Source organism: Rattus rattus, chromosome 15, assembly GCF_011064425.1.
Source record: "Rattus rattus isolate New Zealand chromosome 15, Rrattus_CSIRO_v1, whole genome shotgun sequence".
Taxonomy (NCBI): Eukaryota; Metazoa; Chordata; class Mammalia; order Rodentia; family Muridae; genus Rattus; species Rattus rattus.
The window spans coordinates 15,371,833-15,443,921 of NC_046168.1; the positions used below are offsets into that span (position 1 = coordinate 15,371,833).

Below are 72,089 nucleotides of genomic sequence, written 5' to 3' on the forward strand. Positions count from 1 at the left end.
TGTTCGTGATATGCTACAATTCTGGGGAATTTTTATTTTTATGAAGTATTTCCCTTTTTCTTCCTAATTTTGACATTTAATTTATGTATTAATATTTATTTTCATGTATTCCCCTACTAGATCATTTTATCTTCCTGAGAAGTCATAATGAGGCCTAGACAGACAGGCAGACGGTTAAGATCACTTCTGTGGTTAACTAGTCGGAACTAGCCTTCCTAAACTTTCTACAAGCTGGTATCCTGTTATCATCCTCTATTACTGAACATACCCCGTATCATGTTAGCAAGAACACTCAAAGAATTATTTATTTATTTTATATATGTGACTACCCTGTCACTATCTTCAGACACACCAGAAAAGGGCATCAGATCCCATTGCAGATGGCTGTGAGCCACCTTGTGTCACTGGGAATTGAAGTCAGGAACTCTGGAAGAGCAATCAGTGCTCTTAACCGCTGAGCCATCTCTCCAGCCCCACTAAGAACATTCAAGATAGTCTTCTCATCAACCTTCTAGAGAAGAAGTTTATCAAAATAAGGTAGGGGAGACAAAGGTGCCAGAAAAAGACTGATCTGTGACCATCACACTTTGCTGTTCAGTTAGATTTCTACTTCCACGAATATGACTATGATTATATCCTCATTTCCTCCCTTTAAACAAGAAACAATACTTTGAGCTTGACTGTCTAGACAAAGGAACTCTGGTTCATGGAAGTTGTAATAATTTCACCTGAATATATTTTTAATCCATTCAGAATGTAATGAAGATCACTTTCCCCTTTGTTCCCAATTCCCCCTTCTCTTTAACCTCACATTCTCATCTCTTGATGACTCATTGAAATATCTTATAAGACAGAGGAGCTGCTTCAAAACACATTTTCTATAATTAAATATTGGGTGAACATCTACCCCAATACCCCTTCCTTTCAATAATGGACAAAAAGGTCTTTTTATATATGTAAAGAATTACAGCACTTCATCAAAGATGGCTTTCTGAGTTCTATCTAATCAAAGCATCTACAAGAAATGAAAATGATGCTAGGCCTCATTCCCTCCCACTGTGGTTTTTATTCTGGGTCACCATATTTCTCTTACATAGTATTTCATACTTTAAACGTTTCTATCAAATTGGCTACCAAAATTAGAACAGACGTTGTCCTAGAACTACCTCAGGAGACACAATTTTTCACAAGTTGCTGTTTTTAATTTCAATTTCTAATTAATGAAATCCATCATGTTGATTCATGCTCCATTCTGTTTGGGCCTATCATATCCTCTGTCCTTGTTTCCCGTGGTCTCTGACATTCATTATGGGAAACAAAACCAAAGTAGTCCACGGGGTAGTGGGGCAGTGAATGGGATAAAAATCGCATCTCCACATAGAAGCTTCAAACAAATCAGTCAACTTCTGATGAATATGGCTACATGATTGACAGGCACAATAGGGTCAATTTTCCCCATAATTTTATTGAAGTAGAACAGATGTGCTTTCTGCTCATATTATATGTTTACTAATAGGTCTCCAAACACATAGTTCACCTCACAATTCAATGGCTGCTTCAGCCTATGTTCTCTCATCATCCATCTAGATTTAATTTTGTAAAATTATATAAACAGTACATGTCTCTAACAGCAGATAATGCCCCAAAGATGCAGGCTACAAGTTTAGACAGGTCTTTTCACAGGTAGAGGTTGTTCCTGCATAATTCAGCTATAGTCATTCATGATATTCTATGTAGAAGTAGTTCAAACAAACATGTTCATTTTTCATGGCTTCGGTCTTCCTGTTTCCTTTAAGACTTCATATCAAAATTTTCGGACACTCATAATCAGAGAAATCAAAGTAGGCTTTCAATAAGTGAGATGTCAGAAGTCAGTGATGACTCCACTAGGAACAAAAGAAACCTTGACCTACTCAGCTCGACAATATATTCTCTTGCTTTCCCTGTCTAGGTCTGGAATCGGAAATAAGGTACTGATCTCAAAATTTTCTATACAGTTCTATCTTGTTTGCCATAACCCCAGCATGATCTGTGATCTGGGGAAAAGTAAGATTTGGATTTTGTCAAAGCCTTTCTCCAGGACATCAAATGCATCTATATGTGATATGAAAAGATGGGATGCTTTTGAAAGTGAGAGCTTCATTTGAAAACATTCACACTTCTCGTTCACATAAAGGACAATGAGTTTCATCACTACGTAATAAACAAATTAATATGCGATGCTATCAGCATTTGTCTTCTCCTTGCCTTTCTATACTTCTATACTGTGAGATATATATATATATATATATATATATATATCCTCTGCTTTTACTACTATACACATAGCTCTATCTATTTCCTAGTTTTAAGTGACAGTAAGCACCCACTAAACACAAGTATTAACCAATACCAATGTTATAATGGATAAGATTAAGAGCTTGAGAGCACATTGAAATCATAGCAGCTAGATGTTGCCTGGGGTCCTATTTTCCATCCTGGAACAGAAGGGAAACAATAGCAGGACTATAGAAATACAAATAAAGGCTATGATTGTGAATAATAATATGTTTTTGCTCATGTTCATATTTTTACTACGCTATGGGCTGTGCCCATGGTACTTGAGGCTGACTTGTACATTTTTGCAAATCTGTCAGGCCGAAACTTCTAAGTGAAAAGTAAAACTGGAGAAAAGAGGTGGTTTGTCCCTGGCTGACATTCAGTATGAATGAACTCAAACCCCAGAGCTATCTCTGATTATTCAGTCTCAGGAACCTAGACCAATGTCCATTGATCCTGGTTTTATCTTCCGAGAAAGATACTGGTCCACTGAAAAGGTGGAAGATTGAAGAATATTCTTAGCTAGATAAATGAGAGTTTTAATTCCTCACGGATCAGCTGACATATTAAACGGGCATTGGGAAACGATGTAAAACTGACAAAGAAAGATGAAAATTTTGGCTATATTCTGATTGGGCAAGATACAACCAAACTGGCATGACACAAAAGTTCATACTACAGTTAATGCCAGACTGGCTCAGGAGGCTCTAAGAAAGGAGAACCATATCTGTGTGTTCTCATCTCATTTTAGGTGATTGTGTTTTACACTACTCTCTTTGGCTCTGGGAAGCTCCATTCTTTGTAGATAACGAAGAGTAAGATTTCTCCATTTGAAATCTATCACAGAGAGAGTAAGTCTCACACAGGTATGCATGTAAGGTATGCCAGTGCTGATATGCTTGGCTTTGATTGATCAGAATTTTAATTGATCAAGATTTGGACTGAACCTTGATGAGATTAGAGGTGTGTCAGTGCACAGTTTCTGGGGTATTAGAGATCTAACATAGGCCTTGATTCATGCTAGGCAGGTAACCTATCAAAGGAGCTACAACCTGTGATTTTGGTTAACTCAAGTTGACACAATGTTCAATCACCTGTGAAGAAAGTCCAGTGAAGGATTATCTAGACACGCAGGCCACTCTGCATATCTATGCGAGATGGTCTTGTTTGCCTTGATGTAGTTATGAAAACCCATTATATCATTTTCTTCTTTTCCTCCTTTTCTTCAAAGTGCTTTCATATAACCCATTCTCTCTTTCTCCTAGTCATAGTCTCTCAAAAGCTGCACTCCTGAGAACAGGAGAAATAATCTTTGCCAGGGAAGAGACATTAACCGGTTATCCTATACCGAGCTTTCAGCCCTAAAATCATATTCATACAAGTAATACTACAGGGACTGTGTGTGTGTGTGTGTGTGTGTTTGTGTGTGTGTGTGTGTGTGTGTCTTTCATCACACTAAGAACTGATAAAACTTTCTTTTTAGTTGCAAAATATTTTCAAAATGAAGTTAAATTATTTTGAAATTTTTATACCAAAACACTAATAATTAGATGTTCACCAAGTATAATGAACAATGATTTATTGTTCAAATAACTCTAGAAACAGTTCCAAAATAAATATTTTACATTTTTTTTGTAATTCTAATGTCATTTGACTGTTGTTCTGTAAATTGAAGCCTGTGCCTCTTGGGTTTTAAACATGCGCTTTATTACTCTACTTATATTCTCAGCTTATAACTGCACTTCAAAGAACCCTGAGTCTCTGCAGCCTTGGGAAGAGAAATCAGCAACAATCATTAGCGTGTCATTGCTATAGTGGGTTTAAACCATTTATACACGTTATGGTCTAATATCTCAGAACAATTCCATCAGCATTCAAATAGTGTGGCCTTTAGTGGGACAAGCTTCTAACCCCTTAAGTTCAAGTGTGAGGTCTGTGTATCAGTGTAGAGAATGATGAACAATAAGCAGTACCATATACCATTGTTATATTTAAGTTTTATGATGCATATTCATCTTAATCAAGCCCAGAAATGGTATCATCTATTTTAAACTGGAGAAATAATTTGCACAGAGTCCTTCAAAAACATATTTTTAAAATAGTTATGACTAGGAATGTAGGGTATAATTGGAGGGTAACTATATATGTATATATATATATATATATATATATATATATATATATATATATATATATATATATACACTCCTGTGTCCCTTCACACACAACTGTGTCTTCCCTTTGAATATAGGGGCAGCCAGTGCTTTCCCAAGGCCTTACTTGTGAAAGCCTTACTTGTGGAAGCCTGAGAGCTTTGCAGGCTATGATGAGCTATGTCCTGCCATAGGTGTGTAGAAAGAGCCAAAGAAGCACCTTTCTTTTCTATTTTCTTCAATTGAATCAGCATAAAGATCAAGATGGTTGTTTGGAGCACCATGTCCTAAACCACACCAACGTGCTATCCCAGCCCTGAGATCTGGTCTTTCACATTTTCTTGCTGGACTTTAACCTTGTCGTTCTTAGCCCTTGGCTCTAGCCAATCTTATCTAAAATGGGAGATAATTGTGTTTCCTGACATTCCTTATTTTCTTTGTCTAGACTTGAAAGCATACTTGAAGAAGTGTTTGCAAAGCTTAAAAATAAAGTCTAGTTTCATACCCTGCTATCCATCAAGAGAGATGATAGAAATATTAAAGGGCATGACCTTCCTAATAACGTGCTCTAAACAGGAGCAGGATCACAAAAGGGGCCAGAGAATTGAAACCGAACTGCATTGTTTTTTCTCGTTAGAAATAAAATCAACTATGGTGGTTCTGTGGTAGGATTTTTGGGATTGCTTATGTATACTAACATATCATCCACAAATAGTGATACTTTGACGTCTTCCTTTCCAGTTTATATCTCCTTGATCTCTTTCAGTCGTCTTATTGCTCTAGCTAGAACTTCACGTACTATCTTGAATAGATAGGGGGAAAATGCACAGCCTTTTCTTATCCCTGATTTTAGTGCAGATGCTTTAACTTTTCCCCATTTAGTTTGAAGTTGGTTGTTGGCTTGGTAAATATTGCTTTAGATATGTTTAGATTTTTGTCTTGTATCCCTGATCTCTATCAAAGGTTTATCAATGTCTAATGAGATAATCATATGCTTTTTTTCTTTCTGTTTGTTTATGTGGTAGATTGTGTTGAAGGATTTTCATATATTGAACCATCCCTGCATTTTTATGATGAGGCATACCTGATCTAGGTACTATGCTATACTCAACAGACCCAAAGAAACTAAATGAAAGGGAAGTCCCAAGCAGAGAAATTTGAATCTCATTTAGAAGGGGAAATAAAAGACTCATAAGAGGCAGATGGTGGGAGGGAACTGGGAGGAGAGCAGATGGGGAGGGCAATAGAAAGATTCAGATTCAGGTGTGAGGAAGGACAGAAGAGATGGGTAGGAGAACATGAAAATGAATGGAAATATACAACTGACAGCGGTGAGAAGACATCGGTAGGACAAGACAGAGACCTGGGATAATGAACACACATAAGAATTAATAATGGTGACCTAAGCTGTGAATCACTATATTACTGATATAAAACTTGGAGAGGCTACCTCCTGTAGTCAGGCAGGACACTAGTGGAGTGAGGGACACCAACCCGGTCACAAAATTTTCAACCCAAAATTCATCCAGTCTACAAGACTGGGAGATGGAGCAGTGACCGAGGGAAAGGCCGAACAATAATCAGTTCAACTTGAGACCCATACCATGAGTAAGCACCAGTCGCTAACACTAGTAATGATACTCTGATATGTTTTCAGACAGGAGAATGTTGTTCTCTTAGAGGCTCTACCCAGTAGCTGACTCAGACAGATACATACAAACAGTAGATGGAGGTTGGGGATTCTTATAGAACAATATGAGGAAAGAGTACAGGCCCTGAAGGAGATAGGAACACCACAGCAAGAGCAACAGAGTCAACTAACATGGGCCTCTGGGACTCTCAGATACTGACCAACCAACCAAAGAACATACGCAGGCTGGACCAAAGCCTCCCCACACATATGGAACAGATGTGCACTTGGTCTTCACGTGGGTCCCAAACAAGTGTAATGGAGGCTGTTCCAAAAGCTGTTGAAGCTGTTGCCTGCACACGGAATATGATCTTCTATCTGGGCCGACTTATCTGGCTTCAGTGTGAGAGAGCAGAGCTGGCCTTGCAGAGACTTGCAGTACCAGAAGAAGAATACCCAGGGGGCACACCCTCTCAGAGGTTAAGGGGCTGAGGGAATTGTGAGATGGTGACTGGGAGAAGGGCAGTGGGTATGGATGTGTATGAACATTCACTCCTACACTCGAACCTTTGTATGTGCACTGGGAGCTGCTCTCAATTATATCAACTTTGGGATCCTCCTGTATTCACACAAATGCTGGGAAAGTTTGAGGAGACTACTATGTATAGCTTAAAATATTTCTGTATAGTCTGTGTTCTTTGTTTTTACTTACTAACTTTAACACCACATTTTAAAAATTTTTATAAGAAAAACTTTGTTCAAATTGTGATGAATATAATTAATTAATTAGAAGAGAATAACCATTTTCATAATATTGTGTCTTCCACTCTATAGAAGTTATTTATATTCTGCTTAATTCCTCTTGGTGAGGCTTGTAGTTTACACTGTATGAGTGTTTTTCTGTTGCTAAAATTACTTCCATGTGTCTTTATTAGGCTCAAACTTCAATGGATTGCTTTACATTTATTTAAAGCAGTGAATGTGGTGTTTTTTTTTCCAAAACTCATTTTATTATGATTTGTATATGCTTGACGCAGGGAGTTGCGCAATTAGAAGGTGTGGATCTCTTGGAAAAGGTGTGTCACTGTAGGTATGGGCTTTAAGACCCTCATTCTAGTTGCTTCAAAGCCAGTATAATGCTAGCAGCCTTCAGACGAAGATGGAGAATTCTCAGCTCCTCCTGCACCATGCCTGCCTGGATGCTACCATGTTCCAACTTGATGATAATAGAGTGAACCTGGGAACCTATAAGACAGCCCCAATATATGTTGTTCTTATAAGTGTTGCCTTGGTCATGGTGTCTGTTCACAGCAGTAAAAGACTAAGACAGAAGTTGGCATCAGGGGTGGGGTATTGCTGTGATAGGCCTGACCATGTTTTTGTTTGGAAGAATGAAGATTTTGGGAATTTGAAAAGCAGTAGAATGCTTTAAGTTGGGCTTAATGGGCTATCCCAATAGGAATATGAAAGACTTTGTTGCTGAGTACGATTTGAACTGTGCAGGCCTGGCCTCAGAGGTTTCAGTGGAGAAGAATTTCAGAGTGTGCCCTGGAGAATGTTTTTGTGAATAATATGACAGCTTATTGCCCTTGTCTGAAGAGTCTAAAGAGATATGTATTAATTTCATTGACAAAGGAAATCTCAAAAAGTTCAACACTTTGTTCTCTGGTTAAGTCTCATGAAGAGCATTTGAACAAGCATAGCAAGCCAGTAAATAGCATCCCTCCATGGCCTCTGCATCCACTTCTGCTTCCTGACCTGCTTGAGTTTCAGTCCTGACTCCTTTGGTGATGAACAGAAATGTGGAAGTATAAGGTGTATAAAACCTTTCCTCCCCAACCTGCTTTTTGATCATGATGTTTTGTGCAGGAATAGAAGCCCTGACTAAGACACGTTTTGTTTTGTTTTGTTTTGGGTTTTTTTTTTTGTTTTGTTTTGTTTTGTTTTCTGGGGTTTTTTTTGGGGGGGGGTGCATTTTTCGTTAAAATCCCGATATTTAGGATTTTTTCCAGATCTTTTCTCTCTAAATATTTTAATTTAATGCTTTGTTGTTGTATGATTGTGATTCTCTTACCTTGTCTGCGTATGACTGGAGCAAGATCTAGTCTCAAATGTCAAGAGTGTTCCATGAGTGTCTGAGAACCAGTCATGCTCAGGCATGGAGTGGGCAATAGAACACAAGTATAGTATATTTGTTGCATGGAATATTTAAAAAAAAAAGCAATCCAGTCTACCACCAGCTAGGCACCAGTGGACAGGCCAGCCTGTTCCCAGCCCCACAGACAGGCTGCCCCTGTTCTCAGCCCAGCAGTCTCTGTGAACTGGAGCTTGGAATTCTCTCTACCTGACTCACTAAGTTCCCATGGTGGGTCGCTGCAATGCCAACCCCACACTTCCAAATTCCCATGGCTAGTTGGGGTGCATTTCTTGAAAACCTCACTCTGCCACCATACCTTTCTCTTTGGAACCCAGTTTAATTATTACACGAAGGAAAATATCACACAAACTTAGTTTAGAATTAACAGGTAACAAAATTGTTGGGCACAGCAACTACTATCCTAATTTGTAAGCTATTTTAAGTTATAAATCCTCTGGTATTGGATCCCAGTGGGTCCGCCACCTGAACCGGGATCCTCACTCCCTGCATTTTGGCCTCCATGTTCTCTTCCTTCCCAAAAGCAAATATCCTTTTCCTGCCTCCCCTCTTCCTCTCTCCAACCCAAAAGTATCATCTACTTGCCCAGTGATTGGGTTCCTTGAAATCTTTACTCATTAGAGGAAGTTTCTGCCATATATATTGACTAGGACTAAGTATCTTTAAGAGAAAAATGTCAGTTTTATTTTTTTTCAATTTAAAATGCTTCTCTTATAAATAGCACATTTAGGCACACAATACAAGAGAATATAATTATATCAAAATGGAGTGAATATGAACATATATTAAAAAGGAATGTATTAGAGTGCTTATGTCCTGTGATCAGGCTAGTACAACAATGACTTTTTTTTTCAGCAAAAAATCCAAGCATCTGATAATTTTTCAATCTGAGAACATGTGATAGAGGCTCCTTCATCTCAATGTTTGATTCTGTAATAAGGAAGAGAACCCAGGAGTATCTCACACTAGTAATTAAATGGTCCATCAGAAGTGACCTCTGTTTAGAGTATTTGCAGCAAAGATCTCAAGTATACCAAATAACATTAAAAGAGGGTTAGGAGAACAAATTCACAAAGTTTCACCTTACATTGTTTTCTCCCTTGATGTTAGCTATTCTTAGTATATTAGAATCTTGGCAAGCCACTCCTGAGTCATGAAATTATACATTGGCATCAAATACGCAGCTTCCAAATGTTTTCTTCTAAAACCTAACCAGAATCTCTGCCTTCTACCTATAAGGCCCTTCGCTTGCTCCTCATTGTGGAAAGGGATGTGCATCACTGCACTGAATTTAATAACATCCTCAAGGAAAGCTAAGAGCGAATTTGAGAATAGAGTTCGTTGACTACAGACAGACTGGTTAATGTGTCTATTTATATTAGAAATTACAATCTTCATCACTCAGAAGCTTTAAAACTGTCTAAATGCTTCTGAGTTTCAAATGACAGCAGACTGTTAATGGCCTTCTAAAGTCTTTGATATCAGTGATGGTGATGTGTGGTAAAAAAGAAACCAAAATTAAAGTAGAAGTTATGAAGAATTCACCCAGTAATATGTTTCATACCATAACATGTATACACATACATACAAGCACACACATGTTCATGACTGTACATACATTTATATAGTGACACACCTACAAACAAATTCACACACACATATACAGAAGAGGCACACCTACATGAACATATGTACATATAGAAACAAATACCTACACACACATATGCTCACAGATGTACACGTGAACATAAAACACTCCTACTGAATAATTTTACCTTAGTATTACAATTTATACATCCTTTTTAGTGCCATAAATCTTGGAATAATTTTCTGCAAATAAAGACTATTTTAAAAGCATGTGTCATCTCCATTTCAATATCCTTGCTGTTAAAATGGAAGGGAATTACTATAAACCTATCACAAAGGGAAATCTCATTTTTATTTCTCTTTTCTCATAGATTTGAGGAACATTTTGACCTCATCTGTGTACTTGTCCCCCACAAACACCCACCTAGAATAGTCTAACAGGCACTCCCCTACTCGTATTACCTGGATGTCTTTGAATCAATTGAATTTGAACTTTCCTTTCTGAGATGTAGAGAATTTAGTACAATAAGCTACATCCCATCTCAGTACCACACAGCACCAGTGGGCTTCTAGTGATCGCTCAGCCAGTTCTAAGAGAAATCAGTGTTACTCCTCTTTGGTTTCAGTTAATTTTCTAGGCAACTCATTAAGTTGGGTAATTGCATTACAGTTTTAAAATATCACCAAGAAAGATTTGCAGAGTGTGCTCGAGGTAGTTTGACCCAACTCTTCACAATGGTCATTGTTAGAAGTACCCATTTGAGAAGATATTACAAGCCCCAACATCCCCTATGCAGGTATCACAACTCCCTACAAAATAAATATAGGCTCGGTGATTGATACATAAAGTGATTCTGATGACTGGAACTCCTCCTTCCCACCATTTGAATCTTACAAATACCTACACTCATGCCTTTTTACTGCACAATAGACCATTTACTGTGCCTTTTATAAATCCTGGTAGTCTGGAATGAGTACCATGATCTAAAGATGCAGGACTATGCATAGCCCATATCGAACAGTGAATGAATAAAGAGGGTGGAATAGCTTGGAAAATTGCAGTACAAATTAGTGGTTTTATAAACACAGAATATTTTGATATGTTTTTCCGTATTCAACTTTATATGACTTCAATGTGTTGAAATTTTAAACTAAATTTTCATAGTTTTGCTTTATGTAATGAGCCTCAGGAAAAACACATTTCAAGTATACAAACTATTTGTGTTCTTCTTATACATAGTTTTATACTTTGAAGTGCATATTTGACTTAGTCATATTTATAATATATTTATTTATATAGCTGAAAGTTGAGAATCCTTTTGGAAACTATTATTGTACATGTGTAAAACAGCTACTCAAAGGGTGCCATGACTCAACAGGGACTTCTCAGCTATGTCTACAAGATCCCCACTGTATGTGATTTGCCTTCCTACAAAACTTTACATATATCAGAAAGCTGTAGACATGTCACAATTCCATAGTTAAATACTTTGCTTTCTATTTTCACATTTTGTTTCTATCTCTATAAGAAAAACTGCCGTTGTTTATATAAGCAATGCAAAGTGTGGTATTTCTGCTTCATGAATCCACTCTGGGTAATGTTTGGTGCATGTCAGTGTGCCCACAAGGAAGTCCTACCCTCTGCCCCTGTTTTTATCTTTGGGCCTGCATTGTTTATTCATTATCCTTTGAACCTTCTTGAGTTTTAATCACCTTCTAGAATATTAACTCATTCACTTTCTTTTTGTTTAAAAATATGGTTTAAATAAAGGTTAATAACTCAATATAATCCGAAAGAAATTATCCATGTGTCGGAGAAGATACATGGAATTTTCTTCATCTCTGTTACTTTCAAACTCAGAATTAAAAAAAGAGATAATTTATACAATTCAAGCTCATTATATTTGTTAGCTGGATTGGGCTGACTAGTATAACTCTTTTTTTATTTCTTTCTCATCTAAAGTTGAAATTTCTATTGAATTTTTTGATGTTTTCATATGAAAGTTTTAGGCTTTTAATTTGGACATTTTTAAAGAAAATCTTTAAATAATTCATTAAAAATATTTCGTATTTCCCATCCCCATACTAAATACATATGTGTTGTATAAGACAGAAAGTATTTCAGGACAGTAGTTCTGATGAGAAACAGTAATGGCGAGTGGACTCGTCTACTTGTTTCTAGTGTGATGCTAATGTTTTGAAAGGCAGAATCACAAGTAAGCGTCTGATGTGTAACTCAAGTTTCTAGTCATGAATGACTATCAGTGTTCCACATCAACCCCTTTCTGTTCCAGCCACTGTGAATGCCTGGGACATGTCCTGCTGTCTAATAGTGGTGGTCACATGAATGACAAAGCTAGTTTTACTTTCTCACTCAACTTAATATGATTGTAACCCTATTGGGGAGTTACGTGGTGGCTGTTTTAAAACTTACCTGATGGTGCTCATTTATCAAACACCATTTGACTATAAATAACAGCAGATCATTTGATATAAAGAAAAATGACACATATTTAGATAGAGTGGCCATAATTAACCAACTTATAACTCCTCTGTAATTAAGAGTTATCAGTTTTGAATCCAAAATTGACTCGGGTTTTTATTGTCCTCCAGCTTCCCTGCTTCTAAGCAACCATTCTTTACCCTGGTCATGTCATTATGACTGGCAGGTGACAATAACATCAGGTTAAAGGGCAAACACAATTGATTTCCTGTCACTGAGCCTCTGAAAGTGACCATACTCTGACACACAATTTCTTAATACTTTCTAAAGTTTCATAATTGCCTAGAAAGGAGGGAAGTAATAGATGGTGAATTCTCCTGGAAGAAAGTGTGAGTAGATAAAAATGCCTCCAAGAGAAATGAAAAGAATGTGTTGCTGGAAATGGAATCTAAGATTCCCTCGTGTGTGTGTATGTGTGTGTGTGTGTGTGTGTGTGTGTGTGTGTGTGTGTGTGTGTGTGTGTGTGTGTGTGTGTGTGTGTTATCTGTATATTCCCTGGATATTTTTGATATCTTTTTGAGAGCAGAAACCATGTGTGGCTAATCATTTGACCAGAAAGAATAGCACAGTCACAATGGGAATCTTAATTACTTTTGCTACAAAAATGTTACTACACTCTTGAGAAATGACTGAAAAAAATTTTTTATGTTATCACACCACTCAAGTAGAATGATAATGCTGTCATAGTCAAGACCATGGCACTATGGTACTAGGACAAAGACCAGAAGAGGATACAGGTTCCCACACCTACCATGATATTAAATTCAGTGGAGTAATGTAGTACAATGGGGAAGGTTTATGATATGCCCTAACTAAATTTCTGAATGCTTGGTGCCAAGCTCAGGAGTGCCAGAAATATTACTCCAAGTTCATATAGCCATTTCCAAAGAAAGGAATTATCTGGGTCTTCTACATCTTTCATCTTCTCTTGCCTGAACTCTTCTAAACTAATTCACAGATATATTTTTTCCAACAGAAATCATTGCCTTGCATTGAAGAGCAATCAACATACGAATTTCTAGAAGAGTCTATAAGCCCCACATGAATGAACTAAATCTACTTTTAAAAATCATCTCCTCAATGATACTGTTTCTGATTTCAATGGCCTAAAAATAAAGCCTTTTTTGAATATGACTCATTTGGAGCCAATGTTCTAAAGACACGTCGTGAATTGCGTGCCGTTGAGTGATCTAATGGGGATGTGCAGAGCAAGCGGAGCAGTTCCCATCCTCACTGCAGAAGGGACACACAATGCTCCCTCTGCCCAAGTAAACTGTCCTAATCAAACACGTACAGAATGCACCAGACCATTAGCCACGGGCTGCTTTTTATATATTGCAAACAAACCCAATTACACGGGGAGGAATATTCAAGCGCTGCATGAAAAGTTATCAGAGGGCCTGCCGAGAGTCCCCTGAAGCTGCCAAGCACAGACACAGTTGCCAGTGATTTTCACTTTCTTAGATAATGTGCAAGGACCATGGTGCTGATTAGCCCTTAAATCACACTCGCCCAGGGACAGCAAAGCCTTTAATTCCCTTAATGGGCAGAGACGTGTCCTGGCTTTCTTCCTTTTTCACCTTCAACACTTCGCTGGCAGTGGGAAGATACAGTGTTTGTATGTGTATATGATGATTTGTATGCTCATGCAATCAACGACACAGGTCTGAAGTTTCTGCTGTCATATCTGCACTAAGATTCCTTACTTAATAGCATTTTTTATTTGCTCAGTGCCAGGCTACTGTCAATATTTGAGTTGGGTAGACACAGTTCCACTGACCTGCTTTGTGTTTTGCTTGCTTGTTTGTGTCTTCACCCAAAACTGATCCCCCAAGCCTTTTGAGTTCTTTGTCTCCACAGTGGCCAAGGACACATAGAAATGATATTAACTGTGGCATATCTACCTCCATTAAAATAACTCTTTTGAAAGTCCACTGACTAAGGGACCCTTTTGTTAACCAAAAGCACTTAGTGGCCAGGGCAGGCAAGACATTTACAACCACTAAATCTTTATTGTTCCCTGTTTGGAACAAGCAGAAATGCACCAATTATAAAAGTAAAGGAGGAAACAGAAATGAAAACACATGACAATTGAACTGCTTTATATTAACAAGTTATGTATGTAAGAGTCGAGGATCAAAATCAAAAATAACAGAGATCTAGAGCAATAAGGACATCAAGGAAGATATGATTTGATCCTCCTAACATATGAAGTCACATGACTTATTAATACAACTGTGACCTAAGCAAATATAACATGAGAACTTTTTCTCAAAAACATGAACCCATCATCCTTAACACCAATAGAGTGTCTTTTTAATTTGTCTACTTACACTGGCCATCTACTAATGTAGCTCACAGGTGACAGAACAAAACTAACATAGGAATGAGCATGAGAAAAAACATGATAGTTATTTGTTATCAGCAAATAGACACAAATATCATTGCTATTCAGCAGAATCACTGTTAACAACCACATATTAATACAATTACTCTTCTTTTTTCCTCTTAGTACAATCTGTTGGTGACCTCCCAGATTTATTGATATGTTCATTTGATTTAAAGCAGTTCTCATGTGCAGGGAAAGGGACAGCCCCTCGCTTCTGTCTCCTGCCCATATTTATATTATGTGTATGTAGTCACATGTATATGATATATGCTTAACAGAAGCATCTCCTTTTCTTTTTTTCACAGTGAACATGGTCCAGTTACCTGCATTTACACAAAGCATTAGTGAATACTCAGCTCAGGGAAAATAATAGAAGCAAAAGCATCTATCAAGCCAGCCCTCTGGAGTTTTCATGGTCTACTTCCTTGCTGGAAGCAAAGATGGATAAAAGTATTTACCTCTTAAATGTTTACCTAATACTGTATGAAGCAGTGACCTTAAGTGGTCTTTACAGCTCATAGACCACACACACAAAATTATGAATGAGCAATTTTTATTCTACTGAAACTAATGGCTATGGGCACACTCTCATCCTCTTCTGGAGAATTACAAGCAATATCCTTGAGTCGAATTACTATTATTCATAGATGGCAGGGACCAGTTTTCTGAATCTCTGCCCAGGGCTCTATAAGGAGGAGAAGGGAGAAAAATGGGAAGAGCAGAAGGCCATGAATGACTCCAAGTAAACCACTGTCTTCCGTACTCAATAGGACTGAGACATGTATGAACTCCCAGATACAGTGGGAGCATACACGGGCTCTGCACAGTTTCAAATAAGATAGGGTCTCAATCATGAGAGGGGAAGGTGCACACACCCTTCTGTCAAACACAAGAAACTATCTTGCAAAGAAAAAAATTAGTTTTCTCCAATGGATTTTCACTATATATTAACCACACTTTAGAATAGGCCCCATGCTCAGCTCTACCTGAATATTTCAGAATTAACTCGGTGATATTCTGTAGACTTTTCTTATTGCTTTACTTGAGCATTTTTTTTCTTACTCGTGTTTTGCTTATACAGTACTGTTTCCACTTTTGCTAGTGTGTGTGTGTGTGTGTGTGTGTGTGTGTGTGTGCGTGTGTGTGTGTGTGTGCAAACAATGTGTTGGATTACCAAAGGTTGACCTCAGGATGTACTCTTTCAACTGTTCTCACTTGAGGATATACTGGCTAGCTAGTCAGTCCCAGTGATCTGCAAGTCTTTAAAACCACGGATGAATTACAGACCCTTCGATTTTGTAGAGTAACTATGTATAAATTTGTATGCTCATGACTTCCTTGGGTCCTGGGAATCCACACTAAGTACTGTATGCTTGGACAGCAAGCAAGCACTTTATCCATTGAACCATTTTCCTAGCATTAGCCCATGTCGTTTTCAAATGACCTCCTTCTTCAGTTCCTATAGACTAAATTGAAGTCCCTGCTGTATACATACTTCAATAATATTTCCTTCCTTTTCTAATACTTTCCTGTCTTCCTCATTAAACTGTTTTTAAGGCATTTTGAAGTTGTCGAATTTGTTTTTGAAGTAATTTCTTCATGTAGTCCAGGCTAGCCTCAAGCTTTGTACGAGGATGAGGATGACTTTGAATTTCTGATCATCCTGGCTTCACTTCCCAAGTTTTGGGATGATCGGAGTGTCCAACCATGTGGGGTTGGTGGGATAGCGAACAGAAATAGTAAAGTTTTGCGCGTGATAGACAATCTATTTACCGATCTCAGCACTGACTTTATTAAAAAATAAAGGTCATGTTGCTCTTATGTTGGCTTCGATGACTTATGTCTGTTGATAGTTTTCTGCGTCATTCATGAAGGACCCGAGTATCCGTCTCTAAGAACAATGATGGAGCAGAGCTTACTACCTGGACGGAGCATGCTTCTAAAGCAAACTGCTCCGTCTCTTCTCCGGACAGCCTGCTTAGTGCTTAAGCAGCAATTTTCAAGAAAGCCATCTTCTTTCCTCTACGAATGTCTTTTATGCATCTTTAGAGTCTGAGAATTCCCTCAACTCTCTAATAAAAATGAAAAATGTTCCCATTCTGAGCAAACACAAAACACATATGATATGGTAAAATCTTTTAAGTTCTGTAAAAGGCTGCATTCTCCGAGGGGCTCCGCCAGCACCCCTGAAAAGCTTTTTCTCTCCTCTTAGTGCAGAGCTGACGGCAGCTTCGCATGCAGACTTAATTAGAGCTTGTCCCACGTAGCTCTTTTGCACATTTCCCATATTCCTCAGTTCCTTCCTCTCTCAGGACCAATCAACCTTTAGCCCCTCCCCCTTGTCAAGCATGTAATCTTTCTTTGTTCTGTAATTCTGTCCAATTTTATTCTCTTTCCATCTGACTCTAATTTCAAATTTGTCCTTGTACCCACGGTTTGCCAGAAATCTTGTGACAGAAACACGTGAGATTTAAACGTGCTCTTGAAATTAGAGTTGTACATGTGCACAGTTGTCTAACTTGTCTTGAATCTGATGCTATCTGTTTTCATCTTTTTATCAAAATATCATTCACACAAAATAAATTTTACCATCTTGAGGTATGCACTGGACTAATTTACTTTTAATATAAAGAACTGTACAGTGACCACTGTCATTTACTTATAGCAAAATTCCGAAGGTCAGACCTAAATCTCTAACATTTTTTTAAATTTTTTTTATCTTTATTAACTTGAGTATTTCTTATTTACATTTCGATTGTTATTCCCCTTCCTGGTTTCCGGGCCAACCTCCCCCTAATCCTTCCCCCTCCCCTTCTATATGCCTGTTTCCCTCCCCATCCTCCCCCCATTGCTGCCCTCCCCCCAACAATCACGTTCACTGGGGGTCCAGTCTTGGCAGGACCAAGGGCTTCCCCTTCCACTGGTGCTCTTACTAGGATATTCATTGCTACAAATGGGGTTGGAGCCCAGGGTCAGTCCATCTACTTTGGGTAGTGGCTTAGTACTGGAAGCTCTGATTGCTTGGCATTGTTGTTCATATGGGGTCTCGAGCCCCTTCAAGCTCTTTGAGTCCTTTCTCTGATTCCTTCAACGGGGGTCCCGTTCTCAGTTCAGTGGTTTGCTGCTGGCATTCGCCTCTGTATTTGCTGTATTCTGGCTGTGTCTCTCAGGAGAGATCTACATCCGGTTCCTGTCAGCCTGCACTTCTTAGCTTCAACATCTTGCCTAGTTTGGTGGCTGTATATGTATGGGCCACATGTGGGGCAGGCTCTGAATGGGTGTTCCTTCTGCCTCTGTTCATTTTAACAGCTTTTTTATATTTCACTCCTTCCAGTTCTGAAAAGCACCTCTTGGCTTTTTGCATCAATAATTGTTTTCATTCAGCACTTTTTTTTTTACAAGGGGAAGAATAGTACATAGCGCTTTTATCTGATATCCTCTCTTAAATATGTTTTGAGATCTTCTGAGAAACAGTTTGTATAAATATTTCCTTTGTTCCTTTAAATAGCCAAATTTTGCTGTATTATGCTTCTATAAATTTTTCTTAAGCACTAATTATTTGACTTTCTTTTCATAACATGAAAACTCATATGAACAATTTTATAAGCATACACTTTTAAGTTTGTTTCTGATGTGTACTAGCTATACTGATAGTCACATTGGTGCCTAGAGTACTATTTCCTGAATGTTTTCACAGACACTTAACTATTATTTTTCCTTTTTAGTATAAAGAGAAGTTGAGCTGGTAGGGGCATACCTGTGTAAACCCTTTCTTATCTGAACTTCTGTACTCCTAAAGTATTTATCTAGCTAGACTACCATCCCAAAACTTTGCATGGACCAGGTCAGAGTCATGTGGACTCTGAGGGAGTTGTCGTCAAAGGCCCCCATCCTCTGGCTAGCTGAGTGCTTTTTATGTGTTTGTATTGGTTTTTAAAGTTTAATGTTTCATTAGTTAAGTTTGTTTCTCTCTCTCTCTCTCTCTCTCTCTCTCTCTCTCTCTCTCTCTCTGTGTGTGTGTGTGTGTGTGTGTGTGTGTGTGTGTGTGTGTGTGTGTGTGTGTGTAGGCTATTTATGTGTCCATGGGTTTGGAACTGAAGGGTGAGACTTGATAGGCTCAACGGTGGCTCAACGGAAGGTGTGTTTCTGTCAGGATCCATCAGAAGCCAGTGCATAAGCTGGAGGGAGGGGGGTCAACGTTTCTTCCACTATTCATGACTGCTCATGACAGAACCGGTCATGTGCAGGCCCAGTTTGATGCAGCTGCCTGTGACTATGTAATAAAACAACACATACACTATTTTTAATGGCTTTTGATCTTTCTGTGTAACTCAGACCAACCTGGGACCTGTGGGATCATCCTGTCTCTTCTTCCCAGGTACTGGGAATACAAGCATTCACCATTATGTCTAGATACACTGATTTCCAATTAATATCATCCCTAAGTATTTTAATGGGTAAAAAATGATTTTTTTCGACCAACAAATGATACTGGAAAAAATAGTGTTAGCATACAAAAATATAAACTACAACCCGGAACCTGTTTATAATTTAAAAATGCAATTAATGTAAAATGAAAAAGAAGCACAATAATATCAAACATGTAGATTATATGCATACCTATAAGTCTTCATGATTTTGACACCATAAATTTAAATTTTAACTGGATAAACTTCACATTTTTTGTGAACTCCATGTAGAAGAATGTCAGATTATAATCCTAGAAGACAGAAATACAGTTTTTCTAACCCCATTATGATCTGGTACACACATGGAGCACTGAAATTGCAAAGTATATTCATCAACATGCATTTCTTTCTCTCTTCAGATATCTGTACAGTTCATCGTCAATGTAAAATCATTACATCATCATGCTTCCTGATGTTTGCCTTGATCAATTCCCACATCAGGTTTTGCTCTACTTTTAATAGAGCCCCCTGTTTCCCTGGTGTAGATGGAAACACACAGAAAGTAAGGAAGCCATTGACAAGAAAATATCTCAGAGGTAAAATTTCCCAGAATTGTTAAATTTCAGGCATCTGAATTTCTTTACCTATTGTTATAAGAAAACTAGTTTCCGGCAATTTCCCAAAGAAAACATTCTGTGTTTTCTTTCACTTTGTGTTGTTTAATCATTATTTTCATTTATTATTTTTAATAGATTCTCAGTGTCTAATTTTTATTTTATAGTAACTATTGATGCTCTACATTTCTAATTTTAAATGACACTTTCACTTTTCCAGTTTGGCAAAGTACATGCTATTTTACAAAGATTGACATATGCATTATTTTTTTTCAGAACTCATTTTATCCTTATCATTTCTACTATAATATTAACAAATTTTTCCATACACTGCCATTTTATTTCAACAGGAGAAAGTACGCTAACACGGAAAAAGAATAAATGGAGCCCTTACTGCGAAAACAGTAGAGAAATGACAAACCTGACGGAGAGCCCACCTGACACACAACGACTCAGCACTCCTCAGGGCTCATCAGCAGATGTGACCGACATTCAGTCAGAAACTTCAGCAATAATTATTCTGCTTCCTATCCTTAATATTTTAGAGAGAAAACCACTCAACAATAAGTTTTCTCAAGCATTTCTGAGGAATATTGTCCCATGATGACAGCATTTTCGAATTCTGGAGTCACTTGGTTCTCCGTTACTGGGCTTCCTCTGTGTGGTGATCTTTATCTGTTCAAACTTTGTTGCTCTCTTTATTAAGCTTGGTATCATTGTACAAATGACGTAACCAAAATGCAATGTGAATGATATGTGAGGTGCTGAACCCACCACAGACCATCCAGTCACCGCCATCTGTTGTTGTAAAAATATAAAAATAATAAAGAGTAACGGTGTCTTTTACCCTGCTAGCTCTGTACCACGGTGCCCAGATATCTGCTAGATTATCTTGGCGGAAACACATCCCAGCACACACTTTCCTCCACTCAAACCCTCACATAAAAGAACACACAACACAATAATCTTAGATCCAATTGGTAAGATATAATTGCCCACTTAAACATACAATGCCCGGTACTATTCATCCTTTGAGAACATTAATAACAACCTGTAAATACACAGAGCAGAATCTTAACATCAACTGCTATGGCTTCTCCCCTCTCTCTATCTCTCCTTCTCCTCCTCTCTCCCTTAGTCTCCTCCTCTTCCTTCAAACTTCTCTCCCGCCCATCCTTCCTTCTCCTCCAATGACAGGCCTCCTTCTATCCTGTACCTGCCTCACCTGTGACATCATCCTACAGCCATCCTTAACCTATCAACCACTTAATGCAAAACTGTGGCAAGTCTTTAGTGGTCAAATCTGCAGAGTCCTTTAACAATAGATGTGTCATCCTGTTCCTGTTGTTTGGTTCTTAGGGGTTTTTTTGTTTGTTTGTTTGTTTGTTTTGTTTTGTTTTGCTTTGTTTTGTCTTTTTGTTTGTTTATTTTTTGCACTTTCATCTTTGATTCTCATGTTTGAATATTTTTCTCTTCTTTGTAACTGTGGAAGCAGTCATGACTAATTAGGAGTAGTACCTAGCTAAGTGAAACTCAGGGATTCATTTTCAGGAAATGCCATGAAACATAATGAATTTAGTACTGACAAAGAAAGCAGTTCTATATAGGAAATTCTGAATTTTTGATCCAAGACTAATTCCTTTCATCCATGTAAGGCCATATCTAAGAAATGAGGGATGCTTATAATTTGTTTACTATTTTGTCTTACTTGGGCAAAGATCTTATTTTCTAAGAGTCCAAAAACAGTTCAGAAGACTAATATTTCGAACACAGTAATGAAAGAATCCTCTACCTCTTAGACTCTGAAACATGAAATAACATTACAAATTGAAAAAGAATGTATTAAATAGATATATAAAAGACAGGTACATGCAGTAATGAGCTATTAATAAGAGTTACAAGTCTGGTCCTGAATCATATAGATAAAATTGATTTAGAAATTCAGAAACTATAAATCAATAATAGTCATATGATCAGGCCCTTTACATGATGTAATGGCTCATATTTAGGGAACATTTGATTTATGACACGTGTTACTGTATGAAACATAAATATGCTTAATACTCATCCCTTTGTTATTAAAATATTATATCGATTATACATAACCAAGGAAACTGACTGCTTGATTTAATAACTTGTTTACTACATGAGACATATACCTAGGAGTCTAAAAAGACACGGCTCAAACAACTTCATTCTATTTCTCCAACACAAAGGACTCATTTTCATCAAATCTTATTAAACACGCAGATATGAGAAGGTCCAACCTGCAGGAAGTTGTTTACTTCTTGTTCACTGGAATGTGAAAACATAGTTCATACCTTAGAAGCTTGCCTTGTCTGGAAATAGTGTTGAGGTACCAACAGGAAATATGGGCAAGAGACTTCATTGTGATCTCTGTAGAAAGAAGTCAGGGAAGAAATGATAATTTAGAAGTAGATCACTTGAAAAATGTGAGTTGCCTGTTGTGGTACAGTGATATACTGGTCTTGTTCTCAGCCCAGAAGTGAACCAGGACAGACTACCCATGTACAGTAGCTGTAGAGAAGGAGAAGTCATCATGGGTTTCCTATGGGATTGATTGCTTTATATTTAAAAGCCATGCCGCAAGCCATATTCGTAGGAAATCCTAGCTAAGCCGAGGAGAGAATAAGAATTCCAGTGTCCAATGCTGAAACACTGAAAATGAAAGAAGGCTGAATACATCTCCCATGCCCAAGTTGCACCCTGACATCAGAAGATCAAAACCAAGTGCTCATGATCATCTGGTATTTTCAATAAACTTCTTCCTTTCAGTACAAAACTTTGGGAGGTTATTTAAGTTGAATTAACTCTGAGGTTACATAGAAAAACCATTCAGTATGAAAAATATATCAAGACTATTTCAAAAGGTAACTATATACCATGGAAACACGTGCATTTCAAATACAGATAAACTTGAACAACTTCTATATTGCTTGTATGTATATTACAAATTAAAAACGGGAGAATCATAGCGGAGGGGTACTTTTCAATTCACAGTATCTAGTATCAATAAAAAGAACTGACAATTTTCTTTCATAGAGTCAGTTACAACTTGAACCTACTTTCTTCTTAACAATTATAGTAGCCCAAAATGTCACCCATAAACCAGTTAAAATATTGAATATACCAGGCTTTTCAAAGAATCCTCCAGTACATTATTTAGTAGTTTATTATAGAATACATATAAGATGAGAGTTATTTTTACCTGCTTTTCAACACTAAAAGGTAAACAGCAGTTTTCTCATTTTTCCTTGGTAAAGTTAAAAGAGAGTACCAATGGGATATATATATGAATGACAGATGGTAAAGTCATATTTGAGTGCTACCATAGGAGCCTGGCATATTTGTATATTGGTCAGAGATCTGAGGAAAGGAACAGTGTGTGTGTGTGTGTGTGTGTGTGTGTGTGTGTGTGTGTGTACACAAAGATACATCCCAAACTCTAATCTTTCTTTTTCTCATCATTTTACCTACCTAAGAGCACTGGCATTTGTGTCATTACCTGAGCTACAGTATAAGACATAGTTGGTCACATTGAACACAGTAAAATTCAAGTATCTTACGTTGCTAACTCCTTACTTTAGAGCTCTGAAAATATTTAGCCTTACTAGACTGGGTCCAACAGATGTCTCCTGTTCTACCAATGGGTAGGCTTTATGGATTTATATGTTTATGTTTGGGGGGAGTAAAAATGACCTGGTAAGTGTAGTGAACATGTAGAGACTGTGGGCTTTGTCTTGGTGTTTGTCACAGCAACAGAAACCTAAGACATATGTGGGTCAATCTCTCTATTTCTATATTTGAAGTCTTTGAAGTAAATTTTAAATAAATTCCTAATTTCTTTGAGATTTAACTGGTCTTCTACAAATGATATGAAACTGTTAGCACTTTGTGTATAATAACAATAGGATGGTTTAACCCTGATGGGTTAAAATATCTCTAGACAGGTGGTAAAGTCATATCTGAATGCTGTTGGAGGAGCCTGACATATAGGTCAGTGATCTGAGGAGAGAAATTCTCTGCCATGTGGAAAGGGAGCACCCAATTCATGGGGCCTGAACTGAACAACTACATCAAAATTAGAAAGGATGATTTTCTTTCTTTCTATATTGGAAATCAGAGAAATGGTTTCTCTAGCCTTGGAAACTCGCTGATAGGTAACAGCTTCTTAGTTCTCTGTCACAGAAAGTCATATTATGGGATTCCCTGGCTCCTAGATTAAGAACTTAGGCTACACTAGCACTCTCCCATATCCTCCAGTGTACATGGTTACCACCAGATTGCCAGGGGACTACATGGCTTCTACTTATATGAGTCAAACTCTGTTGAAACATAGTCTCATAGAAAAACATCTATGTTTGTTTGTATAGGTCCTTCTTAGTTCTGGGCTTCTGGAAAAACTAATACAATGTTGAACATTGAGTGCTAATGCTTCATAGAGATTTTGGTTGTCAAATGCATTTAACCAATTTAACATGTTTAACAATATTTTAAGTAGAAAAATTAGTAATTCAGATACTCAGGGAAAGAAGGACTTGTGCCTGAAAGACAAGAAAGAGGGGTGGGCAAGCCAATATGTTTTAGCAAAGGGGAGAGAAGAATACTATAGGCAAACAACAGAACATTATACTCTGTATTAAAGAGCTTTGGAATGAAAGATTTCCAAACCAATGAAGAACAACTCTTAAAATGCTACTTTTCCCACTGAGCAGTGGGGGAGACCTGAGCAATGGGGTCATTGAAATGACCTGAATGTGAGATGGCTTTATGGATGCATATATTGGAAGAACAATTTTACCAAGGGGACAAGCAAAGGGCTTAAAGAATTCATTTATAACTTAGCATTGAAAACTAACTGGACCTGCAGTACAAGCATGGTTGTAGAAACTAACAAGATAGAATTCTGCTGAATTCATACTATGCACATTGGAGGGAATTAAACCCATTTCAGAAGACTGTGTTCTATGCTTAACAGAAGGCTGCACTGTCCTATTCACTGCAGGTTTGAATGGTGCCTTCAAATATTCATGAGCCCTGTGCTTTATGTGTGGGACATTTTAGGTCTTCTTCTTGAGCACAATGAGTATTGTATCCTTCACTATAGGGGAGGTTGCTGCCCGGTAGCATTCCTTCTTCATAAGCCATTTAAAATGCCTCACAGACCATTTTGTGATAAATTTACAAGGATGTTTTGGTCACCAGAGTTATCCCCTGAAGATATAACTAATGATATTACTTCCTAATCCTCTAATTTCTGTGGACCCACATTATAATGAAACATATAAAGCCCATAAAGTTGTGATGACAGCATCCCTGGTTTTCCAGTGCAAAAAATCAAATGTCAAGCATGCTCGTTGGTAAGAAATTACACTGCAGCTGAACTAAACCTCCAGAGTTCTTGCAGAAAATCAGTGAAGCGGAATTCATATCATGAGTTCTTATTTGGTGAAGGGGGTAGATACACAGTCTGGACATTGCCTTCTAGGTAAGAAATGAGCCAAATATCTATCATTGTGTTTTACCTTCCAGGAGAAGGACTAAGAAACAGGATCATCTGTGAGATAACATCCAGAGGTAACCAATTTTCTCAAGAAACATTCATGAACCAATGTATTACAGAACAGGTACATAGCTCTGTGCTAGGTTCCATGAGGTATGTAAGTGTAATATAACCCTAGAGGAATTATTTAACATTCCTTTAGGGGAGTCACACATAAGAAGATATGTCATGTAATATTAGATTGGAGATGACTGACAAAAGAAAATGTGTAGGTGCTGAGCAAGAAATGAACAAAACTTTATTATCTTTATTATTCTTCACATATCACTTTATTTTAATTTTGCCTATAAATGACAATTAAAGTAGTGTTTATATGAAAAACAAAATCTAAAATGATCCTTTTCAATCCATATATTTTTTTGTCTACCTCTTCATAAAAGGATCAGTGGCAGGAACCATGCTAGGATGTTGATGAGCGTGCTCTAAACGCTGACTGTATTAGAACAGCCTACAGGCGTACACAAAGACCTACACAAACAACCAGGCAGGCAATTTCATGAAATACACTTATTAATGTGTCTTGGTGTATTTGGCTGAATCTGTGAATGAGGCTTTAGATATTCAAGATGTAGTTGATCTGGTGACACCTAGAGAGTATATGTCACTGATTTTCTTTTCTTCAAGTTAGCACCAAGTAATAGTTTAAGAGTGAAAGGAAATCTGTGCATCATCTCAAAGGTTACTAGACTATGATTTGGAGACCTTCCTGAATAAGTCACACAGACTTCCAGCAGTGCAGTACCTTCTGACAGTTGCGAAAGAGGACAGCAGTTGTCCTGGCAATGGTGCTTTTTCATTTCCTGTTGTTGTTTTTATTGTTGTAATTGTTTTCTTTTGCTTTTCTATCAAATATAAGAACAAATCATTTTGGTTTGCTTTTATATTAAATATAATAACAAAATCATTTACACATAATTTTCCAGCAATGCAGATTCCAAACTGCTCTGAGAAGTTCTAGAGGATTCTTTACCGATGATACAAGAATAACCCAAAGCAGTGCAATAATGCCTTAAAACACTTTCAGATCTCAAATTCAAAATGGAGCTTTCGCTCAACCATTGCTCTACTCCTTAAATTGTCACCAACACATTTCTACAAATAAAGAATCCCTCTGAAAGTATTTACTCAAAAAAATAGAGAAATCAGAATAAATAATGCTACATCTTTTAATAATGATGACTCTGTGTCCCTGTTTATTTTTCTATTGCCATGATAAAACCCTCAGAGAAGAGGGCCTTAAAAGAAAAAGAGTCTATTTTAGTTCAAAGTTGCAAGATATAGCCCATTATTAGAATGCCTCAAAGACATGCTCTGGATGTGTCTCTCAGGAGGGATCTATAACCAGTCCCTTTCAGCATGTATTTTTTTTAACATCATCAATCTTATCTAGTTTTGGTGCCTGTATATATATATGGGCCACATGTGGGGCAGACTCTGAATGGCCGTTCCTTCAGTCGCTGCTCTAAACTTTACTTCCATATCCCCTCCTAAGGATTTTTTTCCCCTTTTAAGAAGGAGTGGGAGCATGTCCAATACAGAGGTCAATGCTAGCAGCAAACCACTGAACTGAGAACAGGACCTACTTGGGGGGAAATAGAGGAAGGATTGAAAGAGTTGAAGGAGCTTGCAACCCCATAAGAACAACAATGCCAACCAATCAGAGCTTTCAGGGACTAAGTCACTACTCAAAGACTATACATGTACTGACCCAGGGCTCCAAATGTATATGTAGCAGAGAATAGACTTGTTGGGGCACCAGTGGAAGGGGAAGCCCTTGGTCCTGCCAAGTTTGGACCCCCAGTGCAGGGGGAATATGGGGGGACAGTAATGGGGATAGATGGAAGGAATACCCATATGTGGGAGGGGAGGGGAGGGGGGCTTATGGACAGGAAACCGGGAAAGGGAATAACATTTGAAATGTAAGTAAAGAAATATATCTAATAAAAAATAGATGGAAAAAATGCCTCAAAGAAGCAAAAATTTGAAGCAACTGGTTATAGTACGTCTGCTATCAGAACAGAGAGCAATGTGTTGATACCAGGAAGTGTCCAAACCACTCTCTATACTTTGCTTTCCTGTTTTCTCTGCTGGCTCTTCCGCAAGATGCTTATAGTAAAGAGCACTGTGGCCTATGAATGCTGAAGGTAAGAAGCAGATTCGTGTTCCAATTGGGATGCAGCTCATTGTCTCATCTGCTTTGTAAATCAGTTGTTTCTTTGGCTGTGGCGTTTAAAACGCAATCTCATTATGAAGGATACAGGAATTTTAATGTTATGTTACAACTAATTTTAACACTAGGGTACTTGTATTTTAATATTTTGATATGGTCCTGAAATAATAGTTTTTCCATATGCCTAGATTATCAGTCTAAAATTTTGTATGCATAAGTTGAAAAATATATATAATATATATATATATATTCTTACCTAACTATTGGATTATTCAATCCTAATTTTCAATAAGAAAAATAATCAATGTGATACATCATGAATAAATACTTACAAATTTTCAATGAACTCAAGAAAAAATGCAACTGTTATTAGCCTTCCCCAGTATAAAGCTTCAGTCTATGGAGATAGATTCATAAGATATTTAAATTACCATGGGCAGACACATTAATGACAGGAAGTACCGGTGGCCTTGTAGTCACTGAAGGCCTCATGAATTGTCATTGAGCTTAATAAGGAATCAACCACTTTGAGATTAGTTTTACAGTTTCTTGAAAAATTAATATTTACTTTCATATAAAAGAGGAATTAAAGTGTGATGAGGATAAGCAATGAAAATATGTCTCAGCAAAGACTTGCACAGGCTGTTTAGAAACTTTGTAAACATCTCAAATAGGAAATGGTCTTAATAATGTCCTTCATTGGATGAATGAAAGAACAAACTGGGCTGCACTGACAGTGAAATACACCTCATTGGCAGACATGGTCATACAATCAATCTAAAAACAGCATGTGGATTGAAAGAACTTGGGGAAAACTGACTAGCTTTGTTTCATCCCATCAGTGGGAAACACAGAAAAGACAGATTCAATCAGCAATGATAGAGGACAGAGAGAAGTTGCCTGGGGCAAGAGGTGGGCGATGATTGACTGAGATGGGTATTGGAGATTTTTTTTGGGTGCAGCAAACATTTTCTATCTTCAAGATGTTTGCAGTTACAAGGGAAAATATCACTGAAATATAAAAAATAATTATAAAAATAAACATAATATACTTAAGCACCAAACACAGGTATTTTAAAGAACTAGAATGCATAGTACCAAATGAAGGAAGCAGCTCGTACAAGATAAAAGACAGTTCACGTTCCCAGAAGCTCTTAGTATTTGAACACCATGTGAACAGGGAGAAAGCGGTTTCCATAAATAATTGAATGAACATGAAAATCTTACAAATAACGGTGTCCAGATCCCATCTCAGAATTAGTTCTGTAGGTTCTGAAGTTTGTTCCGGATAAAACAAATTAAAAGCTTGTCTTCTATCACAAAAGGCCTCTATCACCAAGACACATATTCATATATATATATGCTTGCTGAGGGACAAGTCCACAGTAATTAGAGATTATTTGTAGAAATAATTTGAATAGTATAGAAGAAATATATATTTTGAAAGATTTATATAATGTGTTGAAAGTAAATGTTGTGCCCTCTTTTTTTTTCCTTAGTGATAGTCTATACCTTTAATCCCATCTTCGGGAATTGGATGTACATTAAACTTGAGCTGAGCCCGGTCTATTTAGTGAGTTCCAGCCCAGCCACAGAAACCTGGTGAGATTCAATATCACACACACACACACACACACACACACAGAGAGAGAGAGAGAGAGAGAGAGAGAGAGAAAGAGAGAGAGAGAGAGACCAAAAGACAGACAGACAGAGACAGAGACAGAGAGACCTAGAGACAAAGAAAGAGACAGAAAAACAGAGACAGAGAGACAGAGTCAGAGAGAAGAGAGAGAGAGTTTGAGTATAGCAGTCAGTGGATACTAATGGAGAAAGATTCGGTTTTCCTTAAGAATAAGCTTCCAATCCAAAACTGTCAGCCCTTAATACATACACACATGGATAACATTTATTGAACTCTGTATGATATATATTATATCTATATATGAAACAACAATAATTATATCATAGAGATGTTATGAATTTGAGAACAAGGATATGGTATGAGTTGAAGAGAGAGAAAACTTTTTTCTGTCTAAATGATTGTTTTTATTTCTTTTCTTTTCTTTAATTGGATATTTTCTTTACTTACATTTCAAATGTTATCCCCTTTCTCAGTTTCCCCCCCAGAAACACCATACACACTCCCCTTCCCCCTGCTTCTATGAGGATGTTCCCACTCCCACCCACCTATTTCCATCTCAGTGCCCTGGCATTCCCCTCCATTGTGGAAATGAGCTTTCACAGGACCAAGAGCTTTTCCTCCTATTGATGCATTGGTTGTTGTTTTAGTGCATGGGAGCTCCGGTGGGTCTAGTTGTTTGATATCGTTGTTTATGGAGTTGCAAGCCCCTTCAGCTCTGATGAGTTTTTAATGAGAAATATACAACGGTATATTCGTATATGAAAATCTCAAATGTTAAGCAAATAATGCTCAACATCACAGTCATAAAAAATAATTATAAAATTATGTTCAAGCAATAGACTCATCTATGTTATAAGCAAAGAAGTGAAAAGAAAAAGAACTACTGCTGAAGATAAAGAAATTTTTTGTGAGTATGGAGCCCTTGAACACTGCTGATGGTGATATGATATAATTGTATTAGAATCAGTATGAGGGTTCTTCAGAAAATTAAAAACATGACTCAGGAATAGTTCTTTTAAGTACATATCTGAGCAGAGTTAATCATGTAATCTTTCTTTTAGGTATATATACATAGGAAATTAATCCAGGAATCTTACTTCTTTGTATATGTCCAAAAATAATAAATTGACCCACTTGTGCATTATTCATGTAGTCCAGATGCATAAGGGTCACTGAAAATCAATATGTAAAGTATAAATTATATCACACACACACACACACACATATACATATACATATATATATATATATATATATCATTATTTCTTGAGGTAGGGTCTCCTACTGAACCTAAGCCCACCTGTTGCCAGTCTTGAGCTCTGTCGGGAATTCCATCCGTCTTTGTCCCTCTGGCCACAGAGTTACAGATCCACATCACTAAGATTGATCCACCTCCCTAGCTCCTAAATACATGCCCTTTTTATTTGACAGTTACACCACACACAAAAGCATCGAACACCATAAAATAAATCTCCAGGGAGAAATGGGCTTCCACCTCTTGTGTAACATAGATTTATGTAATATACTGATGCAGATTTTTGTATACATATTTTTGGAATTAAAAGAATGGGGAAGTTAAACATAAATAGAAGTAGATTATATTCTTTAAATATGGTGCACAGTGTTTTCAGTCCATAAATCTAGTCTATGAAATAATTTTGACATTTTATGACTCATGGGACTTCATGAACCATCTTCCAGTGTGAATATATGCTACCTGATACAGGGACGTCTTTCCATCTGTTTTAATTTTCACACATAATCTCCTCCCACACTCAAGACATTTAAGTTTTTCCCACAGGGCATAAACACACTGCATTTATTTTAGAATATTAAAGGAAAAATGTAAATTAGAGATTCTTTATTTAGTAAATATAGCACTTTTTTGCATATAGCAGAAGGGAAATTCAAGTTATCCAAATCATGACTTGTTATAGTCTTTCCACTAAGGCCTCCTTTTGTTCAAGAAATTTTATGCTATCTTTGACTAATAAAATGTGTAGACATATCAACCACTTACTGAAAACAAGTCATATGGATGCATACTCTATAACAGCTCTTTGATATAGATGTGTGTGTGTGTGTGTGTGTTAGAATTAATTAAAAATAAAAGCTAATGTGAACATCGAAGAATTATCTGCTTATATTCTTAACGAATTAAGTCTTTGTTCCATGTTTGGTGTGGAGCAACTTCAAGGCTCATCAAAGTTAACCTATATCTTGTTTCCATGCCTGTCAATACTGAGAATATAACTTCATGAAAATAGTGCAAAATGACAGAAATATATTTGTGGCCCTTTCCGAAAAGATCAGTGATTTTGTATAGATACCCAGTCAAAAAGTATTAATGACTTTTAATGGAAACCAGGTCAGGAATTCCAACAGGAGCTCTACAATCACATGTAGGGGACGATGACAACTACACTAATTAGATGTGTATGTGCTATAGGATGATGCTAAGAAAATGCATTAAATCTTTGTTTTCTATGATAAAGCCATTATGTTTTTATAAGGAACAAAATTTGTATTTTTCATAAAAACGTCAATATTAATAACAGAATAATCTTAACTCTAAGCAGAGATATTATGGGGCATCCATTGGTGTAATGTGGTACAATGGAGAGGTGCATGTATCTTTGACTGAGACCCAAGGCTGTAGGGAAGTTGAATGATTCACACAGGTGAGCCCTACCAAAAATACCTCTGCTTTGTTGCACAAAAGAATTGTAATTAAATTTTGGTCATTGAACATTGAAAAATCCTTTCTTTTAATTAATTTGTCTCTGAGGTTGCATTTCCATCATGAGATAAATGTGCAAATCTATCTTTTCTCTCTAATATTAATACATATATCTGATGTCCTGGGAAATGTATTTGCCGTAAATATAAATGCAAGCAAAACTTCAAATAATTATTAAAAATAATATAAAAATTAATTATATGCCAGGTTAAAATATAAACATTTTGTCTTCTCCACTTTGTCTGTTTTTTTAAATAACTACCACTTCCCTTTAAAAGGCAAAAGATTATCAATACCCTGTGTGAACCATTATCTGTCCACTAGTTTTAAATGGGTTTTAAAGGAGATGTGGTCTTCATAAGATTTAAAAAGTTCCACAACAGTAATCAGACTTCTCAACTTTCTCTGAATAGTATATCTTGAAATTAATCCATTTCGACATACACGGCTTCAATACATCTTTCTGTGTGCTGTTGTCTTTGTAGGGATATGCTATTTGTTTCCTACTGTGGATAGACACTTGATGGTTTCAGTTCTTGCTAATGCAATAATCAAACACATTCTTGCCCAGGCCTGAGCTCTGTTTTTATTTTTTTTCCTAATGTTATTTGTTAGTGACTAGAATCTCAGGCTACCAGACAATGATGGCTTCAAGTCATTAATCCTCACAGAGCCAATGATTTATGTCACGCAGAGTCGATGTTCTATGTTGCTCGGCACACGTCAGTGCTAGGCAGAGGACAGAATCTCCTGGGCCTTTCTGATTCTGTTTGTGATTGATGATGATAATTTCAAATTGTAGTTAATAAAGATTGGTAAGATTAGAAACATATGACAAACTGTAGTCTTTTTACACCAACTTGTTTGTACACCAACAAATTAAGTGGAAACAGGATGCCCACGACTGATAAAAGCAAAGCTGGCGTGCAGTGACCATCACACTGAAAGGGGGCATTCATGAAAACTCAGGATCAACTTGAACTGCATCATCAGTGGTTGAGACCATCACAGAATGTGTAGGAAGATATAGTCAGGCATTGTTATATTTAGAGAAGTTTATTAATATATAATGGTTTATATAAAATATACACTATATGATACATATTATATAATGTTATCTGTTTACATTATATATCAGTCATTACTATGAATAATCACATCCTTCAAAGCACTAATATTTACATCATTAACCCCTGCTCAGTTATAAATGCTATCATTAGTTGGCATTCTAGCTGTATTTTCTTAGTGACAGACATACACACCCTGACGTAAGCCATTAGGTGCAAGTATTTGTGCCTCAAATTGCCCCAGTGTGTCAGAGAGTACCCTCTGTCTTCATCCTTTCCTATTTTAATTGATAACACAAATTACACTACCATATTATACTGCTAGATTTTAAGTTATATGATCAAAACCTAATACTGTCTTTAAGTTTTATTAATATAATAAATGGAGTCATTTGCCCACTGTCAATATGTTATGTGTTGTCAGTCAGCTGCAGGAGAAATATCTGAATTTCCAGTGTCTGATGATTTTTATTATATGTCTCTTCATATCAGTAATGAACATTTGGCCTTTTATGTCTTCAGTCCATAAATTTTTGAGTTGTCCTTTTTTGCACGAAGTTGTTGAGTTTTTCGTGTGTTCCGGAGTATGGTCTTATCATTTAGGATAATTTAGATATTTTTTTTCTGTTTGTTATTCAGTAGCTTTGTTTATTGTGCCTTTCTCAAGAGAAGTTTAGATTCCATTTTATTTTAATTGAATATGTTTAAAACTATTCTAAGGTATTAACATAAACTTAATTTTGTCTGTAGTAGGTCAATTTATATTAAATTACATATTACAAAATCTGTGCATAATGTATAATATACATTTTTTTCTGAGTGTCATCATCCACTGTGTAATTTTCTTTCATATGTTAATTAGCATGTGCTGTTGTGTGTCCTTATACAGTTTCCTGCTCTTCAGCTCCTTCTCACTTCCGACTTCTGTTTGTTCTCTTAGCCTCCCCTGAGCTGCATTCCATCTTTTCAAGGACTTCAGGACTAACCTTTATAGCCATGTGACTTCCATGAGTCTTCTGTTCACATTACCTCATCCTCATGCATAGATTCCGTGCATTAAATCTCTCACGCCTCATTTTTAAAGCCAGTTTCACTGAAGAACAACCCCATCCACTCCACTGGTCTCACCAAACCGGATGTAACTGTAATTGCCTGTTAGAGTCAGGAGAGTGGGTAGGCCAACGCCAGGACTGGCCTCACTCTTCTCTGTAGCTCCCCTCTCTCTTCTGTTCTTGGTCCATGAAAATACAGTGTGTGTGTGTGTGTGTGTGTGTGTGTGTGTGTGTGTGTGTGTGTGTGTGTCTCTGTGTGTGTGTGTCTGTGTGTGTGTGTGTCTGTGTGTGTGTGTGTGTCTGTGTGTGTGTGTGTGTGTGTGTGTGTGTGTGTGTGCACGCTGTTGCCTCATAACAAACTTGCAAGATTCTGACTGGCATGGAAGACTTATTTTGAGAGAAAGAATACATGGATGCATCTGCATCTGGTGCTATCTATGAAACACACACACCCTACTTGTGAACAAGGAATATCTCTCTTCAAGATAGGAAACACACATTCCAGGCTGACTCAGCCAAACTCTATACCTTCCTTGAGGGACGGCAATTTCTTCCCAGCAACCAAGATTACCTCTCACTGAAGCTGCCACAGAAGCAAGAATACAGAGCCCTGTGTATGCATATGTAGAGCTGAAAAGGGTTACCTTTAATTTTTCATATTGTTGTTTTCATTTTTTCATAATGTTGTCATTATGAAAAAGGTGGTGGTAACCAAGATTATAGAATGTAAAAATAAATAAATGTCTTGCAAATAATGATTCCTGTTATCTACCAACAAGCCTTTCTGGTGAATGTAAACTTAATTGCAGTGCATTTCCTTAATGGTTCTGTTAATTGGTTAGTCTGATATGATATCTTTGAAGGGCTGAAATAAGGCATTAGTGCTTGCTCTCCCCTAAAAGCTTGTAATGATGCAAACATGTGGAAATAATGTCTTTTCGATATTAGGCGATTTAATGAAAATAGTTATAGTTCAATTTTCTTTGAGTTGAGTTCATTTGTTCAACCATATGAAGGTTTAACACAGAGAACATTACTGACAAGGAAGATCTATTTACATAAAACTTCATAACGAACAGGAACTGATTCTTAAAATGTCCACTTCTTGTTTTCATTCATTGGCATGGAGAAGGCTTTAAAATCACAAAATCCTGGTGCTGCGGCTTCTACCTGCAGTGCCCGTGCTTGTGGGGTTGAAACAGGAGGAATGTCATACATTGAGGCATCATCTAGTGAGCTTCCAGCCTGTGGTACAGGATGAAAAAATGCCTATAATAAACTTACAGAGGGAAAAAGGAAGGAAAGGGGAAAGAAAGAAAAGAAGGAAGGAAGGAAGGAAGGAAGGAAGGAAGGAAGGAAGGAAAGAAAGGAAAGATAGAAGGAAGGAAGGAAAGAGAGAAGGAAGAAAAGAAGGAAGGAAGGAAGGAAAGAAAGAAAGAAAGAAAGAAAGAAAGAAAGAAAGAAAGAGAGAAAGAAAGAAAGAAGGAAAAAGCAAGGAGGGAAGGGAGAGAGGGAGGATGAAAGGATGGAGAGAGGCCTGAGAGAGGGAACACAAGGAAAAACGGAGAAATAGGGAAGAGGAGGGAGGGGGAGTGGGAGTGGAAGCGACAGGACAGAAAAAAGAAAAGGAAAAAGGGGGAGAAAAAAAAGAAAGTGATCCTTCAAACGCTGATTATATTTTTATGTAGGTGTGTATCTTTCTCTTTATAATGTCTACTCTATCCTGAACTGTTTCCAGCAGGAATAAGCAACACAACTTCTCCCCAGCACTTCTCCCTTCTCCCTTCCTCTCCATCCTTCCCTCAGGTCTTCCCTCTCATTCCTCCTTTTCTCCCTTGCCTTCTTCCTTTCCTACCTTCAGTGTTAATAACTGAACTCAGGGCACATGCTGGGAAACGATTTACCTCTGAGCTACTTCTCAGCCCTAGTACTCTTTTTGCATCTCGCAGTGGCTGAATTATACGGGGCCCTTTATCTTTACTTTTTCACTTCTTAAAAGAAAAATAAAGAGATCTAATAGACTTCTGAGGGAAACATTCAATTCTCTGTATTTTCTTGTCTAATTAGACTACAGATGCTGTTTGAATATTCTCCTGCCTAGGCAATTTTTGCCCTGTCTTGGGGGAACCACTCTAAGAGGCCATTCATAACCTTGTCCTGTAGCTTCATTCTCAGTGTGATTTCCCTCTCACTCTGTTCATTACATCTGTATAGATAATTCCATTCATTCCTTAATTGAATTAGCTTTATTATTCAAACACGGTATTATTATAATGGTATGCAAATGATGTGTTTTCCTTTTACTGGATATTTGCAAACTTGGGACATTATAAAGAGATTTAATCTTCTAAAGGAGGAAAGTCAACACCAAGAAGGGTGACAGCTGCTGATTGTTGTATCTAGCCTTTCCTTCCTGAGTCTCAAGGAATAGATTTAGCCCCACACTCAAGGTGATCACAATTTGTGACTGTTATAGCTTGCTTTCAACTTCCTTTTACATTGTGAATTCTATTCCTGTCTTCATGTTGTACTAGATGCCATTCTATATTTCATATTGATTTACTTTTTTTCTACCTCACCAACTCTTGGATTTTTGGCTAGATGTGATGGTAGGTTGCCTTCAAACCCAGCTCGATCTCCATAGAAGATGAGGCAGAATTATATATTTGGGGAGTACCAGAGACAACTAAGAAGACTGTCTTAAACAAAGATAGTGCATTTTATTGTATTTCTCATATGACCGGTGGCATAACTTACCATGCACTTCGGTTACATCCAAATCCTTCTGTTTTTCTATTCTTCTAACTTAAAATATAATTTCATAGGTCTCTGAGTTATGCTCTTTTTTTCTCTTTCTCCTGTACATACTTGCTTCCTTTCTTTATGATGATCAACTCCAAATTCTAAGTAACTAAGTATTTAGCCTGCTCCCCTATCTGGATGAGTAACGAAGCTGCTTGAGTCTCTGAGATGATTGCTCTTTGCAGACTCTGTGATTTATTTTGTTTTCTAGGAGGAAATGCCCAGCTGAGAAGTCTGATTCAAGTCACATGTTCTTACTTAAATAAATCAATGAAGTTATAAATGTCTTCTTTGAATTTTTCATCAAATATGCTTAATTAGATTTTGGTTCAATTTGTGATACAGATAAATATGTTAAATACAATGTTTTTCTGCACAGAGAGACAGGGTAGTAGAAAATCTGCTCCTAGCTTCAACTCTCTGACATAGATGTGTTGCACTCAAATTTCTGAAAAAAAAAAAAGATAAAAGTGTCAAAATCTTGTTCATGCTATCCATGTCACCCATTCAAAAGGGGTGACTTTCTATACTAAAAGTTTAACTGATCAAATCTAATCTTTCTTTTCTCCTAGTAAACGACAAGAGTCATTGCCCTTCTAAAAGCCATGTGTCCCTAAATGTTCCTTGCCATTTTCTGCTGTCCTATCACAATCTATACATTGTCTCCAAAATTGTAAGATTGCCCCACAACCTAATTCAAATGCAGTAGAGCTTCTTACATATGTATGTCCTTCATATTCCACGGCTATCAGAATATGGGTAAGGAATGAGAACAGAGTTGTGTAATTCTGGATGCCCGCCACCACTGTGGCAGCAGGGAAAGTGCTGTCAAGTAGTAAATTATTCTGTCCTTTAGACCAGAACAGAAATGGCTTATTGAGTACACTCAGGAGAACAGCAGTCAGGGCAGTAACTAGAGCATTGAGGAGAGCAGAGGGCAAAGCAGCTGCAGGGGCTGATTTAGTTACTTTTAGATTGCAGTGACAAGCTACCATAAGCAAGGCAAATTATGGTCGAAAAGGCTTGATTTTGGCTACAGCTTCAGGAAGTTAAAGCTTATAATGGTGGAGAAGGCAGGGCACCAGGGAGAATCAACAGGAGTCAGAAGCTAGATGAGCACATCTCATCCACACACAGGAAGCAGGGAGAGTGAACAAGAAATGGGACAAGGCTATATACTCCCAAGTCCTGCCTGAGTCACACATTTCCTCCAGCAAGGCTGTACCACCTAAACGTTCCAGGACATTTTGGAAAAGCACCAACACCAGGGATGCCTGGGGAACAAGGGTTTAAGGTATGAGTCTAAGGTGGATATTTCCCATTCAAATCACCACAGTGGTTCTTTCTTTTGAACGAAATCCATACCTAATTGCTGTGACTTTCCTGGGTGCATAAATGCAGGTTCCTGTCATGTAACTCATGGCATGAAGAGGACTGATTCGCTGGTGTCAGTAAGATCCATAATACATTCATTTTCCCACTGTACAGTCTCTGTCTTGAAAATAAAATGTAAATGAAAGTAGGCCAGCTTGATCAAATTAAGTCCTGGTCAGTGGGTCAGAGCACTGAGCCTGGAAAGCCACCATACAGAGCCGAGCTGGACAACAGCATTCCTAATAGAGTTGTTTGGGATTCAGTGCTTGTGAAGATTAATGACAGGAAGGACTCCATGTTCTAATTTCTTATTGAAATCCTCCTTTCCTGAACGTATGTTTCCCCATAGTTGGTGGCCTCCCTTGTTCTATATCAGTTGGTGAAGACAGGTTCATAATTTTTTGCCTGGAAGATTGTGGTACACATTTTGTGGTCCAGCTGTGATTTTGGATGATCCACCACTTTTTTTCTCTCCCAGGGGTCAAAGCTCCATACCAAGCTTGAAAGATGAAACAGAGTCCAGAGCATTTGGGATTCTACAAGATCCTGATCTGCCAGGGAGTGCTAAAGGTGAGCGGGTCGGGGGAGGGTGGAGAAGCATTCTCTGAAGATCTTCAGGGAAACACCCGAGTCTTAGCTTGTGCATATGCCTTTATTCATGGTGGGCATGTGCACATACATGTTATTCAGGGTGAACTAGGGTTCTATATGGACTTTGGAGAGTGGGAAGGAGTTTCCAGGGTAAATAAAAACCAGTAGAGTTTACACTTCTATGGATGCCTCCTTTGTGTGGGGAAGAAATGTAAGAATCCCAGGTTCTTGCTGAGAGGAAAAAAGGAAGCAGAACCTGTAATCTCACCAAGGCTCTGTGACAAACAGCAGGTAGTGGGTATGGGGGTTTGAGATCACCAATCAAGGTCAGAGAAGGAGAAGCCCTGATGTAAAAGGAGCCCCCCTTTTATCTCTAAGAAGTCTATCTGGACAATGGTAAACTTGTATCTTAATCAGCGGGTCCCAAGAGAAAAGTAAAAGCTTATCTTTATCCATATGATTTTTAAGTCCATATGAATAGTAGATAGCTGAGGCCACAGCATCCAAGTAAGTTTCATTACCATTCAGGAGGAATCTTGGCTCCAAATCCAATTCAGCCAACACAAGCCTAGCTAGTCTTCATTGTGGTTTCGAAACCAGAAAAAAAAAAAAAAAAAAAAAAAAAAAAAAAGAAATCATTCTTCCAACCAAATGCGTTTGACTGATATTGTTCCAAGCAGACTGTCAAGAAATAAAACAAATATGGAAATGATAACATAGAACTTTAGTCCAAATTGTTTACTACTGAATACAGTGAAAATATATCTTCAATAACTTCTTCCTCTGTGATTCATTTATTTATTTTTTACTTACTTATTTTGAGAGCTCGTCTGTGCTAATCTCAGAGGTCTCAAGACTCAGTACTGAGAGGTTCTGCCTTACTTGTGGGCTTTTGTTAAAGAAGCAGGATTGCGATTCACCAATGTTGTGTGGTGGGGTCTGAAACTAAAGGTTCCGTTTGACAAAAGATTGATTTAGCAAAAGAATACAGTCTGCCATAGACTTAAACAATCCGTAAGCAGTTTTCATAGTTACTACAGTGACTTTACAGCAATGCTTTGGTACAAGAGCACACAATGCAAGGGCCCTGAGCACACAGCATCGGACAGAGTCCACAGGGCAGTTTACCATAAAGCTGTGAAGCAGAATTCCTAGAAAGCTTTGACTGAAAGAGTGAGTGATTAGAGGGCTTCAATGATATGGACACGCATGAATGTTACATGACCAGATCCAAATTATGTAGGGAAAACATGAGTCCTAGTAGCAATTAGTGTGTGAATTTTATTTGTGTGTGTGTGTGTGTGTGTGTGTGTGTGTGTACACTAGAGAGGGGGGGGGGGGAGGGGAGAGGGGAGGGAGGGAGGAGAAGGAGAGGGGAGGAGAGGGAGGGGAGGAGAGGGAGAGGGAAGGAGAGGGAGACGGAGAGGAGAGGGAGAGGTAGAGGGAGAGCATTACATATTTCCTTTCAAATTATGAAGAGTGCCCTAGTTCCAACCAAGCAAAGAGCTATGAATGCTGTCAGATAGCATCCAAAGCCAGTAGTAGAGGTTTCCCTATTTTGCTGAAGCTACACCTCACCACTGCCCTGCCAGTGAACCTATCAATACGTTTGAAATTCTTTTTTTTTTTATTTTTTTAATTAGATTTTTTTTACTCACATTGCAAGTGTTATTCCCTTTCCCGGTTTCCTGTCCATAAGCCTGCATCCTCACCCCCTACCCAATACGGGTGTTCCCCCACTCCACCTTCCTTACGCCCCCTCCTCCCGACATTCCCCTGCACTGGGGGTCCAACCTTTGCAAGACCAAGTGCTTCCCCTTCCACTGGTGCCCCAACAAGGTTATTCTCTGCTACATATGCAGTCAGAGACCTGAGTCAGTCCATGTATAGTCTTTCCATAGTGGTTTAGTCCCTGGAATCTCTGGTTGGTTGGCATTGTTGCTCTTATGGGGTTGGAAACCCCTTCAGCTCTTTCACTCCTTCCTCTAATTCCCCTAAACGGGGTCCTGTTCTTAGTTCGGTGGTTTGCTGCTAGCATTGACCTCTGTATTTGATATGCTCTGGATGTGTCTCTCAGGAGAGATCTGTATCCTGTCCCTTTCAGACTCCAGAGAACCAAGTAACTCCATTAAAAATGGGGTTCGGAGCTAAACAAAATATTTTCAGCTGAGGAATATCGAATGGCCGAAAAGCACCTAAAGAAATGTTCAACATCCTTAGTCATCAGGGAAATGCAAATCAAAACTACCCTGAGATTCCACCTCACACCAGTCAGAATGGCTAAGATAAAAAACTCAGGTGACAGCAGATGCTGGTGAGGATGTGGAGAAAGAGGAACACTCCTCCATTGTTGGTGGGATTGCAGACTGGTACAACCACTCTGGAAATCAGTCTGGAGGTTCCTCAGAAAATTGGATGTTTGAAATTCTTTATGGCTTTATTTGTTCTGGTACTATTCAAAGTTCAGGAAATTGCTACTGCATTGAAATTTTTGCATGAATTGGGGAACACCCTCATAGAAAAAGGGGTTGGGAATGGGATAGGAGTTTTATGGAAGGGAAATCGGGAAAAGAGATAATATTTGAAATGTAAATTTAAAAAAATCCAAGGAAAAAAAAAGAAAAAGAAAACCCAAGAATCCATGTTCTCAGGTCACAATGACTCACAGCACAATATGTTTACTTCATGTACAAATCTAAGTGCTTACATGCCTCATAGCAACTATATCATTTATGGTGATAAACAATAAAGTTTTCAGGATCACATATACAGTGACATCCTCTTTCAGCTCATGGCACTACACAACCATGTGACATTCACTGCCCCCAACAGCAGGGACCCAGTTATTTGTGAGGGTCGAGGGGGATCCATACCTGCGGGAGAACCGGCAAGAAAGAGGAGCAAGACCAAGTAGTGTCCTAGTCAAGGTCTGTTTATTGAATGTACAGCATTTAAAACTCTGAAGCAGGAATTGAAGCAGGAACTGAAGCTTAGGGCGGGGTGGGGGGGGTGGGTAAGTACTGGAAAGTGCCCAAGGGCATAAGGTGAATTACTAAACCGCAAGATATTCTCCTTAGACAAAGAGGCAACAGTCTTCCGGGTACATGTTCTTTCTTTGAAAAGAATACCCTTGGCAGGGAATAGGGAGACAAAGATTAAAACAGGCAGAAGGAACACCCATTCAGAGCCTGCCCCACATGTGGCCCATACATATACAGCCACCCAATTAGACAAGATGGATGAAGCAAAGAAGTGCAGGCCGACAGGAGCCAGATGTAGATCTCTCCTGAGAGACACAGCCAGAATACAGCAAATACAGAGGCGAATGCCAGCAGCAAACCACTGAACTGAGAATAGGACCCCAGTTGAAGGAATCAGAGAAAGAACTGGAAGAGCTTGAAGGGGCTGGAGACCCCATATGAACAACAGTGCCAAGCAACCAGAGCTTCCAGGGGCTAAGCCACTACGTAAAGACTATACATGGACTGACCCTGGACTCTGACCTCATAGGTAGCAATGAATAGCCTAGTAAGAGCACCAGTGGAAGGGGAAGCCCTTGGTCCTGCCAAGATTGAACCCCCAGTGAACGTGATTGTTGAGGGGAGGGCGGTAATGGGGGGAGGATGGGGAGGGGAACACCCATATAGAAGGGAAGGGGAGGGGTTAGGGGGATGTTGGCCCAGAAACCAGGAAAGGGAATAACACTCGAAATATAAATAAGAAATACTCAAGTTAATAAAGAAAAAATGGGGAAAAAAAGTTGATGAAAAGGTCAAGCTATTCTCAGGAATCTGCTCAGGACAGGGTGCCTAGTCCGGCAGACCGGTCCCGGTCCCCAACAATTCACCTAGAGTGTCATATTTAGTAATGTGTCAGGAAGGTAGATATTGGTTTTAACACATGAATTAGTGGATGACGGAGACGAAAAGCACTCCAAACCAGGACTATGCACAGCAAACCAGACCACATTTGCAGACCAGACCAGAACAAGAACAAGAAATTTCAGGAGGCCAGCTACTATGTAATGGCTACAGAGTTGAGGTCTGTACTCCTTCCCAGCTTACTAGTCTTTACACACTAAACAAGACCTTTCTTTTTCTTAATAAACTCTAGTTCTGCCACTCTCCTTGTGTCCCTGATTTAATTATTTGCTATGATACACAAGAACCTGGAAATCTCAGCAGGTGCTTTCAAAACTCAGAGCTATGTCTGCAACAGCAAGTGTGATGCTACAGCTGAGCCTGACTGACTTCATGAATTCTGGCATAGCTTCCCAGTGGTGCTGATGATGGAGACCTAAAGACACAGTTGATGAACATTTGGTTCCTTGATACTCATTATAGTTGACTCTTACCTGGAAAGTTACCTGGAACTTCTAAAATCTGATTTCTGAACCTGCCCTTGAATGGTTATGTTTAATTATTGCATCTAAAGAATGGATTCCATGTGATCTTCTTGTATATTCAAGGTTAAAAATACACTTTGCGATAAGAAGCTGGTTCAAGGGCAACTCTTTCTCCTGTAGGAAGGGTATTACTTTCATGAGAACCACTAGGAGCCTTGAAGCAGAACTCATCTGAAGCTATTTCTACCTATCATGCCCCTCTAAGCAACCGTGCAAGGAGAAAAATCAATGATGTATATTATCCAGCATTATCTAGGTCAAAATCATATATTAAAACCACAGGTACTCTGTAGAATACAACGTAATAAGCAACTTTCAAGAATATTGAAACTTTTCCAGCTGGGACTCAGGTCTAAATATAGCACCTTGTTCACTTTTGAGAAAGACGAAATATGAGTCATGACATACACCTTAATCCCAGATTTGCATCTGTCACAGATGTGGGATTGGAAAGCAGGCAGAGTCATTGTGTTAGCTTTCTGAAATAAATGGTAAACCTTGACTGGCATTGAAATGTTAACTTTCAAAAGCTAAGACAAGACAGAGGCCTGACGTGGGACGCAGAAAAATTATGATTTATCTGAAAGAGCTCTTCTTGCAATATTGGGAGGCTGGCAGCCTCTCCTGTTAATCTTCTATACCTCAAGGAGCCTCTGGTCTTTGGGCTTCTCCTTGTTTATGGTCTTTAGTTGTCTTCCATTAGAATGAGTCTTTGTTCTTGTTCCACATGCTATTTCTCAGAGTTTAAAAGCTCTTCAAATGCCACAAGTTCCCTACACCATCTCCCAGCTTCCCCATGGAACGTCTAAGTGACAAGAAGCTTGGAAATACAGATGGCATAATTATATATTTTGTAGTTGATTAATCAGTACAAAACATTAATCACATTTTGTATAACAATACATAATCAAATTCTTTATAGTTGAAATTAAGTTTCTTTTTGATAGGGAATGCATTCCTCTAGGGTACTGATGGCATTTTCAGCATCTGTTAGGATCCCATTCCACATCTGCATTTGACTTTCATCTGCTGTAGGGCTTAGTAAAATGTAGCTTAAAGGTTGCTTTATGACTCTGCATGTACTTCTTAATAGAGGAATTTGTTGAGAGGGAAATATTTGCACAAGTTAGATGCTCCATATCTATATTTTCCAGGCCATAACTTGTTTATTTAATGAAAACAATTAGATTTTACTTTCTTAAAGAGTTAATCCATGAAATGAAATAAAAAATAGACATTAGACATCCATTTTTTCTTCAGAGCTATTGAAATAAATACTTCATCCTGCAATTACATTTATATAATTATGAACCAAAATTCTAATGTATAATCCATACATGTTTTATAGTAAAATCACCCAATATCTTGAGTACTTTAAAACATGTATGCATAGATACGTATTACTTTGAGCACATATAATTATATTTACAACTACTTAACTAATAATTAAAATGTGTATGAAAGCATACACGGTCGTGTTACCATAGTCTATTACTATGGTTCACAAGCATTGGTAATTCTTAGTTTTCAAATCACAGAACAGTTAGGTATGTTCTAATTTACATGTAGTTCTGTTATAACTTTTCTAGACAGAATTAAAAAAGCAGTTATGTATACATTCTGATCAAATATGTAGTGACACTTTAACACTATATACATGCAGAAATGTAAAGTAGGAGAGTTTTCAAAGTATTACACCATAGTTACCTAGGTGGTCATTTGAAATCAAACAGAAATCCACACAATGCCATGCCTCAGAACAAAAAACTCATGCTCACATATGAATATATTTTACACAATACAGAAATGAGTTCACATACACATGTATTCCATGTGACATTTATACATGTATGCAAATGTCCCGAATATTATGGATTAAATTGTGATTGCATCATTCCGCTGAGGACAAGGAGGAGACAGGTAAGTATTATGAGACTAGTAAATAGACAAGGGAAGTATCCATGATATCTTAAGAGAAGTGTCATGAGCTCCATGAATTGTTTACACAGATAATGAGAAGACCTGGACCTGTTTATCTCTCAGTGGCACCTGTGTTTGGGGGGAGGAGGTGACTTTTAAGAGAATGTGTTTATACTTGGAAGTTAGTGATATTTGCATCTAATTTTATGTAAACACCTAACGTATGTGTGTCTTCTTTGTTATATGTTGTCTCTTAGGTGGTTTGTCCTCAATAATACTATTCATCCTAAAGATCTCTGTGTTGTGCAACTGATTTCCTTCCAAAAGGCTGCTGGGAAATGCTGGCACACCTACTTACCTGTTGCAGGCTGTTTCCCAGCGGCCTGCAGCCAGCTTGACCAAGCTTCCACCATATTTCACATTCAGTAAGTTCCAGTCTGCATGGGAAAGGGAAGCAATGCAGCTCGATAAGCCTGCCCTTTGAACAAAGACCGTGTGAGCCTGAGTTAGGCACTAGGATGTGACCAGCCCCATGAAAGGCTCTCAAAAGTAGTATACAAATAAAATGATTGATGCCCCGTCAATAGGGACTCCAGGAAGAGGATCAAACAGAGCTGTTTCTTTTAAAGTATGGATGGAGGTATGGGAAAAGGTGTTATATTTTACTTTTCTATCTATTGTAAACCCCAAAGCCTTATTCCAACAAGAATGGCACCTGGTATCTGAACAGAGCAGAACACTATTTCTTAGCAGTAGACACATTCCAAGGACAAACACAAAAGCTGGATTTGTGAAAATCCATTCATGAGGCATTTATTGTAAATTTTTCCATCACTGGGATGGTGTGGGCTGGAAGGCTTATAGATTTTCCAGCTTGTCTCTTTTTTGCCTTCCTTTTTCAAAGACTTTTGAACTTTGCTTTTAAATAGTCAGATTATCCATCCTAAAGACATTTGGATTGAAAAATATTATGATAATTTAGCAAATTGCTAGATATAAATGAGTATATGCAATAAATTGCATTTCTTTAGTGTGTATAATTGGAAAATGTAAAAAATAAATTAATATTCTATGAAGGTCCAAACGTTGAACATTAATCTTTTGAAATATAGATTCTACAAGCATCCTATGGATGACTTTATAAATCATAAATGGAAAATATATTTGATGAAATGAATTCATAGCTCCTATATATAGGAGAAGGGAATGTTAAAATAGATAAGTTCCACAAAACACTCACAGGTTCAGTAACAAAATCCCAAAACATTATTTTTCTTTTTAGTGTTATAATTATATTTTAAATTATGTGACCAAAGGAAAGTTCAATACCAAATAATAAAATCTAAGCAAAAAATATCAAAACACTATCAGATATCCAGTCCTTATAAAATACACGGAGGAAACTTTAAATAGCTAGAAATGGAATCAATTTTCCAGAGGCATACATTAGTGACCAGCTAAGCTCCTGAATGGTAGAGGGGGAATATAGTGTAAAAGGTTTGCAAGGGCAAGCACTTTTTTATGCAATAAAAACTTATTTCGATCTCTACTTCATATGCTCCTTGTTTAAATTTGCTTAAAAATCTCACGTTTCTAGATTATAAAGAAAAAGAATATGTAAAAATTTTAAAAGACTTTGGGAACCATGGAACCAAGATTAATCTCCTAAAAACAGCTAGATAAATGTCAGCCAAATAAAACTACCAGTCTGTAGAATACTGTTTTATTAACATACACATGACCAGGAGCCAATCTTACATACCATAGAAGCGTGCAAACCAAAACCATAAGGGACCATTGCATGAGAATATATGAAATGGGAAAAAAGATCCTTATTCAAGAATGCTATTAAGCAAGCAAAAGGATGCTATCTAAATTGGAATATAGTGCCTGTTTCTGAAATAAAGCCCATAATATATAAACACAACTGTATGTTTATGTTACAATGGTAAGTGTGACAATTAGCACAGAGTCCTTGACAAATACTTGTGCATAATTTTTATTACGGGGTGATTGTTTTTATACATGAGAACAAGTCTTGTCAGGTTTACCTATGAATTTAACAAAAACTTCCTCACATGTGTACCTGTTCACAGAAGGACACATTCAAGAATTTTCATACCAGTAGCATTTATGTCAACAACAGCAACATATAATCATTGAGACACTGCATTTGTCTTTAAAGGGAAATGATAACAACATTGTCCCATGTGCATCAAATTAAATATTCTAAAACAATGAAAGGAAATGAACCGGAGCTGTAGGGCCTTTTCATCAAGATAGAGGACCTCCATCCATGTCTCTGCTTATTACGGTGCTGATCCACATGCTCATTCCTGGAATACGAATGCCGCGTGCTTATTCTTTGTGTACATGGATAACTGTATCTTGTGTATAGGAATATCAGTGTGAAAGTATCCCTTATCTATAGCTACAATATGACAAAGTCAAAGTGGTTTCTTGTTGCCCAGTTTTATCCTCAATTTCTGGTGAGGATCTCCATAGGTAATCCTGGACTCAGCCTCTCCGTTCTTTCTGTAGCAGCTCCTGGGACCTCAGAGGACACTCTTTCATAATTGTGAATCAGCACTCTTGCTGAAGAGACGACCTAAGTCCAACATTACTTCTGTTTCCGTAGGCGAACCTTGTCTTCAATAAATACTGTCTTTCAATAAATTTTTTACAGGTGTCAGAATAGCTGCTTGACCCTCCTCAAATCAAATTCTTAGAGTCCTCTCTTAGAGAAGAAATCCAAACTATTTGCTGTCTTATGAATTCAAAAGAGATGGACGAAGAGAATATTTGTCAGTGTTTCCAGTGAATACTTCTTGTCATCACTAGTTGTTCACACAGTCAGGCTTTCATTCACTCAGTGGTGCACACCGAAGAGATGAACTCAAAAGTAGGACATGTGGACAAAAACCCATGAGTGAAGTTTGACTGAAGCTTATCATGACCTAAGGATGAAGGATATTGCACTGACTTAAGTGCAAATTCTAAAAGAATAACAACAAACAGGGCATGCTTACTGAACAGGCAGTAAGCATACTGCTTGCTGTGTAAGTCTGCTACAGGCGGTAAAAATGACCACATCTATCAAAAGTCTTTCATGAAGGAATAAACTCTGAACTAGAAAACTACTCACAGACTATTTACCAAAATGAATCTGAGTTGGCTAAAAATAGAGCTTGAACGTGAAACCCTTTCAACCAGGTCCTCATCAACATTTTGGAGAATCCTATAACATAAATGGGTCTGTTGAAATGGACCAAGTTTTGATACAAAGATAAGACTTTGTCCTTTGCCATTGAACAATCAAGTGTGTGTGTGTGTGTGTGTGTGTGTGTGTATGTGTGTGTGTGTATGTGTGTGTGTGTGTGTGTGTGTATGTGTGTGTTCCAGACAAGGATGTTAACATAAACGTATAAGCTACATCAGAATTTCCAATAAGAAAAATATTCTAGGCAATGAGGAAAATAGGAGTCATGCTGGAGAAAGAGCATCTGAGTACAAGGCAGCATTCACACAGTCCAGTTTAATGGTGCCATCTATTTAGAAAACCACAAAGCTAAAATGCCTATCAGAAATTTTGTATAAATGTATTTTTTATTCTTGACATATATGAATGTCTCTCATTTCTTTAGAAATGAAACTGCCATTACATCCATTTTTCCTTTTTTCACATTATTTCAAGAATAGAGAATGACAGTGATGTGAGTTTATATGTGGTCTGATGGTGGTAGGAAAGAAGAGGTGGTCTTAGTTTCTGTCTTCTATATTGAGAAAATCAATAGATATACCATCATGTTTTTATATGATAGGTAACTGTTAAATAATTCTTTAAGACTATACAAAAGTAAATAGGCATTGCATTGTCCTAATTTAGAGAAAGAAGAAGAGAAGGAGGAGGAAGACAGAAAGAAGAAATAAAGAAAAAATGAAATTAGTCTTTTTTGTGCCTATGAAGATGTGTCTCCAAAACCATTCACAGATAACAAGAATGAATGACTTCTCTAAGCCCCTATGTAAACCAATGACTGCCAGCACAGAGCCCATATTAGTTCCCTTTGTATAGCAAATAATCTGAATTTATCTCTAACTAAAACTACACTCGTGCTATTAACAAAAGTTTTATGCTATGTGTTTTAGGAAATAATAGCAAGAAAATTGTGTGTACCTGTTCTGTACAAACCCAATTCATTTGGTTTTGTTTGTTTGTTTGTTTGTTTGTTTGTTTTTGCTTCTGAAACCTTCTCCACCAATAATTGACTACTTCCTGAGATGCTGAATCTATAGATAGGAATGGGGCAAAAGGAAGAGTAAACATGTTAACACAAATTTAACCACTAAGTTTTACAGTTTTGTATACCTGCCTTATGCTTTTAATAATAATGTCTTTTTCAAATCTCAGAAATAAAACAATATGAAGAGTGCTTTAAAAATGAGCAACATACCCCCTTAACTCTGTTGTTGATTTCTGTAAGTGTGTCACATCCTTCAAGTATGAGCCTACAAATCAATTCTGCCATAATTCTTTCTCAACCAACATCAACCAAGAGTGGAGAATCTTTTTCTACAGCCCCAATAGGTTATTGTTCCTATGGTCATCAAGAAACCCTTTATCCTATTAAGGGAACACAGAGGCACTTTCTGAAATCATGGGAAATGAACTCGAGAAAGTTGCAAATTGAGAGGAAAAGAACCCTGTCTGCCTGATGCCATGCTTCCCCCAAGAGGCACATAGAATCATGGCTTCCTGAAATAGACCATACCTAGCAAGTTCCTTCTCTGACTCTACACCCGCCCCTTTCTTCCCTGCTGACTCCCCAGTATGGTGCTCCTGCCTCTGTCAGAGGGAAGGAAAGTTATCCAGGGAAATAGATAGTAGAATGAACAAGCAAACTTCTGCCAAAAATCATTGCTTACAGGTCAAAATTATCACCAATCTGACAACCTGTCTAAAAAAACACACAGATTTTCTGTCTGCTTGTTTTCTCTTGCTGATGAGGATTCTTAAATCCTGAAGAATCTATGTTAAGAGATACTTAACTGAATAAATATTGAGGTGGCTTTGCTGCTACTCAAGATGGTAAAGTAAGATTTCTGTACCTTAAAATTATCTCAAAGAACTAACTCACTCACTCACTCACTCACTCACTCACTCACTCACTCACTAACTAACTAACTAACTAACTAACTAACTAACTACATAAATAAATAAGTAAATAAATAAGTAAATAAATAAATAAATAAATAAATATGCTTCCATTTTATTAATCTTTGTTACAATGGTTTCAGCCATGAAACATCCCAATGTAACATTGGGATAGGGAAATAACTAAGAAAGCATTTCTCTCTTATTCCACTATTTTAAGGGAAAAATGTTTCATTTCTTTATTGTAAAAAAAATATATTGTAGTTAGTTTGTATAAAAGTCACAAAAGCCTTGCATTTTATTTATAAGCTATAAGCCTAGATTGGGCAAATTCTATATGTTCTCACCTAGATTCCAGCTATAAGGCACTTGTTATTTGCTGTTTGAGTCTGGCCTGACCTGCTTTTACTTCATCAGTCTTTAATGTGCATTTCTCTCAGTCCCAAGATCCTGGTTCATCCCTTTTAATAGAGAACCCCTCTGTCTTCTTTCTACCTTGCCCTGTAGTCTCTCTTGAGAACCCTTGCTCAGGTCTGGCCTTTCTTTCTCTACTGCTCCCCCTGCTCTAGTCTTTCATTAACCAATAGCTTCAAGTTGCAGAGCAAGGTTTACACAACAAAGGCTGGCACATGTTCATGAGAATTCACCTGTCAGGAGGCAACCAGATCTTGGGTTTCAGAATTTAGCATTGTATACAGATAGCAGCAGACCAACCCCCAACACTTTTTTCTTTACATTGAAAATGAATAAATGACAGATTTGTGTTCTTTTTAATTTGTATTTGGAACATGTACCATATTTTCCCAAAATAATATGTGTAATCAATATATCCTGATGGTTCAACTTCTTCCAGATGTGGAGATGCTCATACTAGACACAGAAGTTGAGTGCCCTTCTAAAGAGAAAAATTGCTACACTTATCCTTAGTATTTCAGAGGCCTCCAGCCAGAGTACAGACGGTGAATAAAGGTGCAGAATCTCTCACTGATACAGTTTGGATTCTTCACAAATTTACCAGGTCAAGAATTTCAGATAAGTGTTATTTGCTAGACCTAAAGATCATGAAAAAATGGTGGGGACCCCCAGAACCCTCATAAACTACATGCTGTTACAAAAATAAGAAGTACAGAAAGGGTGTCCACACCGGGGAAAAAAATGCAATCAAGATGCTCAGACTACAGAAAACACACATCCTGCAAATTCACACAAACGTCCCATTAGTCAAGGCAAAACTGAAAGTAGGTAAGCACTGATATGTCTAGCCCCTGAGGCTGCCACAGGGACTTCTCACAGAAGAGAATATGGCCAGACTCTGCCTCAAGAGCACTAGGGATTTGGTCCATGTGGCATTTGGAAGCCTGTGGAACAGGAAGCAAAGTTCTGATGCCACTCAGCTTCAGGATACAAATGTGGTTACTGAGAAACCATTTTCATTGAAGTGTATATTAACCAGATAGATATCCATCCACCCGTCTATCCACCCACCCATCCATCCACCCATCCATCCATCCATCCATCCATCCATCCATCCATCCATCCATCCATCCATCCGTCCATCCGTCCATCCACTCGTCCATCCACCCATCTATCCACCCATCCACCCATCCACCCACCCATCCATCCATCCATCCATCCACCCACACATCCACCCATCCACCCACCCACTCATCCATCCATCCATCCATACATCCAGCTAACTAGCTATCTGATCTATTCATGTCATGTACACATGATACATAATTCTTTCAAATACATAATTGACACTTCTGTTTAAATGTTTCATAGGCATTTTGAATTCAATCTACTCCAACTCAATTATCAGTTATCCTGTATACCAACACCCTGATATTCCCATCACTCCACACAGTAACCCATCCTTCAACGACTTGAGATCCTAAATCAAGAGCTGTCCCAAATCCCCACACTTCCCTCCTCCTCTTTTTCTCCCTTGAGCTCGTTGATGTGCATTCTCCCCACTTTTCCTAACACTGATTCGTATTGTCCAGTCCCAATGAAATCCCTACCATTTGTTTCTTTACATACTTGATTATTTATTTGTACATGTGCTGTGTGTATGCTGTGCACTTCAGTGGACAACCATATATGGCCAGGTCCACACATGCAGGTGCTGAAGCAATACTTTTCTTCTATTGCTATTTGATTTCTTCCTCTGAGACAGTCTTTCTGGACTAGAAGCTTAGCAGTTTCATCCACAGATCTATCTGCCTTCTGTCTCTAGGCCAGTGTTATATGAACAAGCAGCCTGGATTTTTACATAAAGGCTAAGTCATTAAACTTAGGTTCTTGAAATTCTAGCACTCTTACCCACAGAGACATTTCTCAAGCCCAGTGCCAGTTCTGATGTTCACAACTGTCTACTTCATATCTTGCTTTTCTCAGTTCTCCTAAATTGTACCTTCTCACAAAGTAGTCTCAGAACTTACATGAAAATGAAACTTAATTATTATCGTATATGTCTTGCATGCAGAAGACCCAGACTTTCATAATTCAGGTATGGTGGTCCAAAGTAGGGAGTTGAAGGCACAGCTTCAAAAGTTCAACATTATACAATGAGTCACATTGAGAGAATTAGGGCTACCCAAGACTGAGTGCTTATTCCATACAGAGTTCCCATGATGGTACTAAATAATTGTATTAAATCTGGAATGATTTCTTGTTGAAGTCTTAGTTTATGCAACTTTTCTTCTTTCAGAATTCTGAGCAGACATGCTTTTCCTACCAACAATTGTTCAATGTAGAGCATAGCAGCTTCTTATTCCAACCGCAAGGCATTACTCTGCTGCGGTACTCAGGACTGTATTTATATTGCTGCTTATGTGCATTTATATGTGTCTACATTGCTAGGTCACTACGTCTATGAGAGCAGAGCTCTGGCCTTTTGTGCACTAAAATTCTCCAGCCAAAAAAGCAAAACACCAAAATATAATAAGTGCTCAATGAATATTTGTTGATTGATGAAATAATTAAAAGGCACACAAATAAGTGGTTTAGAAAACGTCTAAAAAATTAAAATGCATTTTAAATTGTGGTTTGAAGTCTGATCCCAGTTTGCATATGAGAATGTTTAAAAGACAGGGGGATATGATGCAAATATTAAATGCTTTTGCTCCTAGTGTTTCAGGCAGGAGATCTTCAGTCCGTGTGGATGATAATGAGGGAATAACCATGGAGCTATGATAGGCTTTCTAGAGTAGAATCTGGTTAATTTCTGGGATAATGTTGAAGAAGATATATAGATGTATAGAGTACAGTATCACAGCTAAGCTTATTTCTGAAGCATAAACAAGAGTTACATCCAAAAAACCAAAAGAGTAAGGAGTGGTCCAACTACACCGAGGAAGGGAGGCAGAGGATCCAAACAGCCAATGTATCTGTGTTAGAGCAGGGAAATCAAAGTCCGTAATTGCTGTGCAGGATGGACAGTGGATGGGTCTGTTGGACGGAAATAACAGAACTCTTTCTTTGCTATAGCTGTGACAATTTGTCAGCAATGTTTTAGAAAGAGAAGACACCTTTTACACCATTCTTTTTTTTTTTTAATCATGTTCCTTGTATTGGCTTCATCCTCAGTCCCAGAGCAGCTGTCTCACTGAGAACAACTTCGCTGAAGGAACACACACCTACACCCATACCTACTCACACCTACACACATACACACACACACACACATACACACACACACACACACACACACACACACACTCACACACAATCTTTCTACTAATGAGAGCATCAACTCTCTAAGGTTGTAAAAGAGACAAGGTATGATGAATAGAGAACACCTCCATGCTCAAAGTAGGAGGAAGACTTGGAAGAAAGGGAAATTTGGTAGGAGCTAAAGGAACATAAGGGGTGGGGGGACTTAATCAAAGAACAATATACAAAATGTTAAAATTATTAAGGAATAAATAAAATTTATAAAATGACATTGTCAAAGTGATCCTTCTATCTATGAATAGAAAAGGGATGGAACAGATCTTGGGTCCTCTTGGGTCCTTGTGCTGCAGCTGCTGCTTCTCATTTTCTTGTTTGGGTCTTGGCCATTTGGTATTAAATTTAGTTTGACAGATGTTGAGAACTGGGAAATTAGGAAATGAAGTAATCCAGCAGAGAATCAATCAAACCAGCATTCAAGGTGCTGATGATTTTAATCATCATTCCAAAAATTTTATAATAATTCCAATTTAGATTAATGATAAGATCCAGTTGCACTGAATACCAAAGAAAGTTAACTGTTTTTAGAACTAGAGGAAAAAAATCTCAAAACTAATAAATCTTCATTAAACAGCCTAGAATATATTAATAAAGTATGTAAAATCATTTCTTAATTAGGACTTTAGCTTTTTGCTTGGGTTATTTGAAATAATTATTATTACATTCAGAGCTTTTGAATTATTTTAAAAATATTAAAGAGTAAACATTTTCTTTAGATTTTATTCTCTAGCTCTTCAAATAGAAAATTATCTTAAGAACTATTTTTCTGAGCATTATAAGCCACATTATGTTTTAATAGTGAAATAATATACAGTAAAATTCATATGTATTACAATTATATTTAAATATTCTTTAATTAGAAGGTATTAAAAACTTGGCATTTTAACATATAAGAATTATTATAAAACATACTATTCAAGCTTAAAACTTTAAACTAATTGAATAATACTAAATTTAGAATTTTTCCTCCTTAAATATTAACTCTTACTTGGTTCAAAATTTCACTGAGAAACTGTGATGAAAATATTCTCACATTAGAAGCTCCTGTATTTATGATTTTTGTGAAGAGACCTGGACAATCCCATCTTGAAAGATCTGCCTGAAGCTCTAGCATACAGAGTTATAATGATTAAGTACTGAGGAAGGGAAGAAGATAATTTATTCCCTATATAATTTACTAAAGCCGTAAGTTTGAAACACACTACATGTAGCTTAACAAATTCAATGGGAGGATTAAGTAGCTTTAAAGGCTTCATTTACACTCATGTGAAAAAAAATGATGACAAACAGGACAGAAAAAATTAAGAAGAAAGATTAGCACTGATGTCATGTTAGGATATCACGAAACTTTATGACACATGAAATGAAAAATTGTAAAGGCAGAAATGGTAACATGTTGATTGTCAGATGTGGGGTGACTAAAGCTGGTTGGTGGATATAGGACTATGAACTCATTGACAAGAGAGAGAGAAAGGGAGTCACTGAGTGAAATTGGCCTTTAGAAAGTGAACTTCAGGCTCATTCAAACACAAGAAATGGTCTCTGTATATCATAAAGGTCATGCCTGATATTGCTATAACAACTGACATGGGGGTCAGAGGAAAGCATAACATTTTTATTTAATTACAGTTTTAGGTGAGTGCTAATGGTTGGCATGGTGTGCAAAGACGTCTGCTGTCAAGTCTGGCAAGTTTGATGCCCAAGTTGGACTGGTAGAGGAGAGAGCTGCAACTCACCTGCTGTCCCCTCACACCTACTTTCACATGTCATGGTCAATAAAAATTGTAAATGTTATAAAAGATGTATGTTATCTAGAACCTTCAGCATGAAGACCAAAGACTGAAGGAAAGCCCTTCATTTGATTAGGATTAGTAAGAAATAGACAAGCAGAAGGGAATATGGCCATCTATGTTCTGACCTATTTGGGAAAGGCCAAGGAGTCCTTCTGTTCCTGTTCATGTGCCCTCCTCAGTTTCTGTGTAGAAGTCTTTTCATCTAGGCTGTATAGCTGGACCCCTTCTGAAATGACATTCTAAGGCTGCATCAGATCAAACATAAGCCATGCTAGCAAATATCTTCAGAGACAGGAGAATATTGGAGTGAAGTTCTTAGTTTTATAACTGACTCTGGGGAGAGCTCGTATTTGGTGTCGGGATCATTTTGGGGAAAATTTAGAATCTAGTTTCTCTTATATAACTTTGGTCAGGCAGGGAAGAGAGGTTGCAGATGGGGGTTTGGGGACAAAGAATACATGTCAATCTGGGGGAAGCAAAGGCTGTGAGTTTGTGTGGGGAATGCAAGTCAGCTCAAGGAGAAGGGGACCCAGGAAAACACTGTTTCTGAGGACCTCCAGTTTCATTGAGATCCAAACACTCCTCATTGTTGAAACAAAGTAAAGCTGTGACTTCAGAGAGACAGAGACAAAGACAGGGAGAGATAGGGGGAGCAGGGGAGAGAGAGGAGAGGAGAGAAGGGAGAGGGCAGTGGGAGAAGGGAGAGAGTTCATTCTTGAGTTAAATAAGACCGTCCATGGCACTGGAATGTAAGAGTCTGTCAGAAGACCCCCCACACTCAATAAGGCCACAGAATTGCTGCAATCCACAAGAGGTTTATTGTTCCAATGAACGTTGGGGTCCCCCAGCACGCAAGCAAGAGGAGACCCTGAGCTCACAAAGTACACACTTTTTATAAACATTTTGGCGGGGAATTCAGTGATAACCTTAGTTGGACAGCTGTGATTGGTTACCTTGCGCAACATTTAAAATTATTGGTCAACTTGTCTCCTTCATTTGGCCCTGTCCTGCCCATCTTGTAAAATTTGTGGTATTTCCTAGCATTGTCTTATCTCAGAGTCACTTTCCTCTCTGCCCTCACCCTAGGCAGGGTGGTTCCCTGTTTAGGCCATTTCCTTATCTGTCCTTGCCTCAGGCAGGCAGTCACGGGCAGAATGGGGAACTGGCCTGCTATTTCTGACAGGGTTCTCACAGGAACACCTATATTGTTTTCACACAGAAGGTTTCAAAAAGGTTTGTATTCACAGAGCAAATTAAAATCATATAACTGGGCATTTTACAAAAAGGAAATGTGGAAATATCAGGTAAGCGGTTTACAGCAAAGAATGGGAATGTTTGCTGTTATGTCTTCAACACTCTCTGATGACATTTTTAGCTGTGGGGTTGATGGAAACTAGGGGCTTATTTATTTCGTATTTTCAAAAAGATTTTACCAGAAAGTCACAAGGCTGTTTGTCTGACATTGAGAAGGGCAATGAATGAGATGGAGGGAACAAGCAAGTTGTGGTGGAATGTGCACAACTTGTAGGATATGCTGAAGATGCAGAGACAGGGGGATCAAAAGACGGAGGGGACTAAGGGCAGCCAGAGATACTTGTCTTTGTGTCTGCAGCAACCCAACTCTCCAGTCAGGAAGTTCTCATCAGTTGGCCTAAGAGGGACTTTTTGCCTAAGAACTTCAGGTCACAGCATGTTCATGTGACACGTACAAGAATTCTTGCTTTTGTGCTCAAATAATTACTTCTTCCCTGTTTCCTCAGCCCAGAAAAGTGACATAGTCAACTCACAGTCAAAAACAAGTAAAAACATAAACTAGTATTACCTTTTTGGTATTCTAGATAAAGGCTCTTTCCATCTTTCTGTCTTTCTGGCTGTCTCCATGCTTCCTTCCCATGACTCTCCTCCCCTCCCTTCCACCCTCCTCCCTCCCTCCCTCCTTCCTTCCCCCCCTCCTCTCTTCCCCTCTCCCTCTCATTCTTCCCTCCACTCTTTCCAACCCACTTTGTGTTATAAGTGGATTCCACCTCTACATACCATATTCCAAAGACATAACTTATTTGTTCTTTCAACCTAGTAATCCAAGTTTCCCCTTCAAGTTAAAAAAAAACAAAATGAAAAGGACAATCTCCTGACACTTATTAAACTCTGAGGATCAGGTGAGGACAAACAAGAGATAATGTATGGAGAGCACTCTGGTGAGCTCAGCAGGAAGGGGCCATTTACAGGGAAAGTACTTTTTAAAACTCGATGATCAAAAAGCCTAGAAAGGTGGAGAGAAAGGGAAAATGAACCCATATTGCTCCTCCCACTCCCTACAGCTGTCTAAGAACCAAAACAACAACAAAACAAAACCCAAACAAACAAACAAACAAAAAACCTACAAAACTAGCAGTAGCAGTAGCAACAGCAAAAACCCACTGGTGTCTTTAAATGGTGACCCATTTCCAGTGATAAGATTTTAGAGCTGCTGTCCCTGAATCAAACATGCCACATGACACTCTCCACTCTGCAGAAGCCTAATCTGAGAGCTTTGAATGTGACTCTCTCCCTGGAATTGTTAGGACACTAACAAGGATATTTTCTGTTCTTCATTGTTCAAAGTCATTTGGATTAGCATCTTTTGTATCTAATCATTGTCCACTCTGATGTAGATGGACTCAATTTACATATGAAATGTGCTTCACACAAATAGCCTGATTCTGTCCAAGTACTCATGGAAAATGAACTGTTAGAGAGTGGAAACTAATCCCTAATCTCTTGATGGGAGATTATGTATATAGGGGAAAGTCAAAGCTCTGCCAGTTGAAAATGTGACTAAATCTCTTGCTTTAGTAGAAGAGTAACAGAAGCAGAGACTAAACCCAAGTGCTGTGTCCTCCATGAAAGTAATCCTGAGACCTTATGAAGGACCCCTTCTGTTACATGGGGATACTTTCTTTCACTTTTTAGAGAACATTATGAAACATATTAATTGTTGTCTGGGGGAATTATCCAGTTGCTTTGGGTTGTGGCTTTAAAATCTGTAGTTTAAACTGTGCTGAGGTCAATTTACTCATAGGATGACATGGAGTAACTGCCTGGAGATGAGAAGCTAACACTAGAGAGATGAATTGCAGCAGATACTCACAGAAGGCCTCTGATGGTAAAGAGAAGACCATCCAAAGCATTCTCTGTCCATTAGACCATCCAAGTTAACCACTGACTGTGCTCTGTTTGACTATAGCAGGACCCCATATCATTAGTTCTATGAAAATGCCTTTTCAGCACATGTATTTGACAACATGAGACACTAGAATGCTCCTTGTAAGAACAAGTGAAGGGAGTAAAAACTTCTGAGAGTTTAGAGTCTGCTGATTCTTTGAGGCCTGGCATCCAAACTCCTAGATCACGCAGAAATGTGATAAATTTTCATGTTATCTATCCCCACATTTGTAATGGATAAAGCAGTCATGACCTGATTGATGCGGGAGGAGGAAAGTATTAGTTTTCTTTGACAGAAAGCAAAAGAACATTGGTTTCATCCCTCCTCCAGACTTCCCTAGCTTCAGATCACCTTAATATACTAAGTCTCTAAAAGATGGAAACCATGTTACTAACAGACACCAAATTGTCTGAAATTCATAGCATGCCTTCTGATCACTATCTTATGATCCTGTGAAGTCTTATCACATGTGGATGTCGGTGTAGAACTGTCTAGGTCATAGAGAGTACTGTACTTTTTAATAGCAGAAGCAGTGTGTGAGCTTCATGAGAACTGTGCAGAAATGCGTCATTCACACCCAGGTGCCAAGGATCGAAATGCCAAAGCCACCTTTAACAAGTTACAATGACTCCAGAAGAGCAGTAAAATAGAAAGATAAAGGTATAGTCTCATCAACCTCATCTGTGTGTGTATTCCATAATTTATTTATGTACTTCAGTGATTCTGTTTTTCCTTTCTTTCAGTTACATAATACACAATGGGAGGAGGAAGATAACTTATCTTGCCCCTAGGCTGCATTGTTACAGTGGCTTTGCTCTTGGGCTATTAACCTAAAAGGAAGCAAGCATCTGTTTTACTCCCAGAGGTTAAAACCATCCCCACTGGATGTCAGAGTGATGATGTCATCTTTTAACTAATGTTAACTGATGTCAAATGTGGTGCCATTCACATTTGCTTTTCTTTCTTAAACAAAGCAGAATGGCTTGTGAGATATAGTTTTGAATGATGAGCAGAAGGTGGTAAAGAAAATAAAATATCAAAGTCAAGCCCAAATACGATCAAAAAAGAGCTAAATGCTGTGTCTTGAAAGCAACAGATCCCTGTCATTCTCTAGCACAGGCTTTTCCTATTTCTTTTCCTCTCCCTTTCCCTATATTATTTTCATAAAGCACACTGGCTTATCATTATTATACCTCTCTCTCTCTCTCTCTCTCTCTCTCTCTCTCTCTCTCTCTCTCTCTCTCTCTCTTTTGGAGCTGGGGACTGAACCCAGGGCCTTGTGCTTGCTAGGCAAGTGCTCTACCACTAAGCTAAATCCCCAACCCCTTTTCCCACTCTCTTAATTTCACAGCTTAGTTCTTCTCAGTTTAAGTTTAAGTTTGGAGAACTCAGTGGCTGGGTTGGATAATCAGAAAAGATAGCAAACAGTACAGGTGGCACTTTGCTCTTTTGAGGTATACATAAGAATTGTCTAAGCCATGCTTTAATAATTTCCTTCTTCCTTCTTTCCTTCCTTCCTTCCTTCCTTCCTTCCTTCCTTCCTTCCTTCCTTGCTTCCTTCCTTTCTAGTGTATTCCTAAATTCAACTTAGTTTAAAGGACATTGGCTTCATCTGACATAGTTGCCTTAGCATCTTACTATTGATAAGGATTTTCTTAACAATGAAACACATTGGCTTCTTTGTATTATGTGTTCCATACTCTACCAGAAGGACAGACATATACAGTCAGTAAAGTCATAAAGCCATCCTCCTCTTAGACAATAGTGTGCAGCATGAACTAAAAACTGTTTATAATCCAATATCTGTACCTAGCAGTGGAAGCAGCTTTCCCATTAGTGTGCCTTCTGGGTGCTGTGGCCCTTCCTTCCTTTAATGAAGTTTCTGTAGAGCTTGAAACTCATCCTTCCCTTTACATGCTAAGAAGTCACTTAACACTTTAAAATGTGTGCTTGAGAGCAACTCCACTTTCAGATGCTGTAGCCTGAAATATTCCCTTCCCGATATGTTGAAGAGATCTGATAAAATGAAGAATTTTAAGGTAGCAACTATTTAGAATGAAATGTGTTATATAACGGTGGAAAAACGAAGATATTTCTTAGAACTTAAAAGAACCTTAGGCCTTGTGCTACCCTGTAGATGCGAGGACTGAGCTCTGCAAAGCTTTCATGGAGCACAGCTGGAGTGTAAGGAGGCCAGCCTCTGTGATCTGCTCAACCTTGACCCAAGCAGCAGGACTGGGCTCAATCTGCTCCAGGCTTGAGGGTCTGTGAAAGAAAATCTTTTTGAAAAGCAAAATCCCATTCCTAAAAGGATAAGCTGTACGTGCATGTGGTTACAATCTCTGAACTTCAAAGTTGAGAAGGCATAGCGCCAACATTGTCTTACCAGAAAGAGTCAAAACCAACTGTTAAATTTTCTTTTTGAACCCCAATTTCTTTTTCCTGATTATTTGCCTATTGTTTGTTTGCATTACTGTATTCTTCCATTGCCCTCCTTCACAAAAGTGAGAAACACTGGCAGACAGGCCAAGAAGTTCTGTGAACCAAGTGGCACAGAACAGCTATGGGAAGCCATCTTGATATGTCTCTAGTGTCAGAAGAGCAGGGCTGGTGTTAGATGTTAGATGGTGTTAGACAGTAGCTGTGAAGGTAAACATTATCAACTTCACAGAACATCTACATTCTGTGAATCAGCTAGGAAACAAGTATCTATGAGGGGCTGTCTCTTAGTTTGACTGGGAAGGAATGTAAGTAGCAACATTCTATGGACAAGTGTCTGGACTGAATAAAATGGAGAAAACAAACACAGGCCCAGTGTTATCACTGTTGGTTTCCTGGCTATGGACCCAAAACCATCAGCTACTTCCAGCATCTGCCGTCTTCACTTCTCTTTCAGGATAGAATATACCCTCAGAATGTGTCCTGATTTCTCTTCCAGGATAGAATGTTCCCTCAGACTGTGAGCTACATTAAACATGTCCATCTAGAAGCTACATTGTTTGCACATTTTATTGCAGGCACAAGAAAAGTGGTCAGAGCAATAGCTTATCATAAGATATATCAAAACTAGGTGTGTGTGTGTGTGTGTGTGTGTGTGTGTGTGTGTGTGTGTGTGTGTGTAGAATATAGCCTAGCACATAGTTCATTAGCCAGGTGAAAATTCTGTTAGAAAGATTTTCACACATATCCCTCAAAGAAATAGTTTTAGGCAAAGAAAGAAAAACTAGTGTTTTGATAGTCCACACGAGGAGTTGATAAATAAGTATTTACAAAGTAAGTTTTTTCAGACTTGAAAGGCAAAGTGGTTTCAGTTGTAGTTCCTGAATTTTTTTTTCAAAACCCAAAATGAACAGTAGACACTATATAAAATAATGACCATGGCTTTCATCAACAAATTTTAATTGCAAAACCACTCCAAAAGTCAAGATTTTCTGTGGGCACAGCATGGCCAGTACTCTAAAGAGATCTGTGTTTAGTTTGGAATCACAAAAGTGGAGACACCTGTGGCTAATCTGAGGGACATACAATGCAACTTGGGGGGAAACCGTCAAAAATATTTAAAGATGGAAATTTGAGTAAAGAATGTATGTCAAAGTTTCATAGGACCCAAAAAGTGAAGAAATAAAGTATTGATTTTCACAGTGTATTCTTAAAGGTAAGCTAAAAATTTAAAAGTTAGAACCATGGACATTAAAACCTAGGGAAATTTGCAAGTGAGTAAAATGGGTTATGAACAGCCTAATAAGATAGAAGACAAGAGACCAGGAGCCTGGGATTGCTCCTTATTTTGACACTTCCTTCACAACATTTTCATAGTTATAGATAAAGAAGCTGCTGAGATGTTAGCCTGAGAGCCATGCTTCAATAGGAAGTGACAATGGAATCCTCTTCTAACCCTCTAGTCGCACTCTATGACTGAGAATACAAGGAATCTCACCTATCGTGCTGCCTTCTTTGCTGTGCCCTTGTAATCTAGAAGAGAGTAAGAGATTCGACTACCTGGAAAAGGAACAACGGACAATCATCACAAGAGCCTTGAGGGTATGGTGAAGAAACATTGTCTCTGTGAACACTAATTATTGCCCTGTTCAGGACTGGATTGTACGGGTAGTAGGTATTTAACACTAAGAGCTTATTGTCTAGACAGACAGGGCTGGAGCCGAATGTTCCATTACAACTAAACTGAAATCCCGACCATTCTGGTTTAATGTAATGTTTTCATCAGTTCTTTGGGAATATCGTAGAATCTATTTTGATCACATTCATTACCCATTACTGTGGTGGTTTTGTCTTTTATTGCTTATTGAAATTCAAAGTGCTCCAGATCTTGGAGACTAACACATAACCTTTGGGACCTGGCACCTAAGTTAATTCTGATTGGTGATTAAAGATGCCAGCATCCGGAGGTGGATGCTCGCAGTCAACCATTGGACTGAACATGGTGTCCTCAATGGAGGAGTCAGAGAAAGGACTGAAGGAGTGGAAGGGGTTTGCAGTTCATAGGAAGAACAACAATATCAACCAACCAGACCCCCAGAGATCCCAGGGACTAATACCACAACCAAAGAGTACATATGGAGGGACTCATGACTCCAAGGGCATATGTAACAGAGGATGGCCTTGTTGGACATCAATGAGAGGAGAGGCCCTTGGTCCTGTGGAACCTTGACACCCCAGTGTAGGTGAATGCCAGGGCAGGGAGGCAGGACTGGGGGGGGGGAAACACCTTCATAGAAGTAGCGGGAGGGAAAATGTGATAGGGTGTTCCCAGAAGGTAAACTGGGATAAGGGATCACATTGAAAATGTAAATAAATAAAATATGTAATAATAATAATAATATATAATAAAAAAAAAAGATGCCAGCAGCCAATAGTTAGGGGAAAAAGATATCAGCAGGGTTTGGCTTTTCTGCTTTAGAGATGGCAAGGAAGGAGAGAGAGACAGAGTAGTCATGGAATAGAGTAGCTAGAAGAGTGACCATGGCTTCTGGGTCAAGAGAACATGGCCCAGAGGGTTGCCTGGTTGGAGCTAAGAGCAGCCCAGATGAATGCAGCATAGTAAGTAATAACTTGGGTTACCGATGGGAAAGTGGATTCTCACATCGTGAAAGGTAGGCAATTGCCCAGCTATTGTGCTGTCTAAGGCATATTTAAATATATAAAGGGTGTGTGTGTGTGTGTGTGTGTGTGTGTGTGTGTGTGTGTGTGTCCAGTAATGAAGGTTAAAGGTGGAAAGGGACTCAGCACCAGGATATTTTAAGTATTTTTTTACTAGACACAACCAGCCCTATCTCTTTCTGAGGTCCACCTCTCTCCCTACTCCCCAAGTGTGGGTCCTTTAAGAGTCTTTATAAAATCATTTTGGGTCCAGTTTGCGCAGCCCATATACTCCTATTTAGAATGGTAGCCGTGCTGGAGGCCACATCATTGAAGAAAACTGACTCTCTCCCCATCCCAGAAGCTATCAGCTGTCATACAGAAAGTGACACTTGTTTATCTTATGTACATCCTGATGTAGATGGCTTTTCTTCAGTGATGTAAGTTCATCCCTTAACAATGCACCTGTGAAAAGTGATACATTTTACATGTATCCTCCCAGGCATGTTCACTGTTTTAATCATGGCACAGTTGCTCGAAGAATGCCTGGAAATCTTCTGTTGAATTAACTTTACTGTTGGTGAAATCAAAGGCTGGCGGTTTAATCGAGGTTGTACACATTCAGAGTTGGGAACCAGACATACAGGCTTTGCCCAGTTAGAGGCTTATGAAGCCAGTTAGAGCTGTAAGAAAAAGGAGTTAGTTGTTGAAAAAGAGCAGGGAGGGGACCTGTCCTTCATTCTGCCACTGACTGCTCTTGTTGGCTCGCCCTGCTCTTGTGAGCACTTCAGATTTCAGCTAGCCTGGAACATTACATACACAACAACCTGCCATACTCTTGCCTTTTCTCCAGTCCCCAGACTTTTGACATTGCCATTAAAGAGATTCAGTGTGCTTAGGAGCTCTTTAAAAAATAAATAATTGAAAGCTAAATTATATTAAACTGGGCCAGTGCTGACCCCTTCACCCCAGTCCATTGCTATCTCCTTAAATGTATTCCTTCTTAAATCATATAGTAATTTGAAGATGCTGAAGTCTAAGTTTTTTGACTCAAATGCAGTCACTTCTGATGTATAATTCATTTTTGCTTTGTGACTGGTCCTGCACATGCATTCGCTTTTCTGGCAGCTAAGTGCAGGATGAAATCAACAACTCGGTAAAGGCTGAGGAATCAGAGTGGACATCTTGGCGGAAGAAATATTAAGCATGTCACAATGCTTTGTACTCTGTCTGGTGAAATGGAGACAACCTCACCCCCTCCCACCCCACCCCACAACGACCCTCACATTAATGGAAAAGAACGGCATTTTATGGCTGGAAATTGTCGATGAATGCTGTCATGCAGATGCTGCATTTAATTAATCTCCCCATCACAGGAGACAATGCCTTCTGGATGATTTCAGGCTTCTCCATTCTCTGATGAGCCTCTCCTCGAAGTGGCAGAGTTAAGGAGCCAGGTTTTCTACAGTTTTCTCAGTCTTATACTCCCCAAGAAAGCAGAATTCCTGCTGAAAACAAGATCTTATGGGCGAAACTGGGCAGAATCTCCCCAGAGCAGTGGGATTGTCCACAAAAACAAAACCTACATATTTAGAATACTAGGTAAAACTAGACTTGTAATTGAACGTTAGGTGACTTAATATAGTTCACATTCAGAGAAATGCCATTGTACTGGGCCTTTAAAAGACCATATATTGCTGTATCCTCAAGACATCCAGGAAAACACAAAGTTTACTCATGATAGTGGTTAGGCAAGATGTTTGGTACACGATACCTCAGGAATATTGTAGCTCTGTCTCTTGATAGGCAGAATAATTCTTTGTGGTTAAATATCCTCGAAACTGAAGTTTTGTCACCCTGGCCAGATCAGAATGTAAGACATTGAGACCCTTTCTCACATAGTGAACCAAGGAAGGGTCTGTTCCCCCAGAAATATGGTAACATGGTAACATCACGTGCATCATGGTTTTGACACTTCTGCTTTGTGGAAATAAATCATGGTGAAAAATACCCTAAAATGGAGAGCCCGGCCACAGTGATTTAATAGGGAAAGGGGGATTAAGTTATTCTGTAGATCTGCTAAACACCTCAAAACATTCATGAAAACTCTTTGAAAATCTGAGAAACAGAACACAGAAAGCCTCATACTCTCACTCGAGGCAACCTCTTTACTCCTTTTGGCGGGTACACTTTACATATCTTTGTTAAGCAAATTTCTAATAAAACCCTGTCTTTCACCTGAATTCTTTCCTTCGAGAAGATGAGAACCAAAAACAATGGAGTACCTGAAACATTCATTGGCCTGGGGTGGCATTCATTTTAAATGATCTGACCTAGACAATTTAACAACAGTCATGTTAGATAAGCACCCTCCCAAATTGTTCTGTTTTTAGTAGCTGAAACTCAGGATTTAAAATAAACTGTGGCATTTTAATACACATTTAACGATGGAGGATGAAAGGCGAAGAATACTCTACTGCCTTTCCAATTCCCCGCGCTCATGTCATGACCGATCCCTGTAGTTATTCTGACATTAGTTTCTAGTTCTCTGACAAACTCTTTCTTAGGAATGAAGTGACTAGGACTCAGATTGTGGGCCCTGAAGTTTACAGTCCCATTTTGTCACATGGAAGGCAGTGTATGTGTCTATTTGTACTAGTACATGCTCTATGGTTCTTTAAAAAGGGGTGGGTAAGTTGCACCTTCCCACTCCTAGCAATGAACTCGTTTGTGGACTAAATTTTTCTGCATTATCCCCTCAACTCTCCAGAAAGCTGTGGTAAAAGACAGCAAAAGACAATTTTCCCATTTTAAAAAATAAAGGAAAAACAAAATGAAAGAAAAAAATGAACAATAAATAAATAAATAAACAAAAACCAACCCACCAAACAAAACAACCTGAAAGTTTAACTGGCTAGAGCAACTCTTGATAATTTAGTGTAAAGACAGTGAATGGCCAACAAGAAAGAGATCTTCACAAAACTTCCCTTGCTTATATATTTAGAATGACAAGTTTAAGAAAGAAATGAAAAATGGAGTTCAAGTGTAGTTTGGGACAAAATATAATCAGCTGGTCCTCAGTCCCCTATTTTGAAAGTCCCATGTTCAACAACAACAAAATATGGGATAACAAAGGGTGTGTTGAATTTTTAAAGTGAAAACAAACATACCCCAGTTCTGATAAAGCAGTGGAGGCAAAGGATCAGAAAGCCAGTATGAGCTGTGGTTTCAGATGACCCACTCTACAATGGAACTGAGTGTTCTGTGCCTGTAGCATATCTGTCTTCTGTTTTTGGTTGTTTACTTGGTGAATTAGGAAATAAAAATGCTCTTAGCAGACCATTTACTTGTGTCTATGTGTGTATATGTTTGTGCATGTAAACATGTGTAGGTAGAGTATGCACACATGTATGTATACATGTGGAGGTCAGAGTGTGACTCAGGTATTTTCTGTAATCACTCTTCACCTACTTACTTGAGACAGAATATCTCACTGATCCTGGAGCTTACCTTTTAACTGACTGACCAGCAAGCCCCAGAGCTCCTGCTGTCTCAGCCTCCTGAACACAGAGATCACAGGTGTACAAAGCAATATCAGATTTTAACTTGAGCATTAAGAACTGAGTTCAAGTTTTCATACTTTCAGAGCAAGTATTTGACTATCTACGCTCTCTGAAATCTTTCTCTCCCTCTTCCCCTCCCTCCTGTGTGTGTGTGTGTGTGTGTGTGTGTGTGTGTGTGTGTTTGTGTGTGTGTGTCCATGAATATGAGAGTCCCCAAAGGTGAACATAGGATATCAAATCTCCTGAAGCTGGAATAATGGAATAAAAAGTGGCTGTAATCTACCCAATATAGGTGCTGTGAACAGAAATAATTAAGCTACAGGAGCAGTGTATTTACTACTGAGCCATTTCTCCAGTCCAACAAACAATCGATATGATCTTTAGCAGCAAGGGTTCATTATACCTGCTCCTCTCTGGTATCTATATAGAAAAAGTGGAGATTTTTGGGCTACCATTTGCAACAGTGGTGAGCAGAATATTTACAAACCAGGAGCTAAAGTTGTCTTTTGGCTTTTCAAATGATATAATCATGAGTAATTGAAAAATAAATAAGAAGGCAAAAAAAGCACTCATAGAATTCTAAGTATTTATTATCCAGCTATTTCTAGGTCATATTAACCAATACTCTTGCTAATGAGTGTGGTTATTTCTATAAGCATTGATTTCTGAAGGGTAAAAGAGTAGTCAACACTCCAGAGGCCTGTGAATCCTACACGAAAGGACCCTGTCATTTAGCCCAACTGAACTTAGGCAAGGCAGTGAGAAAATATTAAAAAATACTCTGACACTCAAAAATCACTCAGTGTGAAGAAGCTGCAGGAGGATGTCTGTAATATGTATGCCTCTTAAAAATGTACAAGAGTAGCAGGAAGTGGAAAATCAAAGAAGCAATGTGGAGTGTCTACGAGGAGTGGAAAAAAAGAAAGTATGCCTGGAGGAGGAAGAGGGAAGGAAAAGGAAGAAAGGGAGGGGAGGGAGGAAGAGGAGGGAGGAGGGGAAGGAGGAGGAAAAGGGAGGAGGGAGGAGGAGGAGGAGAGGGGAGAAGGGAGGAGGGAGGGGGGGAAGGAGAAGAGGAGGAGGAGAGGAGGAGGAGGAGGAGAGGAGAGGAGGGGGAGGAGAGAGGAGGAGGAGGGGGGGAGGAGGGGAGGAGGAGCAGAGAGGAGGAGGAGGAGAGAGAGGAGGAGGTCGTCTTCTTTACAGCTATCATGGCACAGGGTACACAAACAGACACTGCATTCCTTCTGATTGTACCAGTGGAGACTGTTAACTCGTCTTGCTATCTCATAGACTTGCATGAGGTGAAGTGCCTCATCTCAGCCAATCATTCACTTCTACCCTTCACCACACAGACTCCAGGTGGACTTTTCCCTTAAAGGTGTGGTTGGTGCTGTCTGGAGATGGGGCCTTTTATGTGCAAAGCAGTGTAGCATATGTGGTGTTTTCAGATCTGTGATCAGCCATGTTTTCATGCACAGACTCATACGTGAATATAAAAGCTGGTATTTATTTTCACCTTAAAAATCACTACAGCGTTGATGGAGTTGGATAGTTCTTTTAAAATGAGCTCCCATTCCTTGAGAATGTCAGTCCCACAGGTACCCTGTTGCTTTGTGCTGTTCTGTTCTTTGCCCCTTCCACTGGCTATTCCTGCTAAAACTCAAATATCTCAGCCCTGTTTACAAAGGCAATGTATATTCTTTAATAAGAGTGATTTCATTAGATTGGTTCTTCTTTATAGATGAAATATTTGGCCTGAGAATACTGTTTGTTCCGAAGTGAGGAAGGATGGATCAAGTAAAAGAGGACACAGATTTTGAAGAGCAGAAGAAAAATACAGACTTCAATGCCCTGTGATTCTAGAATGGTTTTCCTTTTTTGTTATTCTTTTTTTTTCCTGCCTCCCTGAGGTTAAGCCTGACTAATTTTCTTCTCCTTTTAAGAAATCATTCAAAAACATTGCACATGTGTTGAGTTTAAAAGGAGAAGAATGCTATTTGCTCTCAAAGGAGTGGTGGAAATTATAGGTAGCAAAATGTAATTATCCACTTGGAGTTTTTCCAGGCCGGATCCACCTGATCAGAGACATTAGAGCCAATGCATTACACTTTTTAAAAGTCTCCTGCTGGGCTCTCTGAATGAGAGTAATATCATATCGCCTATGGTTCTGGTAAATAAAAGGCATCATTAACAACAACACAACGTGAAGAGCCTGCTGAAATGACGGACTGCGTTTAGCCATGATGGTACATCAGAATCACCAGCCCGGCTTCCGAGTTGGGCGGATGCACTAGAGAGACACACGGTGATGATTAAAAGATGAAGTGAGAATGCGAGCAAAGCTTTCCCAGCTTCCTATCACAGCCCTTTCTCTTTAGCCGCTATCATAATTGGGAACTCCTTACACTTCACAACCGGAAAGACTATCACGCTGAATGTTATGTTACAATCTCTGTACCATGCTGCACAGGGTGAATACTGAATGTTTGGCAGGGATGTCTGTGACTATCAGCTCTTGCCTTCAATCATTAGGGTTTCAGAGCTTCAGCTCATGTCATCAGGCGTGGCAGCCAGTGCTTTTACCCACCAAGGCACCTCTCTTGGCCTCTCCCTAATTTACAATGCTTAAGAGTATAGTTATAAAATTTTCCTGTGCTTGGAAACACTGCACAGATGTCAACAACTATCACAGAATTTAAGAATTCTCTCATTAAAAACAACTGCTCTATTAGAAATACATTTAACATATGAAAATCTGAATTTGTCATAAAATGGCTAGGAGAATCGGCATCAATGTTTTGGGGGATGGGTGGAAAACAGAGAGGAAGTGGACTCTGCATTGACTGGGGAGAGAGACTGTCATAGCTAAGCACTTATGGTTTAACCACTTCTTTCTGGTGTGCTTATTAAGTCGCCAAATCCTACATGGAAAAGGACAGAGTGCCATACTGGTCAATGGAACGACTGATGGTTTCAAGGAATAAACCATACCCAAAAAGGAGCTGATGAAGGTTGGTCATCCATACAGAGTTCAGTCCAGGAGACAGAAATTCTGACAATAGGAAGGAACTATTAAGCACTGTGATGCCTTTGTCTTCAAACACAGAATGAATACTTCAGTTTTTAACTTAAAGTTGGGACTTCCTATTGCTTTTGTTCATATACTTCTCACCTAGCACTATTACCATGCAGTAAGTTGTGCTTGGGATGAAATTCAAATATTTATTAATTCATTTAAAAATAAATATGTATGGTATATTTAAATAAATGATCATTATTTCTCTAAGTAACCAACTGCTTTGAGAATTGCATTATTTACGTTTTTGCAAATCTCTTTGATACCTGAATAAACAGAAGTCTGCTGAACCCTTCCACGAGCTTCTGCCTTCGCTCTGTTTTAATATTATGAATCATTCTGCCTTGAAGAATTGCAAATCACACATACCAAAGGATGAGAACAAAACAAAAGGCTATGAATTCCTTTTTACATGAAAATACTTTTGATATGGCTGTGCACCTCACATACTCTCGCAAACCCCATGAACCCCCAGGTCACAATGGGAAATACTTAGAATGAAGTATTCATGGTTCTGGAAAGAATCTGTTTCCACAATCTGTGTATGTACAAATGCAACTTCTGCTTGTCAAAATATCCCTTCAAGGAAAACCCAAGGCTATTGTACCTACAGGGAATACAAGGCTTAAAACAGGATTTACCCCAAGGCTGCAGAATAGAGAGTTGAAGCTAATTTGCAGTGTCCCAGTGATGGGAAAAACAAACAGCTTTCCAGGTGAGGATCGACAGAAGAGTGTATCTGCACAATACAGCAAGCTGCAAAGAATAAATTAGAGGCTAGGGGCTCAGTCATATGGGTGAGCTAGAAATGGAGAACAACATTCTTGCTAATTGTCAGACAGGAGAAAGAAGGAAACCTCCAGAGCTGACGGCTCACAGAGGCAGGTTTTGTAAACATTTGCAGCACAGATATGATTGACAAGAAAAGTGTCTTATAGCCAGTTACATGCCACCGGTATGGAGCCTTAATAACTTTAAGAAGGAAAATACCAATATCTCAAACACTATCACTACCACTAAAAGTAAGACAAAACCCACAACCACAGGACCTAAGAACAATAAGAACAAGACATGGATGAGAAACTAATGTAAAAACAAAATATGACTGCCAACGCACTGAGAAACACACGGAGAGATGAAACGCTAGTGGCTTTCCACGTGTCACGCATCATGCTGACAAATCTCTAATACTTGGAAAGGAAGAAAAATGGAGACTGAACATTTTAATGCAACAGGAGCTCAGCCCCAAGTTTTGCATTTTGGAAAGCAGTGCAGTGAAATTTCACCCCTCAACTTCATCCCAATCTCCCCAAAAAAGTTCATCTCAAGGAAGTCTAAAAAATATTGTCCAAAAGGAATCTACCA

General features: G+C 38.4%; 1 pseudogene; it reads left to right on the forward strand.

Annotated features, from left to right (window-relative positions):
• Positions 1-6,420: 6,420 nt before the first annotated feature.
• Positions 6,421-51,645, forward strand: LOC116884931 (annotated as a pseudogene).
• The last annotated feature ends 20,444 nt before the right edge of the window (positions 51,646-72,089 follow it).